This window comes from Marmota flaviventris, chromosome 5 (assembly GCF_047511675.1).
Source record: "Marmota flaviventris isolate mMarFla1 chromosome 5, mMarFla1.hap1, whole genome shotgun sequence".
In the NCBI taxonomy this organism is placed as follows: Eukaryota; Metazoa; Chordata; class Mammalia; order Rodentia; family Sciuridae; genus Marmota; species Marmota flaviventris.
The window spans coordinates 86818247-86890335 of NC_092502.1; the positions used below are offsets into that span (position 1 = coordinate 86818247).

The 72089-nt window shown below is 38.1% G+C and overlaps 1 protein-coding gene across 1 annotated transcript; it reads left to right on the forward strand.

The window, feature by feature from the left end:
* Positions 1–9346: 9346 nt before the first annotated feature.
* Lix1 (limb and CNS expressed 1) lies at positions 9347–57872 on the forward strand. Its single transcript, XM_027927981.2, has 6 exons — positions 9347–9428; positions 26899–27062; positions 43895–44035; positions 46144–46239; positions 55330–55407; positions 57244–57872. The coding sequence occupies exons 1-6, from the start codon at positions 9347–9349 to the stop codon at positions 57529–57531; spliced, it is 849 nt and encodes a 282-aa protein (XP_027783782.1). The 3' UTR covers positions 57532–57872.
* The last annotated feature ends 14217 nt before the right edge of the window (positions 57873–72089 follow it).

Genomic DNA, 72089 nt, shown 5'->3' on the forward strand with positions numbered 1-72089 from the left:
AACAAAATTATATGACCTCATCTTACTTGGCTATACTCAGCTGACTGAGTTGATCTACATAAAATGTTAATTACTATTTGAGAAACAGAAGACAAATGTACATGGTTCTGAACCTTCAGAGTCTAGGATTTCATGGAGCAACAGGACAAATTAAATCAGAAATGGAAGCCTCATCTCATCTGAACAAAGATTAGTGTTAGCTACTAAAGATTCAGCAATAAGTGGTATGATAAGATCTTTGTTTCTTGTGGGCTTTATTTGTTAAAAACTAGTTCGATCATAATAGTTTAAAATTTTGGAGGATAGCCATCAATTAGAGAATTTGTCCTCTCAGAGAAGCTGTAATCCTCAAATTTTAAAACATTCACAGTAAACAATAAACAACAAAAATTTCCAAAAAAAATTTTTTTTATTGTCATTTAAAACACTTTTGGAGGGACTAGGGGTTTAGTTCTGTGGTAATGTTACCTAGCATGGGTAAGGCAAGCATGTGATCCTGGGGGTCTGATTCGCAGCACCACCACACTGAAGAAAAGCAAAACTTGCATCTGTGTATTCCAAATTTGAATTTTGGTTCTACCATAAATCTCAAGTACCTTCTATAGCCTCTCTAACCTTAGTTTTTCAATTTTCAAAATGGGGACATTTCATAATGCCTATCACAGAGTTGTTAATGCCTATTACAGACTAATAAAATAACACTTGTTAGAGTATCAGTGTGTGATACATAATTATATAGTAAATTAAAATGTCTTCTTGAGGTTATCAAAAAGAATCCACAGACTAACCATCTTTTCTGTTTTCAAAGTCACTGATATTTAAACTCTATGAATCTTTGTTGTGTATTTATGAAGACACGACTGGAGGCATAGCCCAGTGGAACAGTACATACTTAGTATGTGCAAGGCCTCGTTCAATCCCCTGCTGTCCTCTCTCCCTAAAAATAAGATGCTTTACTTGTCCTTGTCTTGCATAGTCTACTTACTGTTCCCATTAAATAAGCATTTCCTACAAAATAAATGTGTGGCCACAGCAGAGAATACAGTGAGGAGTTCATTAGTTTCTCAGAGCACTTCCTCATGTGTAGGTTTATTTTGTTGCCACATATGCAATACTTTGGGTGGCAAAGGCTCACCTTCTTCAGACCATCTCCCTAGAGAGCATCAGGTCACATCTTGGTTTGTACTCTGTTTGCTTTATGAAGTACTACAGCCATCTTATATATAAAACTGTGTAGGACTCTGGAGGTTATAAAGTTCAGAACATCCCTGTGTTACACAATGATATGATTTTCAGGAACATGGGGATGACTCCAAAACCTACATCACTTTTATAGAAAGCCTACCATTCACAAAGACATATTTCTTATATCTTTAAAACTAAATTTTTCTCTTAATAGAACATTTAAAATCACATTAATATTGGTTTAGTTTCTTAATGCCTCATAATACAAATAAAATATATTATTTGAGCTATTTATCACAATATTATGTTCTTTTCTTTTCACTTTTATGAAAAAGAAAAAGTAACCACTTGAAATAAATGAACTTTTAAAGAACTGCTTACATCCTGCCATTGACAGAAGAGATGTGACTAGATTAGGGAGAAAAATGTGTTTTTCCCATATTGGTTTTCCAAATGTTTATATGTGTACAGTGTTATCAAGGGGAAGGGTACACAAATTTTTGAGATATAATTTTTGCTGGTTGACAGCCTCCAATATGTGTGGAGAGGCAGGAATAAGCACACAGAATAACTACATGACAGTATAAAGCAGATTCTAAGAGTCTGGTATCACTCTTGCTGCTGAGGAAGTTCTAAGGACAGTCTGAGTGAAAGAAGTTGGGGAGTGGTTTTGTAGAAGAGGGATTTGGTAGAGTATGTAGACTGAAAAAGAACTTACAAAGGAGGAAATCATGCAGAAAATCCAAATGACAGAAGTGAAAATAGTATGCTTGCTCTGCTATGGTTGGGGAAAGGTTGTTATACAGTAAAGAACCAAGTCAAAGATGATTTGAAATTAAAAGAAAAAGAAGAAAGTTGATATATTAGGGGGGAAAAAAGACTACCAGGTTTTGAGTAGTGCAGCAACTTGATTTTAAAAGATGGGGAAAGGGTTAAGGGAAATTTGTCAATGTTAAAATTGATTGGAGGGAACCTGGAATAGAATCTTAAAGGTTGCCCAGTTCACCTAAGTCTTAAAGTTGAACACTCCTGAATATATTCTATTCTATTCTATGATAGTAACAGAGATCTCTATGACCTTGTTTCTACTGTAGAGATAAGAAAACATTTTTAGATGTAAAATTTCTTGCCCAACTCACAGAGTGAGTAAGCTTGAGAAGGAGTAGGAGGGAAGGATGGAATTGATAAATAATGAAAGGTGAGTGGTGACAAAGCCAGCATACTCAGGTGGTTTAGAGCTTGTACTCAGCAAAGTCACTGAGATTCACAGTGACTTGTCTTCTTGTCATGTAGACAGATTTCACAATCAGGTTTTAAGTTCTATCCTCCACAAAGTTTCCTCACCTTTAAAAAAAAAAAAAAGTGGAATTGTTTTTGTTTTTGTTTTTCTATAAGCCTTATCATTTATAAACTAAGAACTTATAAGTTCTTATCACATGTCCAAGAAAACCCATCTTACTAGACAGAAGCACACAGTAGAAATTCCTAATATTTTTATTGGTGGGGAGAATTCATGCTGAAGGGAGGGAATACCTTCTCCTTGAGCTCCAGGCTACTGAGGTACCTAGAGAGGATCAGAAGAATTCATTATTCTATAACTTGGTATTTCTCCAGTTTTCAATATGTGGAAACCATTCATCCTTTCTATTAATTTTCCTATTCCTCCTTCTTTAAAAAAAATTTTGCAAAGAAATAATGTTTTATCTTTGTCAGCAGGATGCATGCTAAGTGCAGTGCTCTGGTCGTAAATGCATAGGAAGTGAAGTGGAAATTGTAGTTTACAGTGTGAAATGGATGGGCACCAGGCTTTTATGTTAATGTAAGCATATCCATAAGTGTAGTTGAGATTGAATTAAGAATATACTGATGACGCAGTCTTTACAGGAAGCTTCATCTAAAATACATGGAGCTGTGAAATTACTGGTTGCTAGAACCCAACACCATCAACTATCTCAGACTTAAGTCATTTGTTTATATCCAATAAACATTCTCACTCAGCTTGTTTAAATCTACTACTTGTTTCTTAGTCTAGATTTTCATTTTAATTTACTCATTATTCTTTAAAAAGATTTAAACACTCTAAACAACTTATACCTCCAGAAACATAACTTTACAGAAGAAAGAAAAAGGCAGGTCCAGTTAATCCATAAGTGAGGTGCTCACCCCCAAACCCCAGCACTCTTTTATAGAAGACCTCATCCTCTTCATTTGAGAAGTGGTTCCTAGATGTTGCTGAAGTTCAGATGCCTCTTTTAGGATCAGTCTGAATACATGATAGACAAATCTTCTATCAAGTTTTTCCCCGAGCAGCCAACAATATAAATTCCTGTTCTGGAAGGGGTGTCTAAGAAAATGGAAGGAGAGGAACCAATAATTAAATCAACTTTTTTTTTTTTCTTAAGAAAGAGTGAGAGAGAGAGAGAGTGAGAGAGAGAATTTTTTAATATTTATTTTTTAGTTCTCGGCAAACACAACATCTTTGTTTGTATGTGGTGCTGAGGATCGAATCCGGGCCGCACACATGCCAGGCGAACATGCTACGGCTTGAGCCACATCCCCAGCCCACTAAATCAACTTTTATGAAAGAGAAGATATTGTTAGGAAAGACACTGACAAAATCCACCCCCCCCAAAAAAAAAAAAAAATCAAAAAAATTAAAGGTGTCCTCTTTATAATATATATATATATATATATATATATATATATATATATATATATATATATATATATATATTACTTTGGAAGTCAGCCACCTATAGGTAAAGTAATCAGTTCAGTTTTCATGGACATACTTCTGATGTTCCAAGGGCTTGACATTATTATCACCAATCTTATACATTTGAACATCTAAATTATCACAGTTTTAATTAATTCCAAGTTTATCCTAAATGTATTATTCTGTGAACTAGCAAAACCTCCCTAAGGGATATCTTTGGCCTTTAAATGTATTTCTTGAAGAATCAATTTTGCTTCTCTTGAAGATCAAATACCAAGACAGGACTAGGCAATTGGTTGTGTAAGCCCATCTGTATAGACTCATGCGGGAGTCCCAAATATATACACCAATCAGAAGGCTCGGCTTACTTTCATGGTATTTTTTGGTTATAAGGGTTGATCCTGACTGTTCTGGCAAAGATAAATGGCAATTTACCAGTGTTCTTTTAATAATTTTCTATAAAAAGAAATGTACATTTCATTAATCTATAAATTGAATATTAATCATTTTTCTATTTTTTTTTCATGTAATTTAACAGATTTGTTTTTAATGATGATTTCCTAAATTTAGTGAAATATCAATGAACAAATGCCTGGGATAAAGTTCTTTTATGTTACTTGTGTTTTTAAACTTTTGTCTAGAAACCATCTGTAGTTGCCTTTCCAACTGACCCTCTCATAAATACTTTGATTCAAACATCTCATTGGTCCCTTCCAGGGAGAGAGTAAATAAATGAACACTGAGCAGCAATTCATGCCTTTAACTTGTTCCTTCCCAGTTGATAGCAGCATTGATGCTAACCAGCCATTCATTCCTTCTACTGCTCTCTTCTAGTAGAGGCCAAACAAAGCTGAAGCTAAACAGTCATTAGTCATTGCCTCTGCGGAGTCAGCTTCTTTCTGGCCCTTCCCTTTCTTCAGCCTCCCAAATACCCTCAGAAACACTTTGGAACACAGCTTTGACCCCCTTTAGCTAAATTCTGCATCTAGCCCTTTCAGTCCTTTCCCCCACTGGAATCTGGAAGGAATTCCTGTCAGTGATTTCCCATTGTTTCTATAAACAATTTTCTCTCAATATTAAGTGTTTCTAACTGCATGACTTCGATTCTTTTTCATTTTATCTATTTTATCTTAAGTTGTAAATTTTTAAGAACAAAGGTAAATCATATTTGAAAAATAATAAAAATAATATATTCAAATTAAAAAGGAGGCGATTAATTTCTGGAAAAACAAAAGGTTGCACAAGAAACAAAATACAATCAGAATATGACACTTAGCTTGGCATAGTACTTATCTAGATATAATTTTAAAAGCCAATTACAAATATAAACAAAAGTATATGAAAACTACATTAGAAGAATGGGAAGAAAATTGTGTGTGTGAGTGTGGGATGGTCAGGAGAATCAAACTCATTTTCCTTGGGAAGCAGAAGAAAATAGATAGTAACTAACAATACCTAAAAATTATCAGTAGAACCTTCCTGAAGAATAGCAAAAAATGTTTAACATTGCCGGCATTGGGGAGTAGGAACTAGCCACTTGTCTGGCTAAGCCAGGGAACCACCCATGTTATAAGCTTTGTAGTATTGTTTTGGCTTTGAAAACCATGAATACCTATTGCTATAATAAAAGATAAGCCGTATGCAGGGGCACACACCTGTGATCCCAGAGGCTCTAGAGACTGATTCAGGAGGATCTTGAGTTCAAAACCAGCCTCAGCAAAAAATCAAGGTTTCTCACAATTCAGTGAGACCCTGTCTTTAAATAAAAAATATAAAATAGAGCTGGGGATGTGGCTCAGTGGTCAAGTGCCCCTGAGTTCAATCCCGAATACCCAAACACACACACACACACCATTTAATTAAAAAGTAATTAAAAAGAATCATAAACAAATAATTGAAAAAATTATCTCAGGCAAGATTATCTTCCTAAATTGAAATCAAGATCCTCTCCCTCAGTAACCTGACTCCCTAGAGTCAGGTCAGGCTGTTACCACAGGTGTAGTCATTGGAGCCTGCATGCCTTGGAATGAAATCTTTCTGGACCTGGAGTCTCACCAGCTTCACCTGCAGGCTCACCAACAGGCCCGCTCTTCTGCCTGGCCAACCCTAGTCTCTTCCACCAGAGTAGAGCGCATTATAACACGGTAGTAGTGATGGTGGTGGTAGTGGTGGTGATGGTAGTGGTCCGTTAGGTCCTTCCTGTGATTCTCAGATACATCTACATTCTTGATACGATTTTAAATGGTGCTCCCCTTATGATTTTTATAACTGCAATCAGCTATCTAACAACGTTTATGGAAGGAGAGGCATCAATTCTCCTTACCAGTAAAACTATTGTTTCCATAGACTTTTTGTTGCATAGTCCATGAACTGTGCAAAAAATGCCACCTTGATTTCTCATTTTCTCAAAGAGCTCTGTACTCCCTGAAGCTTTGTACGCATGTTGTTGCACATGGCTGCCCTCTGTCATCATGGAGTAGTGAGTTCTGATCACTGAGACTGTGTCAGGTGCCAATACTCATCCTTCAGATTAATGCTCTACCAAGAATTTTAAGAACATCATTTCGGTTTTACTGCAGTCATCTACCCTTGTTTCTGAAATTTAGTTGTGTTGTTGGCATGTGTATTTAGGTTAATGTCATGGTGAAATCCAATGTGTGAACACGGGGCTGTACTAAAATGGGCACATTACTCAAAGGGTTTTTCGGGCTCTTCCATCTCCACCAGTTGCTTTTTACATCAAAGGGAGAGAATAGTAAGAAACCACATAGTTGGTTTTCTGACTGTTTTACAATAGCACTTTAAAGTCAGGACTCTTTATAAGCATTCAAGGAAGAAATGCATAAGCAAAGTTTTAAGAAAACTTTTATTGAAAGATTGGACTTACTGAAGAAACTATGCTAACTGGAATGTTGTATAATCTACATTAGAATTCTTGTTTTCATTTCATAAAATGTAACTCATTAAAGATCAAAATGTTTATATGAATTAGTCTATGCAAAGCTGCTTTGGTGTTCTCTGTGAAGATGTTCATAGTTTTTCTTTCTTTATAAAAACCTTATGGAGATTAGAGATTATTTTTCTTAAAAATTCTTAACCTTTCATTCTATTTAGCATTAGCAGTAAGCATCTTTGTATTCATCATATTGATTTATATCTCTCAGATTGATAAATGGATATGATGTCAACTGTGGGAATAGCAGTGATTTGTTTGAAGATCAGTCCAACTTTTAGGAAATAAATACATGGCTTTTCAGAGGGTTAGAAAATCTGTGATAATACTTGTGCTCATTTATAATATAGTCATAGAATCAAAGATGTTAGAACTCAAAGAGAGCATCCGGCTTAATTTTATGGATGAGAACTATGAGCTCAGAGATGAGTGGCTTTTCAAAGTTAAATAGATAGCATATACCAAATCTTAAGTCTCTTTGATTCCAAATTCATCATTTCTTCCACCGTGTTATACTATCAAAATATTTTTTAAGTCTTGCTAGAATTCTATTTAAGCCCACAGAAATGCCCATTTACTAACTGAAATCCAAGCACCAAAATTTCTAATTGTTCTCAGGTTTTATATTATCAGTATATATTTATATATCATATTATATTAAGAAATCCATGTTATTTTTCTAGTTCTCTAATGGCAACATTAATTATCTTGGCTTCCAATGCAGGATCACACTGCAAGTGCTTGCGTTCATTTACAGTTTGTGTCTAATCACTGTATAATAGCTTTTTGGTCCACAAACCATTTGTTTTAAAGCATAAACTCCTGCATCCAAATTTTTTTTTTTACAATTATAAATTCCTGGACTGCAAGGACATTAATGATTTTCCTAGACTAGAGGTGTTGCTTAGTGGTAGATTCTCACCTAGCATGCAAAAGGCCGTGGGTTCATTACTCAACAACAACAACACACGCGCGCACACACACACACACACACACACACACACTTTCCTATTGTGTACAGGATGCATAAAATGCACTTTGATACCCTAAATAAGTAACTTAACATGAAGTGCGAGGGATTTCTTTCAAGCTCATGTTTGTGTGTTTGTGTGTGTGTGTGTGTGTGTGTGTGTGTGTAAAATCTGAATCAATGTCTTTGTGCCCTGGGGCAGTTCCACGTTTGTGTTTTGTGTGGCCTACATGCCCTATGGGCATTTGCCAGGTGATAGTCATTATAATAAGTATTATTGTTACAGCCCTATTCTTTCCTTTTCCTTTTATTAAGGCCACACTTCTACAAAATAGCTGAAGAAGCTGATCACATGGAATACATTTTATTTTTATATAGTCTTTAGAGGACTGGTTTCAGTTCATCATAATATTCAACATAATTATGGAATCTGAAAATTGGAAGGAACATTGGAAAACAACCTCTTATGTCTACTGTGAAAAAATATTTTAAATAAAAGCAAAGAAATCCTCTACAGTTCTTCAATAGCTAACATAGCTCATAACCATTAAAATTAGTTATCTTATTACTTTTATAATTCCTTATTTTTGCAATGGGATCACATAACATATTTATGTCTGCTATCAAAAGATTATTTAGATTATTTACTGGTGGTATAGATCACAGATTTTTAAAAAGTCTTGATTTTCTTAAGATCTTTCTAATAACTACCTATATTCTTTGAAAAGCATATTTTAATTTCTGAGATTTTTTAATAGAAATGAAATGAAAAGGAGTACTAATATCAGAATGAATTGAAGTCTACCTTGGGAATGATTTTCCTTGAGGATAAATAGAAAAATAAACATTCCCAGGCAAACTATACAACAGCTCACCAGGTTTGGCCCATCAGAAGTGGCTATATTTGGGGGTTGTGTGGGTACTAAACTGTGGTTTCCAAAGAGATGTTCCTGAATTCAGCACAAAGCACAATCTGGCTGCAGTCACTGTCTCTATAGCACTCTTTCACCAAAGGAGAACTTAGATCGTGTTGATTATACTGATTATATACGTCAAGCAGTCATTAGCTGCTCCTTTGTTATTTAGGAAATTTTCTTGAGAAATAAGTTTCTTGATTTCATATTCCTGAGCGCAGTGCGGTTGAAGAAAAAAAAAAAATTCAAGCGAGAAAGCTGCACAGCATTCAGGCAAAATCTGGTTGGAGAGGAAATCTGTTCCCATGATTAGTGCGCGAGCTTCCCCAGCTAGCCTGTAGGTGGGTGTGTTTAACAGAAGGAAGCAATGGGGACCGCCTGTCAGCCAGCCTTTCGAGCTAATTAGCTCAGCATACAACAAAGATAAGTGAGCCTGAGAGGAGGGCCCCCTGAGGGGTCTTTAGATTCTGGGAAATGTCTGATTGGCAGATGTTAAAAGGGATTCTTTGGTAATCCAGTGCATCAATGAGCTGCACAAATTCAGTCCAGGACTGCAAGAATTCAGGCATGAGGACACTGTGCAGCAGGCTCACACAGACAGACCCGAGATGGACAGAACCTTGGAATCTCTGAGACACATCATTGCCCAAGTCTTGCCTCACAGAGACCCAGCTCTAGTCTTCAAAGACCGTAAGTATTGAACGGGAAAGAAGGGTTGTTTTTTTTTTTGACTTTAGAAAATAGTTCTAAACGTCTAGTCACATCCCATTTAAGTATGAATTCTTCTAAATCTCTGTAGTCGTGTTCTGTGTCCTAAATGATGTCTAACTTGTTCCTGACTCCAGTCAGAAGAATGATTTCATTTCATCTACTGGCAAGAGGCACTGGGTGATTTTGCAGTGACACATCTTGCAGGACTGTTTAGAAGTTCCTTTCTTCTAAAATCTAAAACCCGCCAAATCTTAATGAACTTTTCCAGATGCTCTTTAAATAAAGCAGGACTGACTGGAACCGAGATTAAAACTAAAAATAAGTTGGAAATGATAATAAAATATACCTGTATTTGTTAACCTGTTTCATTCTCCACAACATATATTAGTTTTGTTAGATCAAGTATTGTGTTTCTATAAAATTTTGTTGCAAAGTTTAATAATGAATCACCACTGAGCTCTTTAATTTTGATAACAAATTATAACACTTCAGGTAAAAATAAAATGAGAATCACCGCCCCCCCAATCTCAGCAAAACCCCATCCTTTGGTATAGGTGTTATTTCAAAATCTTTTAAAAAAATAATTATGAAAAATAATTAAATCAAGCTTTCCAATTGTAGCAATACTATTAAACTATTTGTCATATAACTTCGTTTCTGGAACCAATTTGATTTCCTGCTGCTGCAAAACAGACTATCTTCACGTTGTATCTTATCTACAGTGGGTTTCATATTACAAAGGGCTTCTGAAATAGAACTTTGCTTTGGAACTGCCCAAAAGGTAAAATGCATATGGATTTTTTTTTTTTAACTTCAATCGGTTACAGCTTTCCTCCTTGTGAATCTAGTTATGTTTGTCTCCATCAAAACATCAATGGTTTGGATTTTTGCTTTCTGATTACTGAATAACGTTCCTTTCCAGATGTCCTTTTAGTTTATATTTCTCATATGTGTGATGAAAAAAGAGAAATGTTGGGCCATTTTATTCTATAAATTTTTCCTCTTAGAAATTAAATTGTAACCAATCTACCCTCTAAGGCATAAAGTGAAAGCCTTTTCTTCTTCTTCTTCTTTTTCTTTTTTAATATTGTCTGCAAGCATTTGTCAATAGCTATGTTAGAGCTAATAAAAATCACTCCATCCCCTAGCCTAGCCTGGAGTCTATTCAGGCGTGGTATGTTTCTTTAAGTGAAAAGAGAAGGAAAGAATGTCTCTCTCCTACAAAGGCTCTGAATTACTAGTGAAGGATAAAAGGGCTTTTCGGCTGCCCAAAGCTTTGGATAAATTATATAGGACCAGGGGACTTATGCTGAGAGTGGAGGCAGTAAAAAGAAATAGAAGATTTTTCCCTAAGCTCACTGTAAATTTAAGAAGTTTAAATCTGAGATTGTATGGCCCACTTTTTAAGCTGATCTAAATTCCAGAAATTGCTTACAGTTTAGAAGAGAGAATAGAATTCTTTAGAGGGAGTAATAATGAAGCTTATATTAAGTTCTATCATCCAGACTTTTTCAGGAAGTCTTTTATATCCAAAAACAAAAGCATCCCATTTTATATATTTCATTCATGGATACAGAACCTAGATTTGATCCCGTAGCATTGCCTGCTTACCCTAGCCTGGGCTGCCACTCTGCAGTTGCTTGCCTGGCTTAATGGGTGTGAATATTAAGCTACTGACCCTCTTCCTTCTGGTTTTTATAATGTGAAAAATGACTTCGTGAAAGGGAGTCAAATAGTACATTTCTGGACCAGGAGTTTCCATAGCATTGAAACATCTTATCACTCACCATCCTGTGGAATAGTGGGAATGGGTTAACTTGCTTTCTGGTGCAGAACCTCAAGCCTGGTTGAGGTCTAAACCATGCCTTGGCAACCTGTAGGTGCTACACATGCCAGAGTTTGGCACGTGGACCTCCTTTCTTTGGCACACTCATAAGTTGCTGCCACCACACTTTTGCTGGCAGCCTGTAAAAAAACTGCCACTAGCCTTGAATGGCAGGTTCTGAGAAGCTCCCCCTCCTCCTGTTCACTCCTGGCTCCTCCTCCTCTGCCACCCCTTCCAACCTCTTTCTGCCAGAAGGGAAGGGCTGAATACTTGAGCACATTACTGCCAATTAAGAAAAATGGTCACCTTGCTTTTCTGCAAGCTCAAAAGCTGATCCAAGAATTTTTAACACCCAGCCCAGTTGAACAAAGAAGCATAAAAAAAAAAAAAAAGACTTTCAGTTTTTCTAATTTTTTCTTCTGTGAATACAAAAGCAGCATTTGCTCTCTTCATTATTTGGACACACAGAAGGCAGAAAGTGTAAATGGTCACTCTATTCATTCATTGCCCTCCGTTGGCTTTGGATTTGCTTAAAAAACAAGCAATTGGTCAGGAAAAGCACCCAGTACGTTTTCTGGTCTGAGACAGATACACATGGGAACAGTTACATTCATTGAAGGAAATGAACTTCTCAAGTTTTTTTCCTCAGACAAGGAGGTCCTTCAAATTTTACAATATGTTAAATCTGTCATTTTATTTTAGAGGAGGTGTTCATCTGGGAGTATTTGTGATTTGTTTTTTATTTTCTCTACTGAAAGGAAATTAATTCCATAACACGTTTTTTGTTCTTTATTCCCTATTTCACATTTCAAATAAAAAATAATGGAAAGAGGTTTTAAACAAGGCAGGCTCTCAATTTGAGGTTTGCTTGTCTAGGCTGACACTGGACTGTTCTTCACTACATCAATTTCTCTTCTTTGTAACAAGTAGCACTGGATAGTTCCATACTACCAGACAGGATGTCTTTGCAGAGAAATTATGGAATATGTCCATGCTGCAATATCCAGGTTCTCTTCACGCATCATGCATCACAACCAAAGATGAGCTCTCATGAAGGTGGTCCTGGTGCTCTTTCAGGGGAGTATATGTGCTTACTGTTTGTTTGCCACTGTCTGCCATGTCCTCAGTTGCTTTCTCAAAAGATATCATCACATGACTATAAGAGGATTGCACTTGCAGATTCTGATCTGAGTGTTAATTCTTCAGATTGAAGGAGTGTAATATGCTTATCAGCCATTTTGGAGCTCCTCCTTCGTCCATTTAATAGTAACATGAGGATAGCAAGTCCTGGTCATGTGACAGGTACTGTGCTAGAAACATTGTCCTCAGCAATCCCGCAATACATATCGTTGTTATTTATAGGTAAGGGAACTGAGTTTCATGGAGGTTAAGATAATGTAGCTAATAAGGGATGGAGGCACAGGATACAAACTCCTCACCTTTTGTTCTTTAGTCTTCCAACTCCTCACCTTTAGTAATTAAAAGACTCAGGTGTTGGTTACCATGTCCTTGCATTATAATAGCAGTATCTATTAGGAAAACATGGAGGGGAAAGAAATAGGCTTCTCGAGAAGTTTGAAGAGAGCCTATTGGTTACATCTGAGCAAGAGTATGTTGAGAAAGTGAGAAGAAAGGGCATATATTTTGGGGGTGAGGGTACCAGGGATTGAACTCAGGGGTACTTGACAACTGAGCCACATCCTCAGCCCTATTTTATATTTTTAATTAAAAAAAAAGATCTCACTGAGTTGCATAGCACCTCATTTTTTGCTGAGTCTGGCTTTGAACTCGTAAACCTCCTGCCTCAGACTTCCAAACTCCTGGATTTACAGGTGTGCACCACTGCACCCAGCAGGAAGGGCATTTTTGAGGAGAGAAATATCTTGTCCAATAGAAATGCAAGAAGCATGCCCTGGGAGGATGCAAGTTGGATCTGACTGACATTCAGGCAAAAGGGAGCCATTGGAGTTAACCATGATCCTAGATAAATTCAGGGAGTTTATGGCTTTATAGTACATTGGGGAAAAGCTTATATGGACATCTGTTGGAGGTACACTTTCTAATACCTAAGTTAGGGGAAATCACAGCTTTTTCTCAGCAAGAAACAATTCACTAGCTCAGGCAAGATGTAAGATTTGTGAATGTCAAATGTGCTTATGGGGAGAAACCACTTTCATTGACTGAAGGCCAAAATCAAGACATACTTTCTTTAAAAAAAATTGTTTAAAAGCTGGCATAATTATCAATATGAAAATGAGTTTTTTTTCTAGCATTGACTTTATAAAGTGACAGGTATATTTCCCTCTATCTCACAATTAAAAAGTAAGATGAAACTTGTACTAAACGTTGCTCAACTGGAAGAAAATTTCTCACATATTTGAGGTGCATTAACTCTTTTATTTAGAAAAACATTTTTCTGCATGAAAGGTTTTATTTATATCAGATAGGTGAATACTTTACTTCAAAGAGTATATTTTTACCCTTTGGAAAAATTGAACCAGACGATAGAGCTATTAAAAACATCTTAGTAATCATGACTCTGGCTATATGCAGCAGAGGAGAGCAAAACCCTCAAGAGTCAAGTATTTTTTCCATCCCATGCTTTTTAGTGTAGTTACTTGAAATCTATAAATTTGATGATACATTTATAGTTTTCACATTTCACATAAAGGAATGGAGTAGGAGGGAAGGGATGGAGGTCCTTGTGGGGTAAAATCCCTACACACATTGCACTGCGTTCCACAATAGAAATCATGCCTGAAAGAATATACAACTCAGAAACAAACAAAAACTTCACTGTTTGCTCTCTCATTTTAGAATAATGACTACATCTTAATTATAATAATTTAAGCTCTGATAATTTTAGCATTAAACTGGAGATGTGTGTTTTATAGAAGCCTATTCAAATAGTAGTTTTACTTTATTATGCATGTTGCTATTTTTATTTGAATTTATACTAAGAAAAATGTAGATTTCAATTCAGCCATCAGTGACAGAAGAGCTGTTTGACATTTGACAGGTTTAAATACTGAAAGTCTCAGCACCAGAGAAAAATTTTTCAAAATGAGGGGGGGGAGTGGCTTCTTGATCACAGTGCCCTATCTGTCCTGATACTTTTATTTCTTGTGTATAAAAAAGACTTAACAGATCAAAATAAAATAAGATAGAAACCCATCCTATGAGGCCAAGCTATCTCATCTCACCAGAGAGGTTTTTTTTTTTAAGAAAAAACAGTTAAGATTTGTTAGCCTGAACTCAATTTTAACAACTTCTGAAACTCATGTGTTAAGTTACAGCCCATAATAGGATACAGCTGCCTAAGGGTGAGTTTCTAAGTTACGATCTTTCTGTTTAAATGATACGGTTTTACTGATTATGTGCTACAGATTGATTTAAGAAATGTAAGACAACTTTAGAAGCCCTTCATAAAAGAATCTTCTCTTTTTTAATACATTTCATATTGAAGTTTTAACCCCAAAGGCTCTTTATTTCTTTTCTTCCCTGTTCAAATGCCCATTTAAATTTAGTCTGTAGAAGTAGTTAAAATACTTATATTCTAAAAGAAAAAAAAGAATTTTATTGTAAGTTTATTATTATGTAGTTTTTTACATTTTCTCTCTAGTATCCACAGGATGTTGTTTGACTTATGGTTTTGCCCTTTTTTCCTGGTAGGATGATAATCAGTTGATCCCTAGTTTGAGCTCCTTTTGTTAAGCAGCTGTGGAACCCATCATTTAGTCACTCCATTGGCACTCATGGCCCATCCTATTTAGTTTACATTGTCTCCTGTGTGGTACTGCATAGCCTATTATCACTTCACTGGGGTGTTTTTGTCCACACCTAAGTTGTAAGTTCCAGAGCAGAGCTGGACCTTGTACTTTTTTGAAACCCCAAATTGCCTCCCACAGAGACAGACATCTGAACAGGTGCACAACAGATGGTTTTTGATTGCTGATTGGTGATCTTTCTTCCTCACGATAAGAGGGGCAGATTTTTGCCTCTGGCAGGTGCTCTCCTTTGTGATGAAAGGACCTTTCTAATCCATTCATCCACTGGCAACCGTTATCACAGGCTAACCACATGTAGGGATAAGTTGACAAATACACAGGAGCAAGCTTGGAGCACAAAGGGGCCATACAGGTAAACATAGTCACATCAGGCAGCTCAGCCAGAGAGATGCTTCCAGCTGGACTTAGAGTAGCTCAGCATCATCCCCACCGGAGCACAGAGCTTTACCTAACCCATCCTATGTTCATCCTTGGCATGTACCAACAACTGTGGGTCACCAAGGGCCATGCACATGCTCTTCAGGATCAAATTCTATCTGTACCTTGTATATACACACTGCTTAGATGGCTGTGTCCAGTATTGAGGAGTATTCTTAAAATGACTATTTCCAGGGAAGAAAGATATATAATAAACTTAAAGCAGCATTTGTAAAGATTTGACTATTTTAAAACAAAGTAGAACTGGTCAATTAAGCAACCTGTGTGACAGATCCTTATTTGGTAATCTAAAATCAAAGGTCCTACAAAGTCCCTTTTAAATACAATATAATGTCAATGTCTGATAGAATATGGGAAAGATACATACTTCCTGATTGGTTAAATAGGTTACATCAGATTTTTATTTTATGCATCTTTGGAGATTGGATGACATCATCTGACCCATAGTGCATATATAAAGTGCACATGTGAATTCAGACATGCTTATTTAAATGTTTTATGCTTATGGATTCTTATTTTAATTTGTGTTTGTGACTCTCCTGCTCTTTTCTAGTCTCTATCCTCAACCCCTGTGCTTGCAAATATAGAAAGCAAGTGGTATTTAAATTTCCCCCAAAAAGATTTATAGTTCAGCAGCTTTCCATTCTAAAGGTGAAAATTAAACCAAAAAGAATGAATATTTCTTTTGCATATTTCATAGAATCTCCTGAGAGGCTGACTTCGTAAAACAACCCCAAAAGATCATAATTCCCTCAGGAAAATATTGGGGTAGGGGGTGGAGGTGAAATGAGAAAAGAAAAAGAGAACAAACGAAGAAACTCTGCTAGCTTTCCAGCTGCTGAAGGAGTTGACTCTGGGGAGCACAAGTAAAGAAGAGCCCCTCTTCGGGAAACAAAGCAGTGTCCCACCCTGCCACTGTGGCTACATCTCAGTGTCTACACAAAAGAAAAAGGGGCCCAGACACACAGGCTGTATCTCCAACATTCCATTTGCCTGATCAAAGCAGGGGCTGAGGATGGTTACACGGATAGACAGTATCCTGGCATCCACACAGACCCAGCACAAAACCCAAGCACACCCCATTTTTCAACCCAATTGTATAAATGACAAAATATAGCATCATATCTTGAGTTTGTCTCTTCAGTTTGGGGGGACTCTTCCTATCTGTCCTCAACAAAATTAGGATATGACATTGGTAAGAACAAGTTGTTCAGGATTGAATTACTAGAATAGAAAATACCAATTAAGTCTATTTTAAAATATCACCTGCTAAGAGTGATTTGATTGAAGATTGTATTAAAGTATTTTATAACATAAATCCATCTGTTTAGAGGTAGAGAATCAATTTGAAAATAGGTTAATCATCTTGAAAGCCTCTTAATGATTTATCCTTAAATGGCAGCCTTTCCAGTTTGTCTTCAATTGTTTTGGGCAATGGAAATTTTACCCAGCTAGAATTTTTCCTCATGCAGGGCTAAAAGAAATTGATCCTTTTTTTCCTGATAGATTTATAATAGACTTTTAAGTTCCCTTTTTGCACACAAATGACTATTTTCTATGCAGGACTTATATTAGTTAATTGAACTGAGCAATGAAGTATATTGTTTCTATTTTCCTGAGGCATATTTAGTCATTAAACATTAATTTAAAATAAAAGTTAACTCCTTTCTGTAGGTTTTGATAAGAGAAGGTCTGTTGCCTTTAGCATTCATTTTAAAGTAAAAAATTGGGACAAAAATCCATGCTTCCAGATCCTGAGACATGTAGCACTGGACACATTTATATGCTATTATGGAGCTTTGACTTCGCCATTAGTGTTAGCAAAAGAGCTTTCTCTTTTCAATCTCTGAACTCTTCCCATATCTTGGAATAAATAGCAGGATGTGTTCAACTGGAGGCGTTTCAGACTTGTAGACTATTTTTAGAATATTTAATCATACGGTTTCCAATTCAGGAACAGTTAGTTTCAAAGATGCAATATGCAAACATATAATCATGCCTTTTCTTTTTTCTTTCCTGTCACCTTCTATAATCACAAATAATAGCTAACACTCTAGTACCATGTGAGAAACCTATTGTGAGCATTTTCCATAGTAACTCTGTGATATAGGTAGTGCATTTCCCAGCTGAGGAACTGATGCATGGAGCAGTTAAGTATCTTGTAGTGGTACAGACAGGATTCAATCTCAGGCAGTCTGACTCTAGAGAGAAGTTTTTAACTACTCAGTTAATGGCCTGCCTGTTGATAAAAGATGGAGAGACAAGATGCAGTACACATTTTATTGTGTATGAAGTAGTGCCTATATTTTAGGATTCTTCTATAACATACTCTGAAATCCACTGGGAATTTAAATTCTCTACCTCTCACACTTTCCATATGAAAACATATATCATGTGTCCCTATGGTATCTCCATTATGTCCAAGCTATGAAAATGAAAATACAATAATGTGTATATATGACAAGCTGTGAATTTTTAGGATAGGAGCTCTCCGGGTGTCCACTTATTGATGTCCTTTTCTGAAGGTGCTTCAGGCTCCTTCCAGGATGTGGAAGGTACACTTTTTCTTTTTTTCCCTCACACATGTTAGGCAAGCACTCTCCACCACTGATCTACATCCCCAGCCCAGAAGCATTCTTTTGCTTGCTTCATCTCCTGCTTCATCTCATGTCTTTTTCTACATAGGCTCCTCTTAGAGAAATGTTCTGCCCTGAGCTCCTCAGATGCACAAGAGCAACCACACATTCTGAGTGTCTGGGCCCTTCCTTGTGGCTCCACAGTTTCATGGATGGAGCCGCCACCTATAGGCAGCAAGCATAGTACTTTAGGCTAGAGCAAAGGGCAATGGATTCTGCGTTTCCAGTGTTATCTCCCACTCGGGTAAAGCTGGGGCATCAAGATGGGATCCTTTCCAAGCATTACAAAGAGCTAAGCCTCCTTACCCTGTTCCCTTATCAAATCATACCCTTTTCCTAATGGTACCCTTTCTTATTGCTCCTATAAGAGAATAAAAAAATGACTTCTCACTGCCCTTTTGGGTTTCTTGGTTGGGTACAGGCCAAATTGACATACAACAGATCAATAGGAGAACATCCATATTTAAGTAAAAGTGTATGCAAGAGATTCCCACAAAATATGAGACTCAAAGGAGAGTCAGATAAATTTAGCATCCTGAGTTATGGAAAGGAGCAGGGGCTTAGGGCTTCTGGAAGGTGGTAGAAACACAAATTATGAGAGGGTGAGTAAGGAAGTGTATAGCAAATAAAGGTTGTTTTAGGCAAACAAAAATTACAGGAATAAAAATTTTTCCAAGAACATCCCTCAAAATAATAGGTGAGGGTCTGGATAGATGTGGTGTCAAGCTTCCGTCTCCTGTGATAGACTTTGATTCATAAGATTCCTGGGTAGGGGAGTCATGACTATTGATTTCCTTTTGTAGGATCCATCTTTAGGAAGATTAAGAGGAGCTCAGAGAAAACTTCTGCTTGTATCCATTGGTCCCCAAGTATCTTAGGCTGAAAGTAACGAGCATACTAAAGTATAATATTTGGGGTGGCTTCTTCTGAATATTTCACTTCCTATACAATTCTTCAGTGGAGGCATACTTACCCCTCTTACTCTTTTGTTTGATGCCACCCTCACTCTTTTGAAAGCAGGATTTCTCTTCCTTCCTCCCCACCTGTCTACACTTTATTCCCCTAGGGAGAGTACAGCTTCGGCTCTCCTCCTGTGTACACTTTTCCTGACATTTTCCTGACATAGTCATTTACTTTCTCCCTTGTATTTACGTAATTATTGTGCTACAAATTCTTAAGCTTTAAATATTATTTTAACATCATCTGTGTTCTACAGTTTAGCACTCTTAATAGTTTGTTCACTAATTATGTGATGAATGTATCGTTTCTCCAGTCAGATTGTAAAGCTCTTTGGGGATCTCTGTGCAGAAACTTGAATTTCTTTATTATTTCATGTTATCAAAGTCAGGGTTGACACATCAACTATGCCAGTGTCACACTGTTGGTAAATTATGGGGTTCTGTTCAACTGATCCCAGAAACTATATTTAACTCCTTTCAACACAGCACTCCAGGCAGTTGACATAAATTGATTACAGTTGGCATCCAAAGCTAATGGAGCTACCATCCCCATTCAGAGATTTCCTAAGCCATGTTTATTGTAAAGGGACAAACCAAAGTGAGCGAGTGGACAGCAATCTTGTGTCTACTCTGACCAGGCTGCATCTTTCTGCATGAGCTCTGCCATCTCCAGCTGGGACATGGCCACCATCACACCCATGCTATGTGGCAACTGCAGAGGTTCATTTAGAAGGAAATCCTGACCTCTCCATGAATCACAGTGAATTTTACTCACCTTCTACACATTCATAGTACTACAGCTGCTCAGACTATGCAGAGTCTTCTTAGATTCCAACTGAACTCCACAGCTGCTTCTAGGTAGACAGCCCTGTGCTGGATACCAAGAAGGCTATAGAAAAGAATGAATATCTACCCTCTAGAATCCCATAGTCTGCTGTGAGTTAAGTAACGGAAAACTGCACTATTAGATGAATTGTTACCACAAGGGGTTTCATTCCTCTGGCCAGAAGGAAGTTCAGCCAAGTCTTACTTGATAAATTTAGCCAGGAGCACCATATCCATTTTATTAGCATGGTTTATAGGCGATTAAGTGCTAAGACACAGGGCCACTAATGGAATAAGAGCTCAGAAGAGGGGATGCATGTGGGCTAGAATCAGAGAGCATGGCATGATGAAGGAGGTAGTGTTTCCTCTGAAGTGGGAGGAGAGGGGAGGTGCAGAAATAACACTCAAGGTAGAAAGAAGCACTTGAACCAAGACAGAGATAAAAATTTTAAAAAATTAAATTAAAAACAGGAGAAAAAAGATAGAGATGATAAATAAGCACCCTGTGTTCAAGGACACACCAGTTGGAGGATTTCTGCTAAAGAAGGTCAAAGGTTAGATAGCCAAGGTATTCCACAGTGTCTTCATTAGTTAGTTGAGAAAGCCTCAGTGTTGAACTTGACTTGTGGGGAAGGTGGGGTCGAGGGGGGGATCTAGTTACTGCTCCGAAATCTCAAGTCATTTTCAAATTTCAAAACACACCGAAGAAGAAAATAGTCATGCTACTATGTATAAACTACATGCCACATTGTCTTGTTGACACAGAAAATATTCAAAATTGCTGAAGATGTCTATTATTCTGTCCAGAAAAGTAGTTCAGGGGGAAGAATCGATAAATTTGATGTGCAATGTCAACAGAGAGAAAAAATTGCTTTCTATATTCTCAGACATTAAAAAGATGATTGAAGGCACAAAAACAAATTGGATATCATGCTATTGTTCCAAGATTTCTCCAACAATTCTCACCTTCTGCTTCCTTCCAAGCCCCCCCAGCCATTTGATATTCTCTCTCTCTCTCTCTCTCTCTCTCTCTCTCTCTCTCTCTCTCTAATACTTCTTTAGTTGTAGATGGACACAATATTTTTATTTATTTTTATGTGGTGCTGAGGATCAAACCCAGGGCCTCATACCTGTGAGGCAAGCGCTGTACCACTGAGCTATAGGTCCAGCCCTGATGCTCTATTTCTTAAAAGCAGTTTTATTAGCTAGACCTTGAGCACAGCAAAACCAAAATATGAGTTCTATTAAGCCCTGCACCAGATGCGCTGCTTGATATGTTCTGACTCCTGTGCCAGCCAAATTGTCTCTTTTCTTCTAGTCTCCAGCTAAGGATCATGGATACCCTCATGTCCAGTGTACAGATTCACCAGATGACCCATTTATCTTGACCTGGTTCTGGATAAAGTCCTTCTTCTCCTTTCATGTCCATTAACAGAGGAGAGAAATTTCAAAGGATCTTTACTAATCTTTGAAATAAATAATGCACTGCTAAAAATGATGTGTTCTAGACTGTAGCTTCCTTCCCTGAGATAGAGCGGAGACCTTTTGCTCCCACAAAGAGGAATAGAGGAAATGACAAAGACTGCTGCTGCCACAAGCCCCTCAACTGCCATCTTGGCCATTTCCTCTTGAGACCCTTCCTTCATTTACATATTGAAAGAAGGGACTGGAACAGGAGGTTTAGCTACAACCCACTTTGACCATAGTTAGCGGGTATTTTACACCATTGCCGAGAGTGCAAAGTGTTGCTAAAAATTGAGTCAGAAGATGTCTATTCACATGATCACAGACTACTCATTTAGTAAGACAGCTCAGTGCTGGAACCATATCATCTCCCTTATATGAGAAAGTACAGATATTCGCATGTGCTTTACTTGACTTTGTCAATAACAAAATGTCAGAAAAATGGTTCACAGGAAAAGGTAAGTAAATTAATTCTTGTGGTGTGTTCCTTATACCCACCATGCCAGCAGCCTCACAAATGCAGCACATCTCCTATATCTCTGATGACATTCAAGCACTCAACTAATATTTATTATATTTCTACTATATTCAAAGCATTGTGGAAAAATGATGTCATTGGTCCTCCAAAGAGTGAGGTCTCTAGTAGTGGTGGACAGATACGAAAATAACTTAAGTACCATTGTATTAGGGAGTAACTTGGGATAAAAAAGAACATAGTCTAGATACACAGACTGACTGGGTTTAAAATCCAAGACTTTGTAACTGGGTGATTGTACCTTGAACTTATTTTATTTATCATTTATAAGCTATGGATGAAAATACCTATTTCAAGGGGGTGTTGCCAGGTGAGGTGGCACACACCTGTAATTCCATAAGCTAGGGAGACTGAGGCAGGAGGATCGTGAGTTTAAGGCCAGCCTCAGCAAAAGTGAGGTGCTTAGCAACTCAGTGAGACCTGTCTCTAAATAAAATACAAAATAGGTCTGGAGATGTAGCTTAGGGGTCGAGTGCCCCTGAGTTCAGTCCTTGGTACCAAAAAAAAAAAAGGTGTTGAGGGACCAAGCAATGTCTGTCTTATAATAGTTACATAAGAGAGATGGGAGTAGTCTCTTCTTACAGCAGGACTTCTTCAATTTTAATTGCATCCAATTGCCTGAGAATTTTTTTTAAATGAAGATCTAGTTTGGTAGGACTGAGGTGGGGGCTGAGGTTCTGCATTTCTAACAAATCCCCAAGTGATATTCATGATATTTCCCAGACATGGCACTTTCATTAGCAAATGACTAGAGATTATATTTTGAGGAGCTGATGCTGGAGGTGAGTCTTAAAAACGAATAGGCGCCATTCAAGAAGACAGTAGGCAGTAGAAATGAGGGCATTCCAGGAGGACAGAAGGAAGTATGGGGCTTGCCAGTGCTAAAAGAAATACAGGAGAACGAGGAGATGGGAGGAAGAATTGGAGAGAGGAGTTCAGGATGAAAGACCAAGGCAAAACAGAGGATCTTTCATGCCTTGCCGGGAGCTATTTATTTTACAGGTAATGAGGAACCACAAGAGGATTTTAAAATGTGGAGGATGTGATCAGCTATGAGACCTAAAATTATTGCCCCGAGAACACTGGGAGGATGAGAGGATGACTGGCATCAGAAGGGTCCTGGGATATATGTGCGAGATGGAAGGAGTAGGAGCCACTTGGCAATGGTAGTGTGGACTGAGGCAGAGATGCCTGTGGGGGACATCCAGGATATGGAATTGATGGAACTTGGGCATTCATTAAATATGAAAAGAGGAAATAAAGTTTAAGGTTCCTGCCAGCCTTCTGATTTAGGTTACTGTGTAGGTGATAACATCACTTTCCAAGTAATTCAGAAGGATAAAAAGTGATTCAGGAGGAAGAGAAGAGTTTATAGAAAAGAAAACGAGTTGAATTTGGGTATATGTTCTATTTGTGCAACATCCAAATGGAAGTATCTACCTAGCAAAGTTGGAGTTACCGGAGAACAGTTTGGGAGCTGTTCTTTATAAAATGGCAGATAGTGTTGTGGAAATAGGTTCCATCATTCAAGGAGAATAACAGAGAGAGAAGCAAGAAAAAACAAGATAGGATTCTATTTGGAAACCAACATGAGGAATTAGCAAAGGGAGAGAAACCTACAAAAGCAACCTGGGAGAAATTATTAGGAAAAGAGACTCATAATCAGGGAGAAATACTATCAGAAAAGCAGAAAATATTGTCAGGCAGATTTCTAGAATTTCCAGAAGAAACTGATAGCTATATCAAATGCAGCTGAAATCAAATAAATTAGAACTAAAAGCTAGGAATTGGTGATATTCATCAAAGTATTTTCAGTGAAATAATGTAGAGGGAAGCCAGATTGTGGCAGGCTAAAAAATGAATGTAAGATAAGAAAGCAGAAATAGACAATGTAAAATATTCTTTCTAGCAGTTTGGCTATATTAGGAAAAGTTCATAAACAGTGGCCAGAAATAGTTCCAAAGTTGAGTGTTCCACTTAATTGATTGATTAATTCACTTATTCATTCATTTGTTGCCCCAAGCACATTATGGCTTCTGGGAAGCATAAGTAAAGAGGAAGCATTGAAAAATAGGTTAAAAGAAAGACTAAGAAAACAATGCTTAGGAGAAGCAGCACAATTCATTTGAGACTATAGGAAATAAGGTGGAGTTGGACATTTGTGCAAATGGGTCACAAGATGTAGGGATGGATATTGCACACTTGGTAGCTCAGGTTTATTCTGTAACATGGAAAGCAGGATAATTGACTGGGCACACCTAGAGATTAAACTGTGTAATGAGATTTAACTTCAATCTTGGGTGGTTGTTTTCAAATGTGACCCTCTGCTCACATTTTCTTTGAAATTGCCCATAAAAGTTGCTGATGCTACCTCACAAAAAGAAAGGAGCATGTGTTTCATGAATAGAGCATCCTCTGGTATACCAATCTCTTATTAAATTCCAAACAGCAAGCTGGCCTTCTTTCCTTTGCACTCTATTCATCTGGTTTTCCAGTTGACAAGAGGAGATAGAGATAGAAAGATGGATGGTGTGTGTGTACGAACATATGTTGTACTCTACAGGGGTGATGACATCTATAGGACCATCAAAGAAATCTTCCAAGGTTGTAGAATGAAAATGTTGAAAACTGCTGCTTTTCTTCTTACTTAGTACATACCTTAAAACTCTTTAACCCAAATAGTTTTATATGCCAAAATTCTTGTGTTCATTTTTCCTTGATAATCATGAATCCTCAACTTCCTACTCCAGTTCTCAGCTAAATCTCATTCTACAGTTTATTAACTTAAAATAGGAAGCTAATGGCCCTTGCTGAGTAGCAGAGCAACAGCCTACTCCAGTAGTTTTAGGCTTCAATCTTCTGGACGCCTCTGCTGAGTTCTGAAGGTCAACTGCAAGTACAGACACAAACCAGTTGACTCATAAATCCTTGTTTTCTTAGAAATGGAAAGAAGAGGAGGAAAAGAGGATAGGGAGCAGAAATAAAGTTTAGAATATAAACATTATTATTCTATTTTGAGTTACATCTACTTGTAGAAAATACTATTTTAATTTTTAAATGAATTTAAAAGCTCTGTAATGACCAATTATAAGCTTGACCCCCTTCAGTATGTATTTTATTAACTCAACTTCCCCACTGATAGTCGTACCTTTTCTCAATTTATTTCCCAAAATACTTCTTAAATATTAAACACTGAAGTTTTTTTTCATCTCCCTAGACATTCAATTCCTCAGAAGTCTCCAGAACTTTCTTAAATTATACACCATGAAGTTGATCAGTGATGTAGGGAGGAGCTGCAATGAGGGGCCTGTACTCTAGTAAACAGCTTAGATAGAAAGTGGCTGTGCAATGTTTTTCCTCTGGATCAAAGTTTCTGGCACTTGTGGCTCCCAGGAAAGTATCAATGCACAGCATTTTGGAGCACATCCAGCAGGGTGTTCAGAATAATAGCTAAGGGCATAGACACCATGTTGGTAAAAAAAATATTTGAAAGGACAAAAACCATTTAATCTAGAACCTCAGGAAACGTGAGACTTGTCTGTATTGGTGTATGTTTATATGCAAGTAAAAAATGCCAGTTCAAAATGACTCAAGGGGAAAAGCAGATCATTTGTTTAGGTAACTCAACTAAGGATTCTGGATCTGGGCAAATCTGGAACAATGGGCTCACACTAGGTCATTAGAACTTCACCTTCTTTCTCTATCTCTTGGTTGTACCCTTCTCTGTGTTGACTCTCAAGGCAGCTTTCCTTTTTGACTTAAGCAGTGCCATACTTACTTCCTAAACCTACTGCAACAGAATAGGAATTCCAGGAAAAACAGAATTTCCAACAAAAGTTCTGGACTCATTGCCTGTAAATGATTTGGATTTGGTCAAATCCCCAGATCTACCCCCTGGAAACTGTGTGATTCTTCAAGGAAAACCTTTGTTCTTTTCACACAAGAAGGCAAACAAATGCCAGACAGCAGATATCTTACACTGCCTTCGTATATGTGGTGGTCTCTCATGTGGGTTAAGAGATAAACTAATATGAGAAGCCCCAGAGGTGGGAAGCAGACCCCCTGCATCAACCTGACAGTAAAGCAGATTTCAGCTTACTTTGGCACACCATTAGCTGTTGAAACACCCAGCTTTAGATATGTCACGTACCAGATCCTTCCACATGTTCAGGTACAGGCCAGATGGGCAACTGTCAGGAGTACTGGTTAGGAATTCCTGCGTTAGGCAGAGCTTTGCCTACATGACCCATAAGGTCACTTTTGACTCTACAATTCTATTATCCTTGTTAATTTCCACAATTCAATTTGGAGTACAGGATAAACAAACCAACCTAATTTGATCTGGAACTTCTGCAGGCTATCACGGGTCATTTAATCTAAAACACATGGCCTAGCCATTACCATGTTTTCTGAAGTCATCTAACAGAGCTTATCCTTAACAAGGTCTCCATGTTATTAGTTTCACTCATGGCCTTTCCCAGCCCCCTGCTTATTCCACAGTTGCCTTTCATTCTCCTTTAGATTGGGGGAGAGGGAGGATATAAGAGTCACCTTCTTTCTGAATTTCTTCTCTTAAATCTTATAAACGATGAATCCAAATTAAAATGACATCAATTTCATCTTTACTTCACAACTGGACTTTCACTTTGCAGGGAGTTGATGAGAAATGGGAAATAATGCTACAGATAAACATAACTCTGGGAAAGTCTATTAAGGAAAAATTTCAAAATTAGGATAAGTTGGAAAACCACTTGTTTTACTCATTAAGAAATATATACATATGTTAAAATGATGTGTTTTATTTATTTAAATACATTTAAATAAAATATATTTTTTTTTCAAAGCTGAAATCAGCCCCGACCTTACAACTCTGATTAAACTGGAACAGTCATGTTACAGAATCTAGCTTCAAATAAAATTTTGTTTTAGCCAGGCTATGTCCATCCTTAATAATAGATGCTGTTTCTCATCTTTTTCAGTGAACGTTGTGTCAATGTTACAGGAATTTTGGGAAAGCAAGCAGCAACAGCGGGCTGCATTCCCAAGTGAAGGTGTGGTCGTCTATGAGTCTCTGCCATCCTCCGGGCCTCCCTTTGTGAGTTATGTGACGCTCCCAGGGGGAAGCTGTTTTGGCAACTTTCAGGTGAGAGGCAACTACCAATTCATCAGTGAAAGTTACTTGGTTAAAATAGAACAAATCCTTTTGTAAAATAGTGAAGTTATGTGTTTCCTTGGATATAGTGAACAAATTTGTGCCATATCCTATCATATATACTGGAAAACTGGTCAGATGTTCCAATTTTTAAAACATTTTAAATTTAGCTTTATGTGAGAGTCTACCCTGATATTTCTTTATGGAAAATAAATTTTATAGCACAGCATTTTATTTGCCAGATAGCTGCTGCCCTTTCCTTCAAAAACTTCTGGAATAAAACTTAAAGAACTAGCAAGTGGCAGCAAAGCCTTTCCATCAGGGCTTCCCATCAGGAGAAAGTGTCCACTTTTATAAATTTAATATTAATCAATTTAATCAACCTGCACACCAAAGCATGAACCAACAGCAAAGTGTTCAGAGTCACAGGGCTGCTATCAGGCATCACTGCTAAGCCCAAGTCTGCCACTGCCTACCTGCATACCCTTGGGAAACCTATTTAAGTTTTTCATTTCCCATCTTTAAGATGTAGAACAGCATCCACAGGATTGGTTGGAAGTCTTATGAAATGTGCATGTTATGTGTTCAGCATGGTATCTGCTACATCATAGGTATCCTGATAATTGTTTTTATTATAAACGTTCTTCCAGTTGGTTAAATTTTTATGTCTGTGTCTATAATGATAGACTTCTAGTTGTATACTTGTTCACACAAAAATATTTACCTACATTACCTCAACATTGTATAACAAAAACTAATTGAGTAACAGGAAGTATCAAGCAGTGGGCTGAGGTTATGGTCCCTACCCTGAAGAAATCAACATTAAAAAAATGTTACAGAAATTATAGAGTTATATTTAAGAGTCAATGAGGTCTCAAGGAAGGAAACTTCTAAATTTACCATACCTCTTTATAAATAATTTTTAATGTAATGACCTCTCATTTTTTAGTAACTGGCAAAGATGCTTTCATTATAGTGTACACTGTGAAATTCATAAGCAATCAAGTATCTCTCTTAGCTTTGACAGCTGAGAATTCCAGAGGCAGATTTTCATTGTGTCCCTTTGTAGTGTAAGTCTACAGAACTTAATGTTATATCAATTTTAAGACTAACATCATGCCTGGTATTATTTGTGTTTCTATCTTTACTTTCCCTTCAAATATAATACCTCCTTCATTCATGTTATCCTTTTACCTGTTGTGTCTGTTTTACATTGTCTCAAGTCCTTGGTGGAATGAGGGATGAGTATAAATTAATAAAGAGACCCACAAACCTGTGCTGCCTTAGAGAAGTCAAAGGATTCCTAGGGGGCAAAAAGGCAAGTGGAGATGTGCATTTGAGAGTATTTTGGCCAGTCAAAAAGGGAAGAACACAGTTGCAGCATAAGGAATACTGTGAGCAAAGGCACACAGCAAGAGGAGACCACAAACACTTGCAGAATTGTGGGACATGAGCATCATTCTGTGTGGTGAGGACCCATGCGAAATGACAGCTAGGCACTCCCATTGAACAACGAGAGACCATCACACCCTCCAAGGAGCACAGGTTTTATTCTATATAAAACCAACCTTTGAAGGTGAACAAATATATTTAGACATATTTCAGAAAGATTATTCTGGCAGTAGTATGAAAATGCTTTAGATCTAACTAGGTGTGGTAATGCACGCCTATAACCCCAGCTACTCAAAAGACTGAGGTAGGAGGATCGCAAGTTCAAAACTGGTCAGGGCATCTTAGGGAGACACTTATAAAATATAAGAACTGGGGATGCAGCTCAGAGTTAGAGGGGCTGATCAGCTGTGTGAGGCCCTGAGTTTAATCCCAAGTACTGGGGGAAATGCATTAGATCTAAATGAAGCTAAAGACCGAGAGACCAACAGGAAGTGAGCAATGAGTCCCCATGGAGGTAAGCTGCATTCAAAAGTGGTTAGAAGGTAAGGGTGAAAGGACTATAGTAGGACAGGTGTTAGGGTGACACCTCAGCTTTGACTTTAATATCTGGACAAAAAAACACAAGGGAAGGAAGAGCAGGTTTATGGAAGATGAAGACAAAGTTCATGTGAGGTAACTGGAGGCCCCCCAGAGAAAGAACTGCAAACAGCCCTCCAGAGAGAGATGACTTGTATATTTATACATTCCTGAGCTGAAGCCACCATGGCCATAGGTAGTGATGAGTGTAAAGTCCTTGATAACCTTCAGAAGAGTGATTTCAGTGAAGGATTGGGACACAACTCAGACTATAGAAGGTTAGAGGGTCAAGAGAGACTTAGGATGCAGGCTGCATACCTCAGTAAGGATTTAGAGGACTCCCTCTTATTCCTATGGTTAACTTGGGGAAAATAGAACCACCTTGCTTCATGTCCAGTGGGGAGCTGGTGAGAAAGAATGCTCTCATCTAATTGTCACCAGTGACTTCTGGACATCTAATCTTAATTAAAACTGGGAAGGACAACTAATACTGAGCCCCAATATTCAGACAGTCATCAAATAGCTTTCAGAGTCAACAAGATGAACTGCTCATAGAATATAAAATGTCAGGATGTCTCAAGATTGAATCAAGATGATGGACTTAGCACATACCTCAACCTCTTTTGTAGTCTAAAATGACTTGAAATGTTAAAGAAGCATTCAAAAATATGTAAATTCACAATAATGATGGACAACAAGAAAGGGTGGCACTGGAAGAGCTGAACCTTGAGACAGTTCTGGGAGATGAAAGTGGAATCAGATTATCAGGTGCAAAAATACTATAGTCTAAACACACTCAGGAGGAATGTACTGTAAAGGTAAAGAGGAGCTAGAAAAACTCCAGGAACAGAAGAACAAATGCAGAGAGCAGGAAAGTGTTCTAGAATAATTTTAAAGCTAATTAAAGAACTGCTTCCAAAACTTCTGACCCACAGAGCCAATGAGGTATTGCTGTCCCCTTCCCCGAGCAGGAGTCAGCAGTGGGTTTTGACATCTGACGAATGGAAGCAAATCACCTAACAAAAGCAGTTTGCATGTGGGTTTCAGAACAGAGCTTGACCAGAATAAAGGCAGGGAAGTAGGAAGAAAGGCAGCAATTGAGAAAGAGATTCTCAAACTCATGTGTACCTATAGGTCCACAATTGAGCATCCTGAGAGGATGGCTGCCAGTGAACATAGCCTTCCTGCTCATCCAAAGGGCCTGTCAGCAGTTCCAGTGGGGAGACTCCCTAAGAAACACACTCAGACCAGGGAAAGGTCTTGCTGGCCACCTCAAGTAATAGGTATCTTTGTCCATGAATGTTAGTGAACTAAACGTCTGAGGAAAACCAAAAGCATAAGAGAAAAGGCCAAGGCGAGCAAACAAAAACACAAAGTAATTCAAGCAATACAGAATGTAAGAGAATATTATAGTAGACATCCTGGGAAAATGTTGAAAGGAATTTGCCCCCTAAAACAGCTATAATAAAATGAACAAGCAGGATACAAGAGATAAAATATATTATTGTTAATTTAGAATAATAGAAAGAACAAATAAAAGAGGTGTGAAGAGTTGAGTAGACATAGATGAAAGCCAAATTAGTAATAGGTAGCAAATTAAAAAATAATAATACAATAAGTCTTCAAGAACTTAAAGCAAAAAGAGCATTGGAGGATGAAAGTATAGGAGATGTGGAGACAAATCCTAAAGATGCATATTAATAAGAGCTCCAGAAAGAGGCATGAGAAATAGAGGGGAGGGAATAAATAACAGAAGCAATTTTCTTTGAGTTAAATAAATTCACAAGTTTCAGATTGAAATGGCCCAGCATATTTCCAGCCGGATAATGATAAAAAAAAATCACACAGCTCTGTGACTAGGTAGCACTTAAAGACAGGTTCTGCTTAAAAGTGACCAAGGAACCTTTTTTTTTTTTTTTTGATATAGCATCTGTACATTATTCTGGTTTTTAAATTACATTAAATGTTTAGGTATTGATGAGGGAATTAGGAAAACTGATGAAAGGGACAAAAATGGGGAAACTAGGTTAACAAACCAAAATCTGTGTCTTCAAAAAGAAACAAACAAAAAAAGATATATCTTTGTCATTTCTGATTAGGCAAAAATCAAGGCATATACCTCACTAAGTGTAAGAGAAGGGATTCAATCATAGGAGTGTAATACAAGAATATTTCACAAATCTTATTAAAAAACGTGTTAGTGAGTTTTCAGTTATTGTGACAGAATACCTGAGATAAACAAAATACTTGAGATAAACAACCGGTGAAGAGGAGAAGCTTATTTTGGCTCAGTTTTTGAGGTTTCTGTCCATGGTCACTTGACCCTGTTGCCTTTGGGCCTGTGATGAGGCCATGCATCATGGCAGGGAGCAGGTGGTGGAGGACAACTGCTCAACTCATGATCGGCAGGAAGTAAAGAGAGAGGAAGGCATGAAGGTCCCAAAATACCCTTCAAGAGCATGCTCCCAGTGATCTACACTCTCCAACTAGTCCCCCCCCCCCCCCCCCCCGCCTCGCTCCTAAAGTTTCTACCACCTCCCAATTGCATCACCCACTGGGAACCAAGCCTTCAACACATGAGCTTTGGGGAAAACATTTGAGATCCAAATCCTAACATTAACCATTTCCATACTCACACAGTGACCTACTTATGAATGCTGTTTCTACCTTCTCTTTGGGTCTAAACCCTGCCCTATCTGAGGACTCCATGCCATGTTATATTCTCAACAAATATCCTCTGAATCTTTCTACTAGAAATCTCTGCCTCTGATTTCCCAAGGCCATTATTTATCTTTCTTTTCTGATGTTTCATGTTTGCTACCTTCTACTGACTTTACTGTGTATGTTCTATCACTGAAATAAAATGTAAGTGCCTCAGGGACAGCATCTATAGTATGTCCCTCATGATTTTAAGCACATTTGTCATATAATAAGTGCCTAATAGATTTTGTTGAATGAATATGGAAATGAATAACAAATCTGAAGAATAAATGAAGTTAATGGCATTTTTGTACATAATCAATAGTCAGTAAAGATATTCCACTTAACTCTGCAAGATAGAGGGCTAGGAAGGAAAAGCCAGTGACATTGAAATCAACTGATATTATTTTGTTCATATCTGTAGCTAAAATATTGGAAATGGATGAAAATTAAAGTATTGATTAAAAAAGAACTGGATTTAATTTAAGCATGATAATTTCTCCCATTTGACTCATGACTACAACCAACCAACTTTGGCTGCACTCACACTCAGGTACCAATACATTTGTTCAAATTTAATAAATTTCAGTGATAGAACATACATAGTGAAGTCAGTAGACGGCTCAGAGTTAAGGCTCTGAGTTCAATCTCCAAGACCACAAAAAATAATTATAAATTATAAAAAAACAAAAATAAACAAATGCACTCATTATAATCTATCTGGAATATAATGCATTTGGCAGATCATTGGAGTAGATTGAGGGGATATGAATCTAAGAAATGCTAGTTCTCTTGTTCTTATTTTTGCTATCCTGAGAATTATGAACTTCCCAATTGTCTCATAAATTTTGTCCTCAAATGATAGGACTTCCCTTAGGAGGTAGATCCAACATCCTCCTTGTGGTCTTTAAAAACATAGAAAACAAAATGAAAATTTGAACTCTTCAGCTGGAGGGCCTCTGGTTGATCTCTCTGGTCATTTTAGGGTCTCCTTTTCCTTATGTTTAAATCATCATATTTTAAGGTTCTCAGGAGGATTGTTAACATCTTTGCTTTAAAAGATCCAGAATTTCCTGAATCAAATGTTTTGAAAATGTGTTTGGGTGGTTGGCTGCCAAACGTGGCCCCTTTACCCATTTGGCTCTCTGAAATATAATTTGAGAAAGGAAAATCAGGAGGAGAAAAAAAAGAGAAAATTTTTCTTAAAGCAATGTCCCCACAGTTTTCATTGTCAGTTCAGAAACCTTCCTACATTGCTTTTTTCACCATATAACACTTCATCGAGCTTTTGCCAGCAGTTGGCCTAGGAGAGACTGCATGCTCATTCCTGCAATGCCTTTCACATAACCAAATGTCACCCCTGTGCATTGCAAATCATTTCACGACGGATTATTAATGCCAAGACCATGTGCTGAGACATGGAGAAACCATTATGCCAGCAGTAGCCTTCTTACTGAGCCGTGGACGTCACTTCCAATGGTGCCAAGTAATTGAAAATACTTGAAGTGGAGTATGGGCCTGGATTGCACGACTAATCCCTCTGGTTTCAGGCCCTTTCATGAAAGCTGTAAGAGATTATGCTCATTCATTCTTTAGAAAAGTGGTATTCAGACTCAACCTTAGTTTTCTGATTAATCAAAGAAAGCAGTCCAGTTAAAGGCTCCAATGGACACAAACCACTGGTTTTTATGTAAAGAAACTTCCCATTGAAGTAAATGGAAAGCTTGTGTCCACCAAGACTAATTAAAGAATTTTTTTTGTTGGTCTTGACACCACAACCCACAAAAGAGAAAGAGGGGGAAAAAAACCAGCATATGTAACCCCTGCCTTTAAACTAGGGCTTCAGAAACTACTACAAAAAGAGAAGTGAAAACATGATTTTATTTTTGAATTCCCAAACAATAATTTGATTGATTGATGGATCCAAAATATTTTTCAGGAAGTTATATTGAAATGTATTAATTTTGTATTAAATGTATTAATTTTGTATCTTTTATGAAAGAAACCATTTTCTATTATTGCAGACATTAAGTAAAAATTCATTCATTGTGAGTACGATTTCTTTATGCAATTTTTATCTAGGCAGTTAATCCTTCCATTGCCACACATCATGACCATGAAAACTTGTGGTTTCACCATAAACTTTCCGTGTTTCACAGTAAGAGGAACAGAAGGGCCATCAGATGGAGGAACTCTTGAGGAACTCAGAAGGAAAGTCATTCATGCTTCAGCAGCTGCTTTTGTTTCCAAATCCAAAAGAGAACTTGAACATTTTATTTTATTTTATATTTTGATTTAAAGGTTTGTGATTCAAGTTTTGTTTTCAAGCCAGTGACGTGGTCTTCCATATAGAGTTTGCTAGAATGACTTGGATTAATGAATTCCATTCTTACTTTGAGTAAAAGCAAAAATTCCCTTGGCTATAGTACTACAACATGCAATTATTTATGTGCATGAATTATGATTAAATGAAAAATGTGCCCCCTGGCTAAAACATTAATGGAATAGCTTGATTTATTTGAAGTTTGAGACACTTACTCACCAGGGTATCATATCTTTTTCCAGTAAATATTTTGTTGTTGTTAAAATTGCTTCACAGAAAATAAACAGGTGTTAAAAGCTGAGGGGTGGTTGTTAGGCTAGTTGTATAGCACAAGAAACCACAAGAAGTTGACACATTTAATATTTCCACTGGCAAGCTGTTGATTTGTTGTGGGTCTTTTTTTCCATTTATGTTTGGTTTTGTGGAGCAGGGCTGCTCCACAGGGACACTGAGAGGGACACTGAGAGCAAATGTGCTCCTTACAAATATTTCTCTCGAAAAGGCATTGAATTCATTTAATGGCCTTTGTTTATTTTGTCACTGTAGTTTTCAAACCAAAGTCATTCCCTATGAAAACACCTAAAAGAACTACTTCCCCAACGATCATATCTCCTAAAAGAAAGATAGGAGTTCTTAAGATTGTTTTATTTTTGTTACTTAAGGCAAAAAAAGGCATACTTCACCTATATGATCAAACATAATAACAGATGTTTTATACCTTCATGCATTAAGTGAATCTTCTTGAAGTCCAGGGAACTAAAGGTACATTTAAATCACAATAAATTCAGTTTATAAAATTAAGTTTTTCCCAGGAGAGAATGACTAAGAGAAAATTTGATCAATTTATATACTGGACTAAATGGAATTGTAATGCTCTCTTTGCTGATAATTTAATAAGGCCTGGCCTTAACATTCCACACTCCAAATGGTGGCTAGGTTCCTGCCATAAAATCGAAACTATTGCCCAGCACTAATGCTGTTTTAATGCTAAGTATTTCTATTTGAAGTCATCCATGACGCCTTTCTCTGTCTCTAGAGTTGAATACCTAGACTCAGATGCAGCATAACAACTTCTAAAGGCACACTTCCTGGTGGAAATCTCCATAGGAAAGCATTCTGGTTTATTACTAATGAGACCCAAAGATAGGAAGGCCAGTTAAAACCCCATCCCATTTAAAAGTCTTGTCAGCTAATTATCAGACGTTAATGACTTGCCCATGAAATGTGGAAGTGCATATTGTTTTAATGAGACCCTGTATTTATTCCCCAGCTTCCTTGCCTCACTTTAATCTGTTTCTTTTATTAAGCGGTGTGGATTGAGATTCTTGACCTTCAAAGAGGACAGTAGAGTGTAGAGAAAGGAAAGTTTAGACAAGGCCCCATGATAGACTTCAGACTATCTCCACAGGAGTCTCCCAGACCCTGGTCTGTGAACTCCAGGAGGATGCTCACTGTCTGCCCCTCTCATCTCTCCTTGCTGAGTAGGGAAGAAAGTCTGACTCCCTCTCCTTCTAATCCCCTCCCATCCCATTCATGTGATCCTTTTAAAGCATCAAAATTACTATAAAAATAAAGTGAAATATTGAGACCTAATCAATTCATCTTGTTTTCACCTTAATTTGAAAAAATATATAAATTAAATTAAAAAACAGAAGAAGAGAGAAAGAAAAAGGCTTCAAGGAGCACAGTACCACGTGGGTTTGTAATAGTTACCAGGGACTTGCTCCAGGTATGTGTGTAGAATAGCATTTTCGGCAGAGGTAAATTAGGAGAAGGCCAGGTGGTTTATATTATAAAAATAACATTCTGACCCACCATGTGCCTGAAACATTTCTTTCAGTTGACAGGAACTGGTGAGTTTTCTCTGAAAATTGGACTCCCAGACCAGTCCCCTCCCCCATACCTAGCAAAGACCCACATTCCCAGCACACACAGAGCTCTAAATTGTTCCCAACATATTTGCTGGCAGCATGACCTACAGAGAGACACTATATTGGTTGACTGAGTTTCAATCATTACTCTCTTTTCATATCACCATCTGGAAGGGGGTAAAATGCTAATATACCCACAATTAGATAAATTGGAACACATGTAAATGTTCATGCTTCGGCCAGGGCAGTCAAGGTCTTAAAGAACAGAAAGCACTGGGTCCTGGCTTGTGGCATTCTTTTTTTTTTTTTTTTTTGCTGAAGGCTTGCTGTCAGGATGAAACCGAGGTGTTGGTGACACTGACCAGAGCTGGCAGGCCATACACACAAACTCTTGCAAGTCACAGAGACTGTAAGTTGCAAAAGCAAAATGTTCCCAACCACCTGAATGTTAGACATAACAGTCTACAGGATTTGGGCAAGAATTCTCACCTCTCACAGTCAGTTTATTAGGTTTTGCCACCTGCACAATCCCAGCTTGGGAGAACCTCTCAGTACTGTGTACTGTTGAGGGAATGCCACCTAAATATCACTGACCTATCATTAACCCTAGGGAGGATGGCATCATTATCTTTGGATACAATCTGCAGCATTTACTATTACATTACTATTATTCAAAAAATTTTGCTCCTTACAAGCCACATTTCAACCCCTTGGTTACCACTGATAGGCAGTGAGTACGAGTGAACCTAACTTGGTTGTACACATTTTGAATCTGAAGACCTTTCTTCCTGTCTTTAAAACACATGCATGAATAATTCTAGAAAGCCTCTTGTTTATGATGCACTGTGTTTGTGGTATATGTTCAGTAAAATCTTGGGACATAGAAATGTCTACTGAACACATGCATCCTGCCTCATTTTCTGAAACAAAAGCATGGAGGAAAATTGATCAAATGAGGGTAACATTGTTCAGAGTATGTATTGTGTCAGTTTGGTTAGAAGGTGTTTCTATAAACAGTAACACACCTATAACTAGTTCTAAAATATTTCACAAATAGCAATAAAACTAATTTCTTAGGAGGCATTTCCATTTAAAACATTCATGACTATCAAAATTTTATTTAAATTAATTTAACAACTTCTGTTCATCCTAAAAAATTGACTGACCATTATTTTATTTGAGGACAGTTTAAAAATAAATCTTGGATGGACCAGGTATGGTGGTGCATGCCTATAATCCTAGCAGCTAAGCTGAAAGCCACTCTCAGCAACTTAGTGAGGCTCTCAGCAATTGAGTGAGACACTATCTCAAAATTTAAAAACTTAGAAAGGCCTGGGGATGTGGCTCGGTGAGTGACAATCTCTGGTACAAAATAATTGTTGTCGTCATGTCATCCTCATCATCTTGGATGGATCTTAACATTACATTATGAAAAATTATTATGGAAGAAATAAAACTTGATGAGTAGAAAAGTAAAATTGAGATATTACTTAGATAAGTCAGCAAATTTTAGAAGAACTGTAATGAAGAATTTTTTTGTTGTTGTTAACCTGAATACTGCTTTTTTTTTGACTTTGGGTAAAGGCAATTTCTCTGGTGAGAAATTAGCACTTTTCAATGTTAGCAAAGGTGAATTTACCATGAAGACCAAGAAGCTTCCACAAAGGCCCCTTGCAAGTCACAATGCCAACTTTTTTCACTTGTAACTTTATATGGTTTTTCTTAAATAAGGTCCCCAAATTGGGTAGGCCTTGGGCCACATAAAACCTGGATCTGTCCCTGCCAGTTAAATATGAGAGTCAGGGAAAGCATGGAGTGATGTTCCTCAAAAAGGAACTTCATAATCGCCTGGAAATCTTATTAAAATGTCGATCACCCACTGTGATCCATCCTCAGAGATTCTGGTTCAATAGGTCAGGTTGGAACCTGGGGTTACGTATGTTTAACAAGTTCCCAGGAGACTGTGCCATGAACACTGAAGCTTTTGAACTTTGTTCTCTACTCCTGGATTAAGCTTGGTGGTTTTTGATGATCTAAGCTCCAAAATAAAACACAAAGCCAGAAGGAGCTGGGCTGGAGAGGGGGATGGGATTTCTTAACCCATACAACTGAGAAAATTTAATATGAATGATTTTTACTTTTGAAGTTCCCAAACATTTCTTAAAATTGTTAAGCAACTCTAAGAGGCAGACTTTCCAAAGCTCTTGGCCCCATATTTCATCAAGAGGATATAGTCAATCCAAAGGAGACATTTCCTACAAGAGATAACATTTGATCTCTTGTTTAGTCATATTGGTCTTTCTATTTCTATCTTCCTATAGTTCAGGAAACCATCAAATGGGGAATAGGATAAAGGATATTAAGGTAATCATCAACACATTCCCCTCCTGGGTAAGCATGATTTACTACCAGTGTCCTCTGTCCTCCTTGGCCTTTTAAGTGAAATCAAGTTTGCTATGTAGGAATGGGGAAAACACCATTGGAATCTGATGTCAAAATGACCCATGGAATGTCAAAGTTGGAGTCTTGTCTAGAGTACTCTACTGGACTAGGAAATACTGTGTGACTTTAGCCAAATTACCTGTCCTCAAATTAATTTCCACAACTGCAAAATCAGGATGACAAAATCAGCCTCACAGGATTGCTGTAATAATGGAATGTAATAATAAACAAAGTGCTTTGCCGCAGTCTGGCTGGGCACAAATGCCGCAGTCTGGCTGGGCACACAATCACGAGCCACCACACAGCTTGTAGATTCAAACAGCAACTCTTTATTCCCGAACTCACACCAGCCGTCTACAATCACGTTCTGGGGAAATCCACGTTCTCTGCCCAAATCCCCCCACCCCGCCACTGGGCTTCTGTCTCCCAAAAAATACTGTCTGAATCCCGTGAGAACTCAAGGGGAACTCAGGCAGCAGGATACGCCCTATTCCCAGCAGGAATAATCTTAAACCTTAAACCTGGAACCTAAACCGGGAACGCCCTAAACTCGGATCCACCTTGGTCCTTGAGCAAGGTCACCTACATGCAATGTCACTGCAAAATGTCCTATTTCCACGAGTCCGAGTCCTTCCACTAAGCAACATGGGGTACGCTGGCAAGGAAATTGTCATACCTACTTGGCTAATGGCTCCCAGCAGTGCTTAGCACAGTTCCAAGCACATAGTGTCAGCAATGAGGATTATTGTTATTGAGCTCTTCCTCAAGGGTATGCTAAGAGAATTTCTAATTACTGGTACTCAGCAAGCCTTTGCCATAGTTATCTATTGCTGCATAACAAATTGTCTCAAAGTTATAAACATTAACTGTCTCATATAGTCCCTGATGACCAGGAATCTGAAGGCAGCTTAGTTAGGCGATTCTGGCTCAGGGTCTTAGAAGGTTGCAGTCTATTTGTCAGCTGAAGCTGCACTCATCTGAAGCCTTGATTGGGACTGGAGGACCAGCTTCCAATCTCTCTCAGGTGCTATTGGCAGAAGGCTTTTATTCCCTGTCATGTGTCCCTGCTCATAACTAGGAAGCTGATTTTTTTCTAAAGCAGTGATCAAAGAGAAAACAAGCAGGACCAAGATGGAAGCTCACAGTCGTTTACAATCCAATATTGAAAGAGATAGCCCATCACTTCTGCCATGTTCCATTGGTTTCACAGACCACCCCCAGTGCAGTGTGAGCAGGAATACACTAGAATGTGAACCCTAGGAGGTAAGATCATGAGGGCATGTTGCAGGCAGGCTACTACTGCCTTTAAATAGCTTCCTGAGCTATTTAAAGTCATTCTTTTTTTTTCTTTAATTTTAGATTAGTCAGAAGACTTTGAAATGATTTTAATGGTTTATAATCTATCAGCAAATGAAAGGCATCTGAGCATCAAGACAAATAATGTCTGAGTGAGGTCTGCTGGCCACTTGGAAAGCATGTGGCTCCATATGCCTAAGAAATCCACAGCTGACTTCAGTAAAATCTACACTGTTAAATATTCTAGCTCTGCACGTTCACAGAGTGCAAGGGACAGGCGTTGTCTGTCTATACTAACAAGTAAAAATGGCTAGTGGATGTAAGTAAGAATGGCACAGTGTACTAATCTGTATTTATGATGGGGTCTGTATTTAAAATAGCAAGAATAAACTATGCAACCTGGGAAGTCTAATTCTAGCAGGCAGTTACATTGAAATAACATCATACTTCACTCACTCCCCAACTGATGTCTTTGAGGGCCAGTTTGAACACCAATAAAATGTCCTGTCACTTACCATATTTTATTTTCTTACAGCATTTCCCACTCTTTGATGGTAACTGTAACAGAATTCTTCTTCCAGCAGAATCCACACTCTGGTTTAGATAGACTCACTAGATTTCTATTTTGCTGAATTTCTTTCCCAAGTACAGGTTCTTATGGGTCTAAAGTTCCCCTTAAAAAAAACCCTAAAGAAAAATATGCAACAATTACTGGCTTAGATTTGTAGGAGAAAGTGACTGGTTAACATTATAGCCATTTTGAAGAACGTGTCTTTCAGAAATGTATAATACAGTAGTAAGAAAAGCCCCAAGATGCTCAGAATTTATTTTATGCACTTATCAATTGGTACACTTTCTATCCTGTTTTAAGGAAGGATTTTGCACACTGAAACAAGAAAATAAGTAAAGACAGTGTCCATCTTAACATCCTGATACTGGCTGAGTCTCTTTTCCCATGCATCCTGGGTAAAGACTCTTTCTGTTCTCTCATCCTGGCTGCACTTTGATCTCTGAAGCAGTGCCATTTGGTTGTAAATGTGGTGCCTTTGATCTAGTACTTAGCTGGTCTTATTTAAAATAGATAGCTTTTTTTTTAAAATCTAAGTAGTGTTTACTAGGGCTCTCTCTTTATGAAAAATGGCTTAAATTGCTATTATTTAGATAGAAACTTGTTTCCTAAGAGTGCTCCAATCCGAATCTAATTCTCAAAATTCTAAAACCCAACAGCTCTAGTGTAGATTTTGTAAAGCCAAATTGCTATTAAAATGTGCTGCTGCTACAGATGTCAGGTAATACTTGCAAAAACTTTGTTTGCTTTTTAATGGGGAACTGATTTTCCAAAGAATAATAAACATATCCTGCACTTAGGCAAAAATGGTCCTATCAGTCTGTCTAAACATAATACCCAATTATCCCTCTGAAATCCAGGTATTAATGTATTTTTATATTACTGGGTTACACATACCACACAACGTATATTGAAATGGGACCCTTTTCTCAAATAATTTTTTCTTTAAGAATTTCTTGAACATTATATTTGGTGATCTAGTAACTTTAAAAAAAAATTTCCTATGCTGTATTCAGTTATTCACAAAAGCACTGTGCTAGTGGGGCAGGGGACTTACAGTCAGCTAAGACATGGATTCTGCCCTGAGGGAACTCACAATCTGGAGGTGAAGCAGGAAGGCACAGCACTAGCAAACAATCACCTTGCAGTACAGTCATGGTCAGTGGTCCTCTTAGCCTGGCCTTGAATGTGCTCAGGAAACACTTCTAGGGAAGGTGGCATCAGAGTTCAGTAAAGGACTGCGGACTCAGGACCCAACATTCTGTAAATTTCCAGCAAAGTCTACAAGACAAAGTAAAACCAGGAACCCTCTGGTTTTATATAGGTGACCTAAACCTTGGAAGAGGTCTAAACTTTGAATGACTTTGCTGCCTATAGCTACATCCAAAGTCTTTTTTCTTATCATTCAAACCAAGGAGAAAACCCAAACTATTTTCCACATATATTTTAGAACTCCAACTCTATTCTTTCCCTTAAATGATTGTATTAGTTTTCCATCACTGTGACAAAATACCTGAGAGAACCAACTGAAAAGGAAAAAAAGATTATTTTGGTCTGGTTTCAGAGGTTTTGGTCCATGGATAGTTGATTCTGTGACTTTTAGGCCTATGATGAGGCAGCAAATCATGACAGGAGTTTGTGGTACAAGAAAGTTGCTCACCATAGAGAGAAGAGTAGCTTGGTTCCACATGGCTGGGGACCAAGCCTTCAATATGTGGGTTTGGGGCAGCATTTAAGATCCAAAATGTAGTAAGATCATATGGAAAATTACTCTGTATTGTGATTTAAAGTAGCTCCTCCTGCCCTTAAATATTCTACTTTATTAGGCCCATTCAGATTTTATTTTTTTAATTCTCCTCAGTGTCTTGTCCTGCCATTTTTGAGGTTTTATACTTACTTCGTCCATGCATTGACCATACAACAAACATCTCTAAACACTGACCCTGGGTTAGGCCCTGCCAAGGTCTGGAGGTTAGGAAAGAGGATGAGAAGAGTGATCAGTAGTCAATTACATGATCACTACACCATTTCTACTATTCTATGACGTTTGAGGGAAAATCACAGAGGACCTGGAACCTGATTTCAGAAGCCCCTAACTGGGTTTGTGGAGATGGGGAGGAGAAGCAGTCCTCTGGAGAACATATTTTGAGTGTTCCTGGGTAGGGCAGAGATGGTTAACATAGGGCGCATGGGGTAGAATTGAAGAAGGGCTTAAAAACTAAAGGTAGTTGGCTTAATTCTGTGAGTGGTACAGGTCCTTTAGGCTGTGAAACTGTGGAAGAATGTGATTATTGGCATCTTCCTTCTTCTTCCATACCAGTTATCAAGCAAATTCTGAGAATCTTACATTTTAGGAAGTAGGAGACTTGGATGAGAAAATTAGCCCCCAAAGTTCAGATGGTCCAGAGCTCAAAGTCACTGAGAGGAGCAGGGCTACCTGACCACCCCACTGGCAAGGGCTGGGGCCTGGCTTCCCCTCCTGGGACTTGTTGTGTACTAGTAGTTGTAGAATCTACAATCCTGGGTTCAGGCCATCACACTCTGGGGCCCAGGTCCATGGGATTCAGAGTCCATATTTTTATAGGCCTTTACCCATCTCTGGATACCTCAGATACACATCAAGCCAGAACTTGAAGAATAGGAATTTTTATCTGTTAAAAAAAGAGACAAGAGGACATAAAAAAAAAAAAAAAGCAGGATATAGTAGGCAAATCGACGTGAGCAATGTGGAAGCTGGGCTAGGAGGATGGAAAGCAATAGTACCTTTGGGCACACGGGTTAGAATTAGTAACTCATTTGTCTTAATGAGTTACTAATCATAGGCTGTCTGTGTTGTCTATCCATGGGAAAGCCAAAATACTACAAATCCAAACTGCATGAACTAAGAGCAAAGGGGAAAAGGCAGTCCTCAAGAAAATTGGAGAACTGATTCTAGAACAAAAGAGGAATAAATGCTGGAAAAGCAAAAACAGAAGATATTGGCGGCAGCACCTTTGCATGAGCCTAGATGTAAAAGACTATATGACTGGCCTGTTCTTGGAGAGTGCTGTCATGTGCCAGGTAGTCTCAATATTTGAACTGTATTATTTAATTGATTTTTTACTTCAATCCTGCTATTGTTTCCATTTTACAAAGGGGGAATGGAGACACAGAGAAACTAGTCAATTTGTTCAAAGTCTTACAACTAGCTAGAGCTTGAACTCCAACCCCTGCAGTCTGACTCTGAACCCTGTGTTTTTGATCATTGTTCAAGAAACTCCAGTTTCCATGTTAATCTTCTTTCCTTACTTCTTTTCATTGAAATAGAGATTCAAGGAAGGTCCTAGTAATGAATTTAAATAACCTAGCCCACAATAGCAGCCATTACTCTCTTATTAGGACTTATTAACAGAGTAGGCAAAGCCTCTGATCCATAGTAGACATTGCGTAACTCTGCAATTCGACCAAAAGCCATCCAAGACAATCAAGACATTTGCATGGGCTCTACAACTAAAGGAAAATCTGCATGATCTTCAGGGAGATTAGCAATGGGTATGGAAGAACAGGTGCAGACATTGAGTGTATGAATAGAAATGTCCAGAGATTCACTGATGCAAGGATAAAATGGTGAGTTGCTGAATCCTTTAATGACTGCTTTTCTCCTTCCCTTCTCAAGTGCTGCTTAAGTAGAGCTGAGGCCAGGCGGGATGCAGCAAAAGTGGCCCTAATCAACTCCCTCTTCAATGAACTGCCTTCTCGCAGGATCACCAAGGAATTCATTATGGAAAGTGTTCAGGAAGCGGTGGCCTCCACCAGTGTGAGTACCATCAGGGGAGGGATGAGCTGGCCTCACTGAGAATACCAAGGAGGCGTTTGAATCTTGGGAGATGCTAAAGTGAGCAGATTCTTAGTTTAAAAATTGCACGGGTTAAATTTTTACCCACTGAATCATTACTTTTCAGCAAAAAGAATATTTGGATTAGAAATTATGAAATTGGAGCTGGTTTTCCACTCCACATCCCAGTAATATTCTTTTTTTTTTTTTTTGTACTGGAGATTGAGCCCGGTACTGCTTTACAAATGAGCTATATTCCCAGCTCTTTTTATTTTGAGACAGGGTCTTGCTAATGGCTGAAGCTGGCCTTGAACTTGTGATCCTGCTGCCTCAGTCCTCCAAGTCACTGAGATTACCACCACGCATGGCTCTGTAATATTCTTAATTTCCTTGGTCACAATTAATCAAACTTTACATTAAGGTAGATAATTTCATCTACCTTTATTTATTTATTTATGTCAAAGTCAGCCAATGTGGGGCTCTATAATCTGTATTTTTAAGAAAACACTATTTAAACAGTCAACCTGATACATATTAACTGTTATAATTATCATATTTAATATCAATTTATTTCTTTCAGAGAGCTTAGAAAATTTCTGTGATGGACACAATTAAATATGAAGTACTTTAAGAGCAAAAACCCTTAGAAATTTAAATAAGGCATTCTCTTAGCAATTCAGCACTGAATTATTAATTGCCCCATGAATGATTTGGAGGTCCTCACCCCCATTACCTCCAAACTATAAGCCACAGAGGAAGCCTTGGGCCCCCACCTGTGACAGGTGTTTCTCTTGAGAGTGCTTGAAGGCAGGAATTTGGCATTACCAAAGGAGTAGCCAACTTTGGTTTGCATTAGCATGCATAAACCCTATCTAAGGTTTTCCTTTTGTTTGCCTCAATCTGATTAGAAAGCTATCCTTCTGTAAAAGCTGCTGTTATGAAGGAGACATCATCTGACTATCATGGTCCTTTCCCCCTCACAAATGCTCTTATCACATAGAGGAGATATTTGAAAGGGGAAAGGGAAGAAGAGCAATTGACCTGCCAGGGAGAAGGCAGGGAGCTCTGCACTATATCTGGTCTAAGGATGAAAGGAAGCCTTTATTTTCCGGCTCTGTAAATTTCAAGTGCCTTTGAGGAAGAGAAGCTAGGAAAATGATGCCTGATTTATATAAGTGTGGAATTTACTCAGGAGCAGGGAGGGCCCTCAGTGTAAATGTAATTTATCATTTTTTCATGGAAATTTCTAAAGAAAAAGAATATATATGGCTTGCAGGCTTCTGCATGGATTTCCTCTGGGATATTTAAAAAGCCAACATAAATATTTCAGCAGCAGTGTGTTAATGTTATTGCATTCAAAAGCTATAAATTTGCTGCTATCTGATGCTGGTCGCTGTTTGCTCAGCCTCACAAGGTCGCCATTGCCCACCTTCCTTGGAATTCAGGCCATGGGATATTGAAGGAGGCCTGCATGCCATTCCAGAGCTTATGTTAGCTTCTTAGCACCACTCCCCACAACCACACTGAAAGGGAATTTCATTTCTACCCATCATTCACCCACCTTGTTTCCTAAAGATTAAGTGGCCCGAGAGTGAAAAACTATCAACCAAGATCCATGTCTCCAGTCCAAATGCCAGCATATTATAAAAGCTCCCCCTAAGAATTATGGCAATAAAATGTGAATGGTCCATGCAGTTGGAGAATTCTTCAATGTCAGTTACATAATCTTGCCCAGGCTGTCAGTGAAATCAGAGCAAGGTCAGTGCTTTGAGAGTTCAGAAAGCAATGAAGTCACCTCAAAGGGCAGTCACACCAGCATTAACACCACCAACAACTAAAACCCTATGCAATGATATGGGAAATTCTGCTTTGGAATTATTATTCTGTCAAGTGTATAATTAGTTAACATTCGAATCAAAAGCTAGTTTCAAGTTGATTATAAAATCTTCTTTATTCTGAATTAGGGTAAGATTAAGGATTTTATCCAAAATCAACGGTGACAGTTGATTGTAAACTTGCTGTGTGGCCACAGGACTGATCTCTGGTCACTCAAATAAGTAACATTTTCTTTTCCTCCTTTCCTTCCCAAGGGAACTTTAGATGATGCAGATGACCCGAGCACGAGCATTGGAGCCTATCACTATATGCTGGAGTCAAACATGGGGAAGACCATGCTGGAGTTTCAGGTACCTGACTTCCTGATTATTCTATCCAGAAGCCTGGGAGAGATGCAACTCTCATCATTAACATCTCCTATTCTAATAACCTAGTTCTCAGCTGGGGGCAGTGGTACATGCCTGTAATCACAACAACTCATGATGCTGAGGCAGGAGGATCTCAAATTCAAGGTCAGCCTTGGAAAGTTAGTGAGATCCTGACTCAAAATAATATAACAAAGGACTGGGAATATAGCTCAGTGTTGAAGTACCCCTGAGTTTGATCCCTAGTATTGACTGAAAAAAAAAAAATAACTATTTTTGTTTAATTTTCCCTTTCTCGAGTCCAACACCATGGCTCCATTTTAGCCACACTTCAGTGAACTAAAACAAACAAGCAAACAAGGCAAAATTTTCACTTTTATGGAGGGAAGTAAAAGACTTAAGTCTAATATGTAGGTGAGGAACATGGCAGTCTTACTTCCCTGTAATACCCCACCAGCTTCTCAGTATAAAATTTCCCTTAAACCAAATCAAATTTAAAATTCTGGTTGTACCCATCTGGCTTATAATTTTCAGACACCATAGAGGAAGTTTCCCACAGTGTACACTGAAAGATACCACTTCAATTATAGTATCTCCGTTATATAAGAACTGCCTCTTCCTATCATCAACCAAATCAAAAAAGTTAACAGTCTGTTACCGTTTTCCGACCACTGCTGACCAGCAACAACAGAGCTGAGGAGCTTGCTACATTGCCTATTGCAGATGGTTCCCTCTTTATGACATTGCAGCTTTACGATGGTATAAAAGCATACCTGAACAACCATTTTATTTTTTCCTTTCAGTATAGGACTCAATAAAATACACTGCATATCCAATACTTCATTATAAAATAGGCTTTGCATTAGATGATTTTGCACAACTGTAGGTTGTGTTTTGAGCATGTTTAAAGTAGGGTAGGCACGTTTAAGGTAAGCTATAACGTTCAGTTGGTTAACTGCATTTTTGACTCAATGGCACTTTCAACTTACAATGCACTTCTCGGGATATTACCCCTGTGGGAAGTCAAGGTGCATCTGTATTTGCAAAATAAACACTTATGTTAACAACAATGAAAATAGTATTAATAAGTAATGCTTATTAGATTCTTTCTTCATCTGATGTGATGATTAGCACTTAACTAATGTTATCATAATTCAACTCTCGCAACAACTATATGAAGTAGCTATTATTATTATCTTCATGTTATTGCTGAAAAGAAGTTTGTCATAGCTTAGCAAATGGCAGAGCTAGGGTTCAGACCCAGGATGTCTGATCTCTGAGCTCACATGCCTGACTCTTATACGATACTGGGATGGACAAATGAAAATTCAGTGGGGATCAGGTAGGAAATATGTATCCCCTTAGAAAATGAAACTTGAATGTAGTCGAACATTTCAAAACATGCAATGATGCTAGAAATCAATATATAATATTACAAACAGGAGACTTTATCCCCAGTAATTCTATTTTCTTAGGTTAGATTCCAAGAAGTAACCAGAGATTACAAAATTAGATCCAAGAAGCAACCAGAAATACAAAATTTCATGGACAAAGTGTGAAAAAAAAAAAAGTTTCATCATGGTAAAATTTACCAGGGTGTTACAGCTGAGGCCTGAAACAATCAACTTTCTAATACCTTCTTCATACATTTCAAATCTTTCTCCAACCAATGGCATAGCCATGTCTCGTGTGTACACATCCCTCCTGCTGTTTTTTTTTAATCAATAATTTTCTTTATGAGTTGCCCCTGTGACTGAAGTAAAAATACTCTTTCTTCCTTTTGTCCTTGATCTTGGTCATCTAATTTTCTCCTTTAGGGGACATGGTGTTGCTGACTAGGGAGCCTTGGAGTCTACCCTGTGGAGCAGGCAAGGGCATGTGTTAGCTCTGGTTCTAGCCCAGACTCTGGGGTGCGCTGACTGGTTTTAGTCTTGCTCTGTTCCTTGCTGCTCAACCTGTTCCTTCATCTGGGTGTAAGTCAGGGACAATAATAGCACCACCTCACACTGCCCAAGTGAGAATCAAATGGGACATTAGGGGAAGAGTTCAGCACAGTGTCTGGCACGTGGCAAGTGCTTCCTGGGGGTCAACAACGTTACTCTATGTCTTTCTGGAGGACTGCTTTACTGAAATGCCAGGAGTGGCTAGATGGATTCCCTTGACAGCCCTGCCTAACCTAAAGCTTCAGATGTGGAATGGCCAAGATGACTGTGAGCCCCTGCTGCAGGATAAAAAGGTGCAACATCAGAAGGTCCATTTTTTTATAACAACATAAAACTAAACAAAAAATTAAAAGGGAAAAGAATGGCTCAAGAGAAGGAATTCACATTTTTTAAGATCACATAGTCCTGTGTGGGAAGCCTATATCACTTACCATCTGGAAGCTTGCCCATTCCGAGACTCAGTTTTCTTATCTATAAAAGAGAAACATTAATGCCTACTATAGATTAAATAATGTGACATTTATAAAGCACATAATATAGAACTGCCCACATGGAGGAAAACAAGTTTTTAAAAAAAAATTCCTCCCTTTACACCCCATCAAAGAATATTGCACTTCTTTTATTATAAAATGAACATTTCCTGCCCCACTACACAATACCTTCCATGTGATTTACTGGCTCTATTTTCAGAAAAATCGAGAATGATTTTTAATGTGATTGGGTCATTTTGCCAAAGATGGGAAGTGAGGATTTTTAAAAATCTGAAAATTCCTTCCAAGTACTGTGAAAGGCTTTACTCAGCCTCCTTTTAGCAATATTTTTATTGCCTTGCTTTGGGCTGTGTTTTCTGTGTGGTCTATGTAATAGGGCATTTTAATATGTGAAATAATAATTTGAATCATACTGTGGAAATGCTTCATAAATTCCCATAAAAAAGACTGGGTACAGGATGGGGACAAAGGAAGAGGAAGATGTGAGGACAGGGAAAAATCCAAGCTCCCTCTCCACAGGAGAGAGTCTGGCAACCCTGGAGGAGGACCTGTGGAGCACATCCCTTTTCCTTCCGCCTACCTGCTGGGGACCAGAATGTTCCTTAGTGGCCTAGGCTAAATGTATCAGCATGGGTCTGCACATAATGGGAACTGACTCTAGACCTGGGCTGTTTCTGCAGAGACGCAGCAATTCAGTCCCCTGGTGGGTCATAGACATGTGTTTTTATCTAGCTATGGATGGCTATGCCATAGAAAAACAAGGTTGGTGTCTCCTGACTGCCCTCGGGCTTTCAGGGGGCCCGTGCTGCAGCCAGTGCTCAGAGGAAACATGATAGGCCTCTGCTTACCTTCACTTCGTGGGAGGGAAGCAAGGGAAGTCAGGGCTGCTTGTTTTAAGGTAACCTTGCCACAGAGAAAACTGCCTGCTGTTGGGGGTGGGGAGGGCATGGGGCAGCAATAGTCGCTGGGTCTTGTCAAGGTCAGATTCTAGGCAGACATTGACTGAAGCTGGTTAATATATTTATTCTGAAGCCTAATGCAATCCATGGAAGAGTTGTTTATTTACATCTTTGCTAAATTCTCCAGGTCGTCTTTTAAAACCTCATCCCATAAACAAATTTCCTCTTAAATCCATTCTCTTGGGTGGGGAGATGGTGCCCACCTGTTTTTCAAGTTCTCCATTTACAGTGTTTGTTTTTCTTATTTCTGATGAATCACAGAACCGAGCCAGTCTTTCAGACAAAGTTCCAGAGGGAAAGGGTGAGTATTTTCTCCCCGACAAAGTAGCCGAAAAATCAAACATCATGTCTAATAGGAGGCAACACCAGGCAAAACTGTGAGCACAGAGCCCGCTTGTTGCCAGTTTAAATGGAATGAATGAAAAATAAACCAGGAAAGCTGTTATTGAGAGCTGCAACTGCAATTTTCCCTGAAGAGGAAAGAAAACACAGGATTTATTCTCCATTCAACTTTAATTCTCTTTGCTAACCATGACCCCAGCTATGTAATTTGCAGGGCCCAAGACAAAATAAAAATGCAAGGGTCTTTGTTCTAAAACTATTAAGAAGTTTGAGACTGTAGCATGTTAAAGTTTGTTAAGTTTGAGACTGTAATATGTGCTGAACGCTGTGACTGCATAGACCTCACACTCATGAAGCAGGGCTTCCTTCTGACAGACATATGAGAAGGGCCCTGACTAGGGTTAGGTGAGTGAGGCATTTGTCTGTGGCACAAAATTGTAACAGACACTAAAAATGATCAAGGTAGATAATGTTATAGTGTAATCTTTTAAAAACTCAAAAGGAATGTAAAAAAACTCCTAATAAGTAAAAGATCAAAATTTTAAACAAAAGACTCTAAGTGTGCATGAATCATCTCACTCAGCTTACACATTTCTTCGCCTATCTCACCCTAAGAGGCCAGCTTCTGATTGTCCTGTCAGTCTAGCCAGGCTGCTGGGCTTCTAGATTATCCCATATAACAAACACCAGGACATAAAAGACTTCAGGGAAGGGCTGCTGTTGTGGCTTGCCCCACACATGTGAGGCACATTGGGTTCAATCCTTAGCACCATAAAAGTAAATAAACAAAACAAAGATTGTGTCCATGTATAACTAAAAAAAAAAAAAAAAAGACTTCAGGGAAGAGCAGGACAGGATCTGGTGGAACGGACAATACTAACTTCCTTTAGGGTGACAGGACTTCTCCAGGTAGAAAGCAAGATGGCAAGCATCAGGCAGCGAGGAAGCATGGTGGGACTAGAAGATATTTCTCACAAGTCCACAGCAGCCCTCTCCCCTTCAGTCTGCAATCATGCAAGGATCTTTTGGGGCTGAGCATATTGTCACTCAGCATCAGGAAGATAGTAAATTTCATCTTATGAGAGGAAATATGACAGGAAGAATAATGATGATGAGATTACTATCTCTACAAAGGAGGACCATTCTGAGGTCAGGATATAGTGTAAGAGGGTGAAAGGAGGTCATTTTCCCTAGAGAATTTTAGCAACCAGAGCAACATTGAAGAGGCAGCTGTGTTACTGAAGTGAAAAAGAGCTGCCTGGTGATGGGATCATGATTCAGACAAACCAGAGAAGGAATCTGGAGGCAAAATGGTATAATCATCTTTGGGAAAGTTTGTGAGAGATGAAGGTTGTCAAGGGGCATGAGAAAGGTTTCCAGTTCTGTTCACAGTGTCGTTGTGGATTTTAGAATCTTTGGGGATTTGCAGATTGGAATGACCTCAACTCATCTGGAAGAGGCAGCCCTTAGTGGTTAGATAAGTATGAGAGCCCAGAAGATCTTGGAGGAAGAAGAGTACATATTTTTAGGCAACAACTGTCAGAGGATGAATCAAAATGCCTATTAGCAACAGTCTGTTTCTCAACTGGACTATAGGGATGATAGGACAATACCAAGATGATACTGGAAACCACAAAATAAATCTAGTATATCTCTTAGTTGTCAACTTTAGATAGGGGCTGGGGTGTAACCGTGTAGAGATCTTGCTTAGCATGCTTAAGACTCTGTGCTCAATCTCTGGTAGCGTGCACACACACACACACACACACACACACCCCAAAAAAAAAAAAAACTTTACATAAAGATTTGGAGTGTGTGGGGGTCAAGTGGAGGAGTGGAATGGTATTTGTCTTCTTAAAAAATGGAAATTCACAGTGCTCAAGTAGATTCTTTATTAAACTTGAAACCAAAAGGGTTTTTCTATTTACAAATATCTGCCCTCCTATTGCATTATAGATCCTGTTCCATATTACAGTACACACAGTTTACATTCACTTTTATGGTTACAAAGTATTTATGAGTAGATTTGGTGGGAAGGGTAGCACATATTTACCAGCCAGAGTCACTGAGGCTACTTTGATGGAAAAATGGAGAAGCATAGCAGTGAGAGCCTCATTACGCAAGATTTGAGTTCTGGAATGAAGCATTTCCACTTTTCCATATTAGTGTACTGATGCGATGGTGTGAAAACCTAGATGGTGTCCAGGAGAGAAGAGGCCATGAAAGGGTGGCTTCCCTGGATATTAGACCCAGGACCCCAGGAAGATAATGGGGTCTCTGGAGTGAAACAAGAAACTTGCTTGATATTCATATTGCATTTTTATTAATAGAAACTAAAGTTGTTTTTTTTTTTTTTTTTTTACTATGGCTCTTTGGGCTCCCAAGATACTTATTGTTCAGTGGAAAACAGAAAAGAGAGCCAAACTTGATCTCAGACTGAAAAGAAGAGAAGCACTAAATTGTAATGGCAAATTTAAAGTAAGAATAGATAGAGCTACTTACTCCTCCCATAGTTTTATAGCTTTAAAATTTGCCAGACAATTATAAGATGCCTGAAATCTAAGACTAAGTATGTGTCTCCTGGTTTTCCTAATGAAAATTTTTTCCTGAGTAGGCGGAGGTAAAGACAGTCAAAAAAAAAATATCAGCTTTTTGTATAAGTAAGACATCTGTCTAAATGTTCTTTTTCATAACCTTTCAAGAACAGGAAATTTTTAAATTGTGTTGAGTAATTTTCCAATAATTATGTGGCTGTGTTTTATGCTATTCATCCTAAAAGATATCTCTCTGGCGAAAACAAAGAAAAATAAAAATCCCTCTATAAGTGAAACACAGATAACTCTGGTGGAAAACTTCTAGCTCTAACTACATTAGGAAAATAATACTCTTCAGTATGTTGTTACATCTTAGCTTGCCCTTGATATCAGACAGTGAAAGGGAAAATGGAGCTCCTGTAGAACTTAATGCCATCAGATGTGAAAATGTTGACTTGTTTTTTCTTTTCTTTTCTTTCTTTCTTTTTTATTTTTATTTATTTATTTTTTTAGTGTGTGTGTGTGTTGACGTGTTTTAATGTCAATTCAACTTGATTGTCCACATTTTGAGGCATTTTTGACTGAATTTATAAATTTAGAGATGTTTACAGTTTTTCTGTAGTTTGTCCATTGTCTGTTTTATATCGTCATAAGATAAAGTCACAAAAAATTTAAAGATTTAGTTGGCTTTTATTTGCAATCCTAGAATCGGGCAAGAATTCCATAAAATAGAATACATATTCTCATGAGCTAAGTAGCAAAGCTTGAATTTACAGGCAGAAAACAGCTAAGGAAAGCAGAAACAGAACCAAAAATAGATTGGTTGTTTCAAAGTTAATTTCCTCTTAAAGGTTAAAGCAGGGACGACCTCCTTATCATGCTGGGATCCCAGCTACAACTGGAACTTGGCTATTATCACTTTCTTCTGGTTTCTTGGAAGATCAGAAAAACAACTTAGCTTCAGCTCCATGACAGGGAACATTAGCATGACTACATTTTGGTTTGGTCTGTTAGACCCACTGCAGGAGCTCAGTCAAAACTAGTGGCCCCCTGTAAATTTTATTTCATAATATTTACATATTTAGTTTGGGCTTAAACTCTTAAAATTTATTTATTTTTCTTTAATAAGTTAACATGGTTACATGATTCAAAATTCAAAAGGTTTTCTAAAAGATTAGAAGAAAGAAACCCTCCCACTCCCACCTCTCAGGCATACATTTACCCCTAGAAACAGCAAGTGCTACCAATTTTGTTTCAATTTGGTTTTTGGTACTTGGGATAGAACCCAGGGATGTTTACCACTATATTCCTAGCCCTTAACCTTCTCCTCCTCTTCCTCTTTCTCCTCTCTCTCCTTCTTCTTCCTCTTCTTCTCCTTCAAGACAATTTCTTGCTAAGTTGTTAAGACTGGTCTCAAACTTGCCTTCCTCCTGCCTCAGCCTCCCCAGTCATTGGTATAACAGGTATCTGCCACCATACCCGACCAGATTATTTGTTTGTTTGTTTGTTTTACTATTATTATTTTGGTTCTGAGGAATGATCTCAGGGCCTTACACACATGATAAGCCTCTCCCACCTGAACTACATCACCGACCTTATTACCAGATTCTTTTGTATTTTGACAGAACTCTTCCAGGCAGTTACATGTTAATGTGTACAGAGGGAGCTTTTATTCTTTTTTTTTTTAAGTAGGTACATTTTTTTTAACCTTTATTTACTTATTTTTTTAATGTGATGCTGAGGATCAAACTCAGTGCCTCACACATGCTAGGTAAGTGCCTCTGCCACTGAGGCACAACTGCAGCCCCTCTTTTTTTAACAAATAGTAGCACAGACTACACCTGTTTGCACTTTGCTTTTGTTTTGATGATATACCATGGAATTCTTTACATTAGAACTTAGAGAATGTTCTCATCCTTTTTGTATGTGAAGTATTCAGTAGTGTGGATTTGTCATACTTTAAACATTTCTTAAAAGAAAAAAAAAAGAACATTTAAAATTCTCCCAATCTCTGACAATTTCAAAAAAAACAATACAACATCTAACCTTGCCTTTACATTATTTCTCAGATGTGCTGGTATATTTATAAAACGTTTTGGGTGTATGATTATTAGAGCATATTGTCAGATCAGTCGGGGCAGGCAATGGCCAAAGGAGGCAGATTTAAAATGACCGCTGAACAGGCTTTATTGAGATATCACTCCCGGGCGGAACTCGATCAGACCCACAGAGGGGACAGGGGAAGGGTCTGAGGAGAAACTGCGTGGAAGCTTGACAGGACTGGACTTTTATGGGGCTTACAGCAGGAAGGGAAGGGCTTGGGACAGGAAAAGGTGTTTCTAGGGTCCCTTGCCCCCTTGGAGTTGGTCAGGGGAGTTGGCTGAACTCCAGGATTGGCCAGGGGGTGTCCTGTTGATTGACAGGCGTTAGTCAGGAGATCTGGCTGATTGACAGGCATTTCCGCCAGCATCTGATTGATGTTCTTTTCCGGTGCGGGCTGCTTTGTTCTAAGTTGCCACTAAGTCACCACCAAGTTGCCGCCACCGACCTAACACATATGACTTTTCATTGTTGAAAAATACATGTCAATTATTTAGTTACTGTGTTATGAAAGCACAGATATAGAAAGGGCGTGAAGGATGAATTCTCCAGGAGCCTGGGGACTCTACTCTTTGAAAAGTCCCAAAGTATTATGACAATATTGTATGTTTCCCTGATACTTTGGGGGATCAGAATTATGCCCTGGTCCTCTCTTGCAGATGGACACTTCTGCTTCACAACTAATGACAACTGTTCCATTTCATAGGAGCTGATGACCATTTTCCAACTACTGCACTGGAATGGAAGTCTAAAAGCCCTTCGTGAAACAAAGTGTTCTCGACAGGTGAGACTGTTCAGTAGGTTTACTCTGTATGATAAAGCAGATGGCTGGTTGTCATCTTCCTTAATGTAGATTATTTGTCTACTTAAATTTTGTAATTATTTATCAAGAGTAGAGGGCACATGAAGAAATATATAAAACAGTCTGAATATATGAAGAATGTTGGCTGGACTTAGGACTGATATAAATACCTGTACTGAATGTCAAATGCAGCCATCATTGACAGACTTGGTCTCCGAGTTAGATGCAGAATCTCCTCCGGTTTGGTGCCTTCACAACCTCCAGTGCAGAAAGATGTTGAGACTCACTGTCTGGAACATTCTCACTGCCAATAGGCAAAGGTGGTTGTGGTTAGGGTATCCCCACCCCCACCCACTAAAAGTTCCCAGTGGACTACAGAAAGAATTGTAAAGTTGGACAAGCTGGCATTCAATCACCTCAGTTTTTTGGCAGTTCTTCCTTTTTCAGAGACAGGGTCTTACTCCTTCTTCACTACTTATGAGAAGCACCCTTTCCCCCTTGTTAAAAGCAAATGTAAACCCTCTCCTGTATATTAATGGTCTTCACCTGCTGGCCTCTGGGAGATTTATCCTTTCTTTACCCACCATCAGAATTTGAAAGACGGCAGTTTATTTTTGAGTATTTCCTAACAGGAATTTGTATGAGGAACAAAGCCTCTATAGTCAGCAAGTGGAGGCTGAATGTGAAAGTTTTCCTGTGCACTGCAGCCCCAGGAGTTTTCTGTTGTTCTTTGCTTAGAAAGCCTGGTTTTCAAAATGTCAAAAATGGAAAAGAAATGAGTAGCTGACAGTGGCTTTGGCTATTTTTTTTTCCCCTCTTTCCTTTGATTTTGTAAGAGGCCTTTGAAATATGCTGGGTTGGTTATAAACACTTTTCCATGATTGTTTTTAATTTGTTAAGGTCATAAATAAATACCATATGTTTTTGAAAATAAAAATAAGCAATGCATCTACTCCATACAATCAAACCTATACATGACAGTAGGATGTATTAACAATTTATTTAACAGAAGAATTGAAGGTAGAGGCTGGGGTTGTGGCTCAGCAGTAGAGCACTCACCTAGCATGTATGAGGCCCTGGGTTCAATTCTCAGCACCACATAAAAACAAATAAACAAAATAAAGGTATAGTGTACAACTAAAAAAAATTTTTTTAAAAAGGATTGAAGGTAGTGGCTAATTTTTAATCATTTCCAAAGCAAGAGACAATATACCACGAAGCTATCATTATCCTGTCAATAATGATAATGTCTACATTCCATAATACATTTTTAACATTCTCTCTGTAGTTACCATGACCTATCTAGACTGTTATTTTCCTTATGTGAATAGCACAGCAGCTAGGAGGCTGACTCTCCTGGCTTCCAACAAGTCTTGTTCTGAAGCTCCCTTGAATAAACACTTCCTATTTTCTGCAAAAGGTGTTTCACTCTTCTATCTTGTCAAAGGAGATGATGCTGGGCAGAAGTGTCCAGTGAAAGAATGAGGCAATATTCATACCAATTTTTCTAGGAATATATTTTTCAAAAGAAGGCTTGTGTTTTTTAGAGATGTAAGGGCTTTATTTTGTGAACATTATTGTCCTTCCTACCTAATAGTATTTTGAGGCAGACCTGAGTGACTTGTTCGGCTGGACCAAAATCAGCTCATCATTTCCTTTTTAAAAGTATGTCCAGGAGATTTGGTTTTCATCTCTGGATATCAGAGAAATTTGGTTGTTGGTGAAGCCCAAGACTGGGGTGGAGGGGAGGGAGGCCTTGAGCACCGTGCTTCTGTGGCCCTCTACTGACACTCTGAATTTTGGTTTCTTGGTTCCCAGGAAGTCATCTCCTATTATTCCCAGTATTCACTAGATGAAAAGATGCGCAGCCACATGGCACTGGACTGGATCATGAAGGAGCGGGAGTCACCAGGAATTCTCTCTCAAGAGCTGCGAATGGCCCTGAGGCAGTTGGAGGAAGCCAGGAAAGCCGGACAAGAACTACGGTTTTATAAAGAGAAGAAAGAAATCCTAAGCTTAGCCCTGACTCAGATCTACAGTGACCCTGACCCTTCCTCACCCAGTGATGACCAACTGAGCCTCGCGGCCCTTTGTGGCTACCACTAGCAAGGCCAGGTCCCAGTGCCCCCAAGGACTCTAACCTTAGGAAGCTCTTTGAAGGAGCATCAATAGCTACTACCTGAAGGCTGTACTAACACCCCCATCCATGCCATTCATAGACCCTGGGAGTGATAGGACTCAGGCAGATCCCAATCTCCCACTTGATTTATTTTCTCATTACTTTCTCAAAAGCTTCACCTCAGAAGGAAAGATTGAAGACAGGGTTGTTTGAACAAACATTTTCCAGGGTTAGCTCCAATCTAAAGCCTAGCTGACATGTGCCTTGCTAGACTGTGTATGTTGTTTTAAAGAATGGACCAATATAGCAACCAGGACCAGGGGAAGTGGTAGGATAGCAATTAAAAAAAAATACTTGGAATTAAATAAACAATACAGATTGTTTTTAAAAATATAAAGGGTCAGAGTCTCTTTCCAATCTCTGAAAGCTAAATATCAGTTTTTACTCCACAAGTCTATTCCAAGGCAGCAATGGGAATGTTTTCTGAACATTTCACTATCAAAAATCTCAAAGTGGCAACAGTATGAAAATCTTAGATAAATTTAATGTGGATTAAAACACCATTGTAATAATTTTTTGAAACCCTATTCTTCCATAGGGGAAGGTAAATGTCACCTACAGTGGTACTCTTATTTTTCTTCCTCAAGAAGAAATAATATTCAATTTCTGAGTCTTGTAGTCAATCATATTTGTTTTTAATTTGCAAAGAGATGACTTGAAATAATTTGCTTTTATTTTTGCTACTGCAGACGTATCTACAATTGAGAAAATTAATCACATTTTAAACATTAAAACATTTTGAAAAATCATTAGCATGTAACAAAGCACTTTTGATTCCTTTCACAGGACTAGAGAAATCTTTACCTGTCTTTGTTATTAAGTACATAAGAAATCAGGAGCTCATGTACAATATCATTATTATTAAGTTAAATCACTAGAATCTTTTTTACAAGAGGGATGTTTCCATCTCTATCTGACCCATCTCTATGAATCAACCAACCAATTAGACAATCATAGTTAAATACAAACTAATTTTCAGATAGTTCCTGGCCATTTAGATTTAAGAATGACATCGGTAATTTTAAAGGTTCATAGATATTTCTATATCTGTAACATGAAAAGGATTTTTCTGAATTTAGACAAAATTCAAATTAAAGATTTTTTCAATTATAAATTGTTTAAATAGTCTCTTTTTCTTATGCAAATGCAGACTAACTTTCTCAAAGTTAAATCATTATAATTACATTGAAGCTTACAAAATATATTTCACCCTCATATTTAAATATGTACAAAGATTAGTGTCAATCCTTAAATCCTCATGAAAACCACTATATCTGACCATATACTTTGGAAACAGTCTTGATAATAAAAAATTATAAACATCCCATTTCTCAGACTAGGGGAAATTTTAATTACACAATTGTCCTACTCTAATATCTCAAAAAGGCAATGGTAAATTTTATCTTAAAATATTATTTTGCCAAAAGTCACATTCCTCCCATAATGGGGTTAAATGTCACCTAGAACATAACAATATTCCCTTATATTCCTGAAAAAGAATTACAATTAACTTTTGTATGTGGAATAAATTTTAAAGTTAAGTAAATTTGCTACTTAAAGTAATTTTTTTCATAAATCATTCCTCTTTACATTATCATTTCAAAAAGTCCACACTTTCCCATGTTGGGTATATCTAGAGTTAAGTTACTGTGAGGATTTGCAGCCTCAAAGGGACACCATCTAATTAAGTATAGGAACAGGGATTAGATGGGACAATGTCAAATTTACATTCTGTCCTACAATTAGAAAACTATACCCATTCTTTAAACTGCAAATAGAGGCAAAAGAAACAAAAGTTGAAATCTTGACTGGTCCCTTTGATTCCCATTTATAGCAAATCAATTTTGGCTAAGACAATGGCTATCAGAACATCACATAAACATGAGCAATCTTGGCACAGGGAAGAGCATGGTTGAGGTGCAAAGCAGATTTTTTTCTTTTCTTTTTCTATATCTTGTTCATTGTAATACAATGAAGTAAAAGGGACCACATATGGAGCCCTGAATCCTAATGGATTATTTTTTGTTGTTTATTTAGTTATAAACTCCTTGAGACTCTCAAAAAGGTTATGGTCCATCACCAAGGAAAATAGAACAAGACAGATACACTCAAAATTGAACAGTTTCAGAGAGTACATTGACCTTCCAAAGTCCACAGATTGCCTAAAGGATTATTGGCCCCCAGTTCAGACTCATAATTTTGAACACATACACACAGTCTCTTTAGTGTCACATCAGATATACAATGTAGCTTAGATATAGCCAGGCCATGCACCCTAACTCTAAGATAAATATTATCATCCGGAAGTACAGAATTCCACTGTTTGACAAAAGACAGTCTAATTTTCATAAAATCCAAATGTACCATACTGTTATGAAGAAAGCTTAGACAAACTAGCCACAAAACGTGGGTAAATATATCAGATTATTACAGACTTAATAAAATCATTGTTCCTCTAATGTTAAAAATCAGCTGTCCATTTGTTTAAAAGTTCACTTTTACTTTTGCTATTAATTTTATTTACCTATTTCTAGCAAAGAAATAGAATTCATGAAATGTAATTATTCTCAACCATGAATCTCATCATATAGGTCTCTAGACAAATGCAAAGGTAAAAAAACTATAATGGTTTAAAACTTTCTTATTTCTTTAAGGAAAGCACTTAAAGCCAAAGGTATCATTGTATTTGACTTTATCTATAGCTGAGATATTAGGGAATTCTGGGTTTTATCATGTCATGACATTTTTTATAGCTAGCTGACAAAAGAAGGCAGACTAGCAATGTTTTCATTATTGCTGCAGTCCGGCTGCAGCAAACTAACCGGGGTGGTGACGAGGAACTTGTGAAGACTGATACAGCAGGAGTGGGAGCCGTTTATTGTAGGACAGGAGGGGTATATATACATTACACACAGATTATCTTAATTAACATAAACTAGATACAGCAGTCAACCAATAAGGAATCTCTACACTTAATGGCTCCCTGGCGTTACTTCACAAACCACTCCCTCTGGCAAAATGCCAGGCGCCATCCTGACTTGTTTACAGACCCTAACATTTCCCCCTTTTGTTTAATTTAAATAACTACCATAGTGGTTTTTACAGAAACACCATAAATAACCTGCTACAAGCAGAAGGGGAGGATAAAAAATGCCACAATACCAAGCCAATTGATGGCTCCATGCAAGAAGCCCTTGGAAAAATTATACCAGCAATGACACCGTTAGCAAAGATACCGAGTTACAATTTTGTTGTAGATTAGTTTGTTGTCTCAGTCCAGGTAAAGCAGTGTCTCAATAGATTAACTCACAGTCCAGGTAAATCACAGTCCAGGTAAGTTCTGCAGGCAGCTAGCTTAAATCACAGTCCAGGTAAGTTCTGCAGGCAGCTAGCTTAAATCACAGTCCAGGTAAGTTCTGCAGGCAGCTAGCTTGATCCGAAGTCTCGTTCGGTTCTCAGTAACACTGGAAATTCTTCCATTTTTGTCTTCACTGGCACTGGGATGAAGGCAGGAACTCCTGATGGCTAAAGAAAATACTGTAGTATTCCAGCAGGCACTAAGAAAACAACCTTCTGAACAATTTAGTACATTATCTCAAGGTTTTTTACATTTGAAATAGGCCTTAATAGTGCTCATTACTCATTAGCTTCCAGGTGTGGGAGAACCATTGTAGTTACTGCCCTTGGAAATGATCAAACTTCAGGGACAAGGGCCATCTTCTGCCTGCAGCATCCTGGGCAGCCCCAGATGGCCCGGGGAGAGTCCGGGGAGTGTTCCGGACTCAAACTGCCACCGGGCACAGGGAGCAAGAACCTGTGAGACTGTGCCTCCGGGTCAGGTTTGGATTTGGGCTCTTGCAGTGGCGTCTGGCTCCCAGGGGCGGGGCCGGCCAGCTGCCGCCGCTTGGAAAACCCTTGCTGTGCCTTGACTGGCTCGCGCACATGGCAGCCGCCATACCGATTCAAGCACCCTCTGGTAACGAAAAGTATTCAGTAATAGCCTTTTGCTGCAACTTTTTTCCCAATAATCCTTCTTCTTCTGAACTTTCTTTTTCTTTCTGACTAGAGTTCCTGGGCTCTTATCAATACATGCCCTAACTATTCTTGGTTCCACTGGGGTGCCTCCTTCCCTTTGTAATTTACTTCTCACCCCTTCCATATTTTCCTCACAAACACAATACAATACACTGAGACAAAACAAGACACAAACATACTGTATCAATCCTCTCCATTTTCTCGAAATGGCCATTTTTCCTTTTGCCCTATCTGCCTAGGGACGAGCAGATTTGCTCCCGTCCTATCTATGGACGGGCAGCTTTTTCTCATCAACTTACCCCCGAGTGTCCCGGGGCTCCCCGGACGGGCCACCATCTGCCGCAGTCCGGCTGCAGCAAAATAACGGGGGCGGGGGGGGGGGGTGACAAGCAACTTGTGTAGATTGATACAGCAGGAGTGGGAGCCGTTTATTGTAGGACAGGAGGGGTATATATACATTACACACAGTTTATCTTAATTAACATACACTAGATACATCAGTCAACCAATAAGGAATCTCCACACTTAATGGCTCGCTGGCTTACTTCACAAACCACTCCCTCTGGCAAAATGCCTGACTTGTTTACAGACCTTAACACATTATAGTTGACTATATTCACAGGGAAACCCTAATCAAGGTATTCTTTCCTGTTATTTTTGTTTGTTTCTTTTGCCATGTAGAAATGCAAAATTGAGATTTCTTTTATGGTGAAAAGTATAATAAAATTTTTAAAGAGTTAATATTAAGGGCTGGGGATGTAGCCCAAGTACAAAGCCCTAGGTTCAACCCAGTTCTGCAAAAACAAAAAAAGAAAAAGAAAGAAAGAATTAATATTAAAATTATTTTCAGCTAGGACTCCAGGAAAATAAAGCTCATTTTCCTTATCATAGTGGTTTTCAATTTTGGTTACACATTAGAAATAGCCAAAGAGCTTTAAAAAAAAAATCTGGATATCCAGACTGTATCTAAAATATATCCAAATGAAATCAACTCTTTGAGAGTGCAGTCCAGGCATCAGTATTGTTTAAAGATCCCCAGGTAATTCTAATGTAAAAGAAGGCTGAGAATCTCTGCTCTGCCCAGGGTTTCAGTGATCAGACATCAATGCCCTAATCAGTGGGAGATATTACTTCATTTGAACTTGACCCCAAACTCAGATGTGAAGCTCTTTTGGCATAGATAGGGGCAAATCCTTTTGTTTAGATAAAATGGCTCTCCTGGAGCTCAGAATTAAAACAGGGCAAGTGCCCACATGCATTGGTGCTTACACACATCCCTCATCCGAGCCAGAAAGCCAGATTCTTGCCCCAGAGTATAGGGTCTTTCTTAAATATGATACATAAACCATCTGCACCAGAATCATCTGGGGTCCTGGTTTAAAAATACAAATTTCTGAGCTGTACCCCAGACTTATTAAAAAATGTCTGGCAGAGGGTCTAGATTATTTACCACTTCTGCTGTGTTTCAGAGCACACTTAATTTGAGATCTTCTGGCCTAAAGTTATCTAACACATCCTTTACTGAGCAGCAGAGTCCTGGCCTTGAAGGAGAGCACACAAAAAGGAATACCTCTCCTGGAAGATAGAGAGAAGCAGAAGAGGAGATGTGCTGGTTCTCTCCCACAAGTGCAACTCCCACTCTCCGATCACTTTGGCTCCAACACACAACTTTATTCTTAACTGCTCTACTAGAAACCATGACAATCTCTATTGTTCATGGTTAAATTCACTTATTAAAATGTAACTAAACCCTGGTAATACTTTCCTCTGGGAACAGAATAAATGGTGGGAAAGCAAGGAGAACCTTTTTCTAAGAGCTGTTGATTTTCTAGTTATCGTTCCCAAGTGAAAGTCCCAAATTGCTATTGACGGGCAGTTTTCAATTTTGGCAGAAATTGTATTCCACAAGTCCATTTATAAATCAGTTAATTCAACCCTGAGGGTGAATTTTTCCATAGAAACAAAGTCGTAAATGGTCATAAGTCTGTTAGACCAGCCTATATAAGCCATAGGGTACCTAAAATATGGATCTATAGGACCTAATATGGATTTAGATTTTGTAGGGGCAGAGAAGGTAGGACAAGGAGTATCCATGGGTCTAGGGCATCCTACTGAATGCCTTTCTAAGTTCAATTCTCAGTTTTAGATTAGTTTTCTGGACAGTCTCTTTACTTTCCTTTGTTCCCCAATAGATCAACTTCTCAGCGCCTCACCTTTGCCATCAACAAGAAGTTGCTTCTCCTACCAACTTCTAAAAAGAGATGGATTTTCCTGACTTTCCCACAAACCCCTAGAAAATTTCTATGAATTGTTATAAGTAGAAATAGGAATGTCTAGGTGACTTTAAAAAGCAGCCAATAAGCTTCTCTGCCGGGTCTCTGGGGTCAGGCAGAGGCATGTGAAGCAGGACTACAGTGGACATGTTGCCTCTGAGCTTTCCTGTCTCCTCAGTGATCTTATTTGGCTCCAGGTGACATTGGCTCACTCTGATCCCAAATAACAACACCATCAGTTAGCACAGGATTCTGGGAAATCTGCTCAAATCTACACCCTGGACTGATTAGTGTCCTCCTCAGGGATATTAACTAAGAAACACAGAAGGAATTTGCTATTTTGAAATGGGAGCTGAAGTTGAAAGAAGCTCTGCCTGTTAAATGGATAAGAAAGCAGAAACCATATCAGTAAAGGAAGGTGGTCAGCAGAAGGTGGAGAAGTTGGCTGTGCAGAGAACACATATAGAGAGAGGCAGAGATCCAAGATGGTGAGAGCATGAGGCCCAGGAGAGGATGACAAGGACTGTGGGCCCACACACCTTCCAGTAAACTTCCTTATTCTTTTTCTGAGCAGATCACACATCCTACAAACAAAGAAATCTCATCTTACTCACTTAAGAGCAAACAACATTTGACTATTTGGCACTTTTCATACTAGGAATAGAACAAAAAAGCTGACTCAAGGAGGATCTTCTTCAGTGACAGAAATACTGCTGGGAAAATTAGATTCAGCACTAGATTTAGTGACAAGGTTGACATTAACCCACTCACTGCTCCTCCCACTCCACAAGGTATCTCAAGATCAGGAGTCCTTCTCTACTCTGAAATAAACTAGCGAATTATGTGCTAACCATTCTGTTCTTTTCCTCCTGCATAGAAATTTCTGTTTTCTCATGTTCCATAATAGGTAGAACTAGAGAGGGAAAATAAAATTCTTTTTTTTTTAATAGTGGTAGCCTTTCTACCATTAAGTCCTCCCTGAGAAGAGCCCTGCAAGTGTGCATAAGCAAAAGGAGAAAAGCAGAGTCTTTTGTAAGTGAAAGTGCTTGGCACCTTGAACTGAACAACTCATCTCAGCATCTTGACCACTAAGCCCAACACTTCACAGGCGCTCAATAAGCATTTCTTGAGTAGAAGTTTGTCATAATTGTCTTGATGCCTTCCATACTTGCTTCTTGATGAGTTCAGTCATTCACCAAACATGGCTCTGAGTGTTAAGGATTGATCTTAAAAGTCTAAGTCAAACCTGTTGGCAAAGAGGGACTTTATTGCTTCATCACACACACACACACACACACACACACACACACACACACACACAAGATCCCAGGCCAATTTTTGCTCCAAGAATATCTGAATTCAGGAGCACAAACCAGAATTTAGTCTTTCTTAACATACAGTTGTGTATGGACGTGCACAGACACGTGTATCACTGCTCATGTCTCAGATCTGCTTTCTTTTGTGTTGGCTCCATTTTTAGGCTGGCTCTTTCCTTGTATCAGCAAATGCCTCTCTACATTTGCAGCAACAAATGTCTCACTCTGTCATAGAGAGTGAGACACTTCCCCACAATGCCAGTTCCGGATATGAGGGCCTTTGTGGTGCTTTTGCCAGGTGGCCATTCCTGAATCAGTGGCTATGGTCAGGCCTGTGTCACCTCTCTGTCCCTCTGAGCCCAGTGGTCAAGTCAGCCTACCTAAACTTACACCTAGAAAGGAGGAGAAACCCACACAAAATAATGGGTTCAGTGACCAGAGGGAAACGTGGCCATTTCCCAAGACATTTTAAAAAGCATTTCCTCTTTGAGAGCCTTCAAAGACAGAATAAACAATAGAAGAAATGTAGTCTCTAACCAGAAATTGGGAAAAAGCTTTCTGGGTAGACAAAAACAACAGATGTATACTATGAATACATTGTACCATTTCCAAAAATCAAATCCATCCTCAAAGGACAAACTGTCACTATTAAGGATGTTCAAAAGAACATTCTCCCCAGAGGGGAAATCCAAAAAAATACTTCCAGACCAATCACACTGGAATAAGCAGACAGGTTCCCTAAGGACTCCCCAAGGGGAGAGTGCTCATTTATATTTAAGTGTTCTGATGTGTGGGGAAACCTAATCACTCACATTACTCTGCAGTCACACTTCATATATCTTCAGAGCTGATGAATTGGTGCTATGCAAGTGAGTCAGGGAATTTCTTCTGGTCTATTTCTGGTGGGCCCTGGCTTTCATTATCAGTGGCTGCTAATGCTCCTTAATAGAAAGGAAAACTGTTTATCCCCACAAATGAAAACAGTTGTAGGAAAACTGGGCAGTTCAAAAACCTAGATAGTTTATACATCCCTACTTGATATTGAGTGACTTGCAAGCCTACAGTATGGCCCTCCTCCTCTCAAGGCAGACTCAGTGAATCCTAAAATGATTTTGAAAACAATTTATTTGGAGGCAATCCATTGTGTTTCTCCTGGATAGTTTTCATGTAGTGATTTGTTAGATGCTGTCTGGAAGTCAACAGGTACTGCTGGGTGCATACAGTTTTCCATATGGAAATTTTGAAAATTCAGGTGAGTCAGTGAGATTCCAGATGACAATGAGAGTGAAGAAGTCAACTTGTTACCATAATTAGTTGAAACTGAAAAGTGGGAGGTATTTTATCCTTTCAGTTAATCTTGCAAATGATCTGGGAAATACATTTATTTATTTACTTATGATGGCTTCTTGGATTAAAAGAAAACATTTTTGGACACCATAAGACCACCAAAGCAATAAAATAAAAAGGGAGGAAACATCAATTCTCATAAAGGCCAAAACATCAAAACAGCTCCTTTTACCTCAAATGATGATTCACGTAAATCTATTTGTTAAAGATTAAATTCTGTAAATTAAGAGAACTTACTACCTTTCATTTATAGCATTGTTATTGGCAATATGTCATGCATCCTTTTTCATTTTTTTCCCATGAGAATCCAAGGACAGTCTCTCCTTGGCTGATTTACCAGCTGTCTATGAAAAGCCAGTGGGGCTTGGCTATTACTCCAGTGAAGAGAGGCTTTGACAGTTTACATCTTGCCACATAATCAACTTCATTGCAGGCATTGCAAGTGTCACACACACGTTGACTGAAGGATTTACAGGGTCTTAGATGAATGGCCTGAAGAAAACAAAACAAGCAAACAAACAAACAAACCCAAAAGCTATATATACAACTAGAAGAGAGTGCGTCAGAGTTAAAAGGAGGATCTCAGTTGAGAAAAGGACTCTGGGGAAGATGGGAGCTAATCTTACTGTTGCTGCTCAGAAAATGATACCCCCAAGTGTGATGCTTAGGCCTGCCAAGCACTTTGTTGCTTTGGAGAAGGAACCCAGGGACACTTTAACCACTGGGCCACATCACCAGCCCTTTTTATTCTTTTATTTTGAGACAGCTTTCACTAAGTTGCTGAGGCTGATTTGAAACCTGTGGCTCTCCCTGACTCAGCCTCTGGAGTCACTGGGATTACAGGCGTGAGCCAGAATGCCCAGCTGCCAAGCACTGTGAACTAAAGATGCATGGTCTCTCTGAACTCCTGCTGTCCTATCTCCAGTACCTCTTCCTCCTCCAGTGCTCAAGAAGGGACTCTAAATTCCCCTTGCCTACCTAAAGATAAATCCTCTAAAAAGGAACTCAACTGTCAGGAACCCCTCCTCAGGAATCTCACCAACCAGGGAAGATTAGTTCATAGGAAAGAAAACACCAAACCCAGATAGGCTCTGTCCAGACTTGCTCCTTCTGACTGGCTGCTCTACCCTTTTTATTATTACCCTTTGCATTTCCTCCATTTACCTAGAAACTCTCAGCCCCTATCTTCATCAGGACATTGAATATTAGCTTCAATCATGTGGCCCTTCTTCAAGTTTCTCTCTCTTTTTTTTTTTTTTCAAGTTTTATTTCATGGGACCCCCACACATTTTTGGACACCAAAAGACCAGCAAAGCAAAATAAAATAAAAAGGGAGGAAACATAATAAAACTTGTTTTTCTCCAGTTAATCTGTGCACTGTCCGTTTACTTCACAAACTCCAGGACTGAATCTTCAGAGGGCAGGAAGTTTTCTCTTCCTACAGTACTTAGTACGAAGCAGAAACTTTCGTCCTTCTAACTCTGACCCCTCATTTTTCCTTTTAACTTGAGGGCCATTCCTTCCCTTGATCCAATCTTCAATTTCCTTCTCATGCTGTTGTCATCTGTTACACATTCCATTCATTTTATTCAAATTATTCTTTATTCACACTTGAGCATTCAAGTTCTGTGACCCTTGTCAAAGGGGTTGACTGTGGTAATTAAAGCCTTCTCACATTTACTCCCAATAAAGTTACTCACCTTCCCTCCTTTTTTTTCTTTTTCCTTCCTTCCTCCTTTTTTATTATTGTCATTGCTTTATAACAACATATTATTGAATATATCATATTAATATTATTATATTAATGTATATTATATGTAATAAAATACTGCTATATATGTCATTTTTATAGCAATAAGGTTTGCTAGAAAAGTGTTGTATTTTTTTTTTCTTTGTGCCATGCATTTCTACACCACTGATAACCTGGAGTACTTTATGTTAAATATGTAACTTATAGAGGCACTGCCAGCATATTTTTCTTGATAACAATAAAGATTCTTCTATCCTAAGGGCAAAGAAAAGATGTATGTTTCTGGTTAACCTTTACAAAGATGGGGAACTTGGAATGATAGTGCGTGTGCCAAACAGCATTGATTTTTGTGTATTGAACTAGAAGTTTGAGGACTGCCCTCATTCCCTGCACTGGGCTGAAGAATAGGGGCTTTCCAGTCAGTTTCCAGATGTGAATTGAGCTCCACTGTGTAAGAGGAAGGAAGTCTCCGGAATCTAGACATACAGAATTAAAAGTTAGAATCTGGTTCCATTAACCTAGAAAATGAAGACAGGTTTATTCTATTATGAGAAAAATGCAAGCTCAACAGGAAATTTCCAGGAGAAGAAATTCCTATTTTCAACCTCACTATTTATCGAATAATAAAATTTCTACCAGTCATACTGGGAAAAGTAGTGAATTATAATATCCAACATTGGTGAGTCCGTGAGGAAATACACTGTATGGGTGAGAATGAAAATCGATGCAGTCTTTTTTGGAGTCAGTGTTATTAAATTTGATATGATTTGTCCCTTTGACCCAAAGATTTTCACTTCTACAAAATTCACCTTGTAGAAACACTTCTACATATATATATATACAAAGAGATATTCCTTATTTTATTGTTCATAATAGTAAACATTGAAATGTTCCTCAGTAGAGACTACTTAAGTACGTTCATGATACATCACTTCCTGTGATGTCCAATATGGTAGTCATTAGTCACATATACCTACTAAGCACTTGAAATATAGCTAGTTTAAATTGAGGATACACTGCATTTTGAACATAAAGTAAAATAGCTAATTAATAATTTTTATATTGACTGCATTCTGAAATGATAATGTTCTGGGTATATTGGGTTATATTAATAAAGTTAATTTCATCTATTTATTTTTATCTTTTTATATTTACTAGTATATGTATAATTGCATATGTGACTCACATTTGAAACTTGCATTGTATTTCTCTTAGCATTTAGCTGTACTATGCAGTTATTAAAAGAAGGTAGAGAATGGAGGAACTTTGGGCAAAGGGGAGGAAGGGGAGGGAGGTGCATGGGGGCAGGAAAGATGGTGGAATGAGATGAACACCATTACCCTAGGTACATGTATGACTGCACATATGGTGTGATGCTACATCTTGTACAACCATAGAAATGCAAAGTTGTGCTGCAATTTTTACAATGAATCAAATGCATTCTGCTGTCATATATGCCTAATTAAAATAAATTAATTAATTAAAAAAGAAGAAGGCAGATCTTCATGTATAGACACAAAAAGATCCAATATAGATTGATTGAAAAACAATTTTCAAAGCAATACATAAGGTATAGATTTTAAGAAAATAAATTAAACATGTAAAATATAAATTTGGAACACTATGCTCCAATATTTTGGGGAAGGAAGGGTTATGGGTAAAGAGGGAAACTATATTATCTATTAAATTTCAGTGTATGTATATCAGGATTTTTTTTTTAATGAGAACTGAAGATTGAAAGTAAACTCATGGGGGTTGGGGAGAATAAGCAACCAACAATGACAGTTTTAGGATTTCATGTTGATTAATATCCAAATATGAGTTTTACTGCCTTGGAATTCATTAGCTATAGAAGTTTTTTGGATGATATATTGATTCATCATCCAGTTTTCCCCTAAAAGAATGGTAAAATTTTCTTCCTATTGCTATCATTCTTTTGTTTTTAACCTCAACAAAGGAAAAATTTTTTAAAAGTGTAGGTAAATGTCTTGGCGGTGAACAACAAACCAAACTTCAATCAGACAATAACTTGGTTCTTGTGATTCTCCTTCGAGGGTTGATAACAATGCACAGAAGGTTTAAATTCCATCCATCTGCTACCATCTGATGCAACCATCCCAATGGTAGGAGGAAGCCATGGTGAAAAATTCCTTAGGCAGGAGATTTTCTTTATGTTAAAAGGAAAAATAAAGACCTAACAAACATTAAGCTATTTTATCTCACTTTTATCGCAGTTTACATATATTTATATAGCTCTGATTTTTATCCACATTATTTTGTCCTATTTTAGCCGTTTAACATTATTTCATGTTAAGTTTTACATGTATTACCATGTTTCCCACACTTTTCTTAAATAGTATGTCATCGGTAAGTTTATTTGCTCTTCAGGGGAATTTTTGTTGTTCTAGTTTTCAATATCTTCAGTAGCACGATTCTGAAAATTCTTGTACAAACTACATTTTTTGTCTGATTTATTTTCTCCAAAGGTAGTTCTGTTAGGTATTTATGAACTCTCTTTTAAAATCTTTATTTTGAGTATTCTTTTATGAATTTTTTTTTAATATAAGTGGCCTCAATCCCTTTTTCAAAATCACATAAAAATAAGCAAACATTTTCTAGGGTGGAATTAACTTGACAAATGGTTTGAATATTTAAAGATTCTTAACACATAATAAATACTTAGCACATATTATGAGATTACTCTCTAAAAATAGAAAATCAATTACAGATTTCAATATATGTGGTCCAATTTTCCCCACAAAGCTACGTTTTAAAAGTCTTAGAATTATTGTTATTGCTGCTGTATAGGTAAGGTTCCCAAGATCTGTAAATGCTCTTCACTACAAAAGAGAAAAAAAAAGTGTTGGATTTCAAAACTAGGCCTGTCATCTGAAGGAGAATCTACACATTCAAGAAGTTTTATTCTTTGTTCTTCCATTTTTATATTTTCACCAGTAAATTTTTACTCAACCAAATGAGAAAAAATATATATATAGACAATGTTTAGAGATGTTCAGTGATGTGGGCAGTTACATAGAAGTAATGTATGTTTTTACAAAGTGACTAATGTTAACATCAGTGTTAAACACAAACATATACAAAGAGTAAACAGAGAATGTGTCATTCAGATTAACCAATAAAGATTATTAGCAACTTTATACAAAGATGAAGAAGACAAATTCCCTGTAGAAAGTGGCTATGTATGTTATAAGAAATCCCCATCTCTGCTATTTCTGCCAAATAGAGAATTTATACAAATTTATTCCAGTTCTCTGTTTTTCAAAAGTTTTACTTAAAATATTCAAACCATCACTGTGTTTCTTTTGCATCCCTTCACCATAGCTTAGATTTTGTTGCAAACGAAGGAAAGGAAAGACACTGAAATATGCACATGTCAACTTTTGCTGATCCTGCTCTCTGGAAAACAGCTCAGCCTGGAGGAACTGGCTGCCACAGGAGGAAAACTTGAAGCACAAGCATCAAAGGTCCCATTCAAATCATATTAGGAGTTCCTCTTTTTCTTTTCTGTGCCTTCCTTCCTCACATCAATCTATTCAGTTATACCACTGAATATTTTTGCTTCTACTCTTGTCCCTACCAAACCATTATTCTGTGTTTTGGAATAATACCCTACAGATGTTCCATATTCTATAACAGCCCTTATGCCTACCCCCAGCCCCTCAGCCTCCAAGGAAAGGGGTGGGACCTGAAAGAATAAAGAAAAGGGACATGAAAAGAGAAAGGCTCACATGGGGCCCATGTGC

Bases quoted from the DNA above. Each gene is read 5' to 3' on its own strand.
- Lix1 (XM_027927981.2), top strand. From the start codon at position 9,347: ATGGACAGAACCTTGGAATCTCTGAGACACATCATTGCCCAAGTCTTG. The intron at 27,063-43,894 runs GTGAGAGGCAAC...TCCCTTCTCAAG, and splicing joins GCTGTTTTGGCAACTTTCAG to TGCTGCTTAAGTAGAGCTGA. The intron at 46,240-55,329 runs GTACCTGACTTC...TCCATTTCATAG, and splicing joins AGACCATGCTGGAGTTTCAG to GAGCTGATGACCATTTTCCA.